This window comes from Pseudophryne corroboree, chromosome 8 (assembly GCF_028390025.1).
Source record: "Pseudophryne corroboree isolate aPseCor3 chromosome 8, aPseCor3.hap2, whole genome shotgun sequence".
In the NCBI taxonomy this organism is placed as follows: Eukaryota; Metazoa; Chordata; class Amphibia; order Anura; family Myobatrachidae; genus Pseudophryne; species Pseudophryne corroboree.
Genome location: NC_086451.1, coordinates 141,439,843 through 141,511,931, shown reverse-complemented (window position 1 = coordinate 141,511,931; position 72,089 = coordinate 141,439,843).

Below are 72,089 nucleotides of genomic sequence, written 5' to 3'. Positions count from 1 at the left end.
TTTGAGAGTGCAAACCCAACACCTAACTAAATGTGCTGAACAGACTGTGCATACCAGACACACAATTTATCAGAGATTTAAGTGAATAAGTTACAGTGTCCAAGGTACTAAACATAATATATTCTATGGGGTGTCATAAGCAAGTCATTAGAATACTTTCCTACTAAATTTATAAGACATAAGCATTCAATATTTGAGTAAACAAATAGAAAATAAAGCTATCTATTGGGTTTCACTAAAAAGTCCATTGGAAGACTTGACTATTGTTGTTAAAAGACATAGGCATTCATTTTATAGAGCCACAAACCACACTAGTAAAATAAAAACATGATAACATGGGATTCGAACCAATGACAGTCTTAATTTGATAGTGCAAACCCAACACCTTACTAACTGTGCTAACCAGACCGTGCATACCAGACACACAATTTATCAGATATTTAAGTGAATAGGCTACAGTGTCCAAGGTACTAAACATAATATATTCTATGGGGTGTCATAAGCAAGTCATTAGAATACTTTCCTACTAAATTTATGAGACATAAGCATTCAATATTTGAGTAAACAAAGAGAAAATAAAGATATCTATTGGGTTTCACTAAAAAGTCCATTGGAAGACTTGACTATTGTTGTTAAAAGACATAGGCATTCATATTATAGAGCCACAAACCACACTAGTAAAATAAAAACATGATAATATGAGACTCGAACCAATGACAGTCTTAATTTAATAGTGCAAACCCAACACCTTACTAACTGTGCTAACCAGACCGTGCATACCAGGCACACAATTTATCAGAGATTTAAGTGAATAAGCTACAGTGTCGAAGGTACTAAACATAATATATTCTATGGGGTGTCATAAGCAAGTCATTAGAATACTTTCCTACTAAATTTATAAGACATAAGCATTCAATATTTGAGTAAACAAATAGAAAATAAAGCTATCTATTGGGTTTCACTAAAAAGTCCATTGGAAGACTTGACTATTGTTGTTAAAAGACATAGGCATTCATATTATAGAGCCACAAACCACACTAGTAAAATAAAAACATGATAATATGGGATTTGAACCAATGGCAGTCTTAATTTGAGAGTGCAAACCCAACACCTAACTAAACGTGCTGAACAGACTGTGCATACCAGACACACAATTTATCAGAGATTTAAGTGAATAAGCTACAGTGTCCAAGGTACTAAACATAATATATTCTATGGGGTGTCATAAGCAAGTCATTAGAATACTTTCCTACTAAATTTATAAGACATAAGCATTCAATATTTGAGTAAACAAAGAGAAAATAAAGCTATCTATTGGGTTTCACTAAAAAGTCCATTGGAAGACTTGACTATTGTTGTTAAAAGACATAGGCATTCATTTTATAGAGCCACAAACCACACTAGTAAAATAAAAACATGATAACATGGGATTCGAACCAATGACAGTCTTAATTTGATAGTGCAAACCCAACACCTTACTAACTGTGCTAACCAGACCGTGCATACCAGACACACAATTTATCAGAGATTTAAGTGAATAAGCTACAGTGTCCAAGGTACTAAACATAATATATTCTATGGGGTGTCATAAGCAAGTCATTAGAATACTTTCCTACTAAATTTATGAGACATAAGCAATCAATATTTGAGTAAACAAAGAGAAAATAAAGATATCTATTGGGTTTCACTAAAAAGTCCATTGGAAGACTTGACTATTGTTGTTAAAAGACATAGGCATTCATATTATAGAGCCACAAACCACACTAGTAAAATATAAACATGATACCAAGGGATTCGAACCAATGACAGTCTTACTTTGATAGTGCAAACCCTACACCTTACTAACTGTGCTAACCAGACTGTGCATACCAGACAAACAATTTATCAGAGATTTAAGTGAATAAGCTTCAGTGTCCAAGGTACTAAACATAATATATTCTATGTGGTGTCATAAGCAAGTCATTAGAATACTTACCTACTAAATTTATTAGACATAAGCATTCAATATTTAAGTAAACAAAGAGAAAAGAAAGCTATCTATTGTGTTTCACTAAAAAGTCCATTGGATGACTTGACTATTGTTGTTAAAAGACATAGGCATTCATATTATAGAGCCACAAACCACACTAGTAAAATAAAATCATGATAATATGGGATTCGTACCGATGACAGTCTTAATTTGATAGTGCTAAACCAACACCTTACTAACTGTGCTAACCAGACTGTGCATACCAGACACACAATTTATCAGAGATTTAAGTGAATAAGCTACAGTGTCCAAGGTACTAATCATAATATATTCTATGGGGTGTCATAAGCAAGTCATTAGAATACTTTCCTTCTAAATTTATAAGACATAAGCATTCAATATTTGAGTAAACAAAGAGAAAATAACGCTATCTATTGGGTTTCACTAAAAAGTCCATTGGAAGACTTGACTATTGTTGTTAAAAGACATAGGCATTCATATTATAGAGCCACAAACCACACTAGTAAAATAAAAACATGATAATATGGGATTCGAACCAATGACAGTCTTAATTTGATAGTGCGAACCCAACACCTTACTAACTGTGCTAACCAGACTGTGCATACCAATCACACAATTTATCAGAGATTTAAGTGAATAAGCTACAGTGTCCAAGGTACTAAACATAATATATTCTATGGGGTGTCATAAGCAAGTCATTAGAATACTTTCCTACTAAATTTATAAGACATAAGCATTCAATATTTGAGTAAACAAAGAGAAAATAAAGCTATCTATTGGGTTTCACTAAAAAGTCCATTGTAAGACTTGACTATTGTTGTTAAAAGACAGGCATTCATATTATAGAGCCACAAACAACACTAGTAAAATAAAAACATGATAATATGGGATTTGACCCAATGACAGTCTTAATTTGATAGTGCAAACCCAACACCTTACTAACTGTGCTAACCAGACCGTGCATACCAGACACGCAATTTATCAGAGATTTAAGTGAATAAGCTACAGTGTCCAAGGTACTAAACATAATATATTCTATGGGGTGTCATAAGCAAGTCATTAGAATACTTTCCTACTAAATTTATGAGACATAAGCATTCAATATTTGAGTAAACAAAGAGAAAATAATGATATCTATTGGGTTTCACTAAAAAGTCCATTGGAAGACTTGACTATTGTTGTTAAAAGACATAGGCATTCATATTATAGAGCCACAAACAACACTAGTAAAATATAAACATGCGAACAAGGGATTCGAACCAATGACAGTCTTACTTTGATAGTGCAAACCCTACACCTTACTAACTGTGCTAACCAGACTGTGCATACCAGACACACAATTTATCAGAGATTTAAGTGAATAAGCTTCAGTGTCCAAGGTACTAAACATAATATATTCTATGTGGTGTCATAAGCAAGTCATTAGAATACTTACCTACTAAATTTATTAGACATAAGCATTCAATATTTAAGTAAACAAAGAGAAAAGAAAGCTATCTATTGGGTTTCACTAAAAAGTCCATTGGAAGACTTGACTATTGTTGTTAAAAGACATAGGCATTCATATTATAGAGCCACAAACCACACTAGTAAAATAAAATCATGATAATATGGGATTCGTACCGATGACAGTCTTAATTTGATAGTGCTAAACCAACACCTTACTAACTGTGCTAACCAGACTGTGCATACCAGACACACAATTTATCAGAGATTTAAGTGAATAAGCTACAGTGTCCAAGGTACTAATCATAATATATTCTATGGGGTGTCATAAGCAAGTCATTAGAATACTTTCCTTCTAAATTTATAAGACATAAGCATTCAATATTTGAGTAAACAAAGAGAAAATAACGCTATCTATTGGGTTTCACTAAAAAGTCCATTGGAAGACTTGACTATTGTTGTTAAAAGACATAGGCATTCATATTATAGAGCCACAAACCACACTAGTAAAATAAAAACATGATAATATGGGATTCAAACCAATGACAGTCTTAATTTGAGAGTGCAAACCCAACACCTAACTAAATGTGCTGAACAGACTGTGCATACCAGACACACAATTTATCAGAGATTTAAGTGAATAAGTTACAGTGTCCAAGGTACTAAACATAATATATTCTATGGGGTGTCATAAGCAAGTCATTAGAATACTTTCCTACTAAATTTATAAGACATAAGCATTCAATATTTGAGTAAACAAATAGAAAATAAAGCTATCTATTGGGTTTCACTAAAAAGTCCATTGGAAGACTTGACTATTGTTGTTAAAAGACATAGGCATTCATTTTATAGAGCCACAAACCACACTAGTAAAATAAAAACATGATAACATGGGATTCGAACCAATGACAGTCTTAATTTGATAGTGCAAACCCAACACCTTACTAACTGTGCTAACCAGACCGTGCATACCAGACATACAATTTATCAGATATTTAAGTGAATAGGCTACAGTGTCCAAGGTACTAAACATAATATATTCTATGGGGTGTCATAAGCAAGTCATTAGAATACTTTCCTACTAAATTTATGAGACATAAGCATTCAATATTTGAGTAAACAAAGAGAAAATAAAGATATCTATTGGGTTTCACTAAAAAGTCCATTGGAAGACTTGACTATTGTTGTTAAAAGACATAGGCATTCATATTATAGAGCCACAAACCACACTAGTAAAATAAAAACATGATAATATGAGACTCGAACCAATGACAGTCTTAATTTAATAGTGCAAACCCAACACCTTACTAACTGTGCTAACCAGACCGTGCATACCAGGCACACAATTTATCAGAGATTTAAGTGAATAAGCTACAGTGTCGAAGGTACTAAACATAATATATTCTATGGGGTGTCATAAGCAAGTCATTAGAATACTTTCCTACTAAATTTATAAGACATAAGCATTCAATATTTGAGTAAACAAATAGAAAATAAAGCTATCTATTGGGTTTCACTAAAAAGTCCATTGGAAGACTTGACTATTGTTGTTAAAAGACATAGGCATTCATATTATAGAGCCACAAACCACACTAGTAAAATAAAAACATGATAATATGGGATTTGAACCAATGGCAGTCTTAATTTGAGAGTGCAAACCCAACACCTAACTAAACGTGCTGAACAGACTGTGCATACCAGACACACAATTTATCAGAGATTTAAGTGAATAAGCTACAGTGTCCAAGGTACTAAACATAATATATTCTATGGGGTGTCATAAGCAAGTCATTAGAATACTTTCCTACTAAATTTATAAGACATAAGCATTCAATATTTGAGTAAACAAAGAGAAAATAAAGCTATCTATTGGGTTTCACTAAAAAGTCCATTGGAAGACTTGACTATTGTTGTTAAAAGACATAGGCATTCATTTTATAGAGCCACAAACCACACTAGTAAAATAAAAACATGATAACATGGGATTCGAACCAATGACAGTCTTAATTTGATAGTGCAAACCCAACACCTTACTAACTGTGCTAACCAGACCGTGCATACCAGACACACAATTTATCAGAGATTTAAGTGAATAAGCTACAGTGTCCAAGGTACTAAACATAATATATTCTATGGGGTGTCATAAGCAAGTCATTAGAATACTTTCCTACTAAATTTATGAGACATAAGCAATCAATATTTGAGTAAACAAAGAGAAAATAAAGATATCTATTGGGTTTCACTAAAAAGTCCATTGGAAGACTTGACTATTGTTGTTAAAAGACATAGGCATTCATATTATAGAGCCACAAACCACACTAGTAAAATATAAACATGATACCAAGGGATTCGAACCAATGACAGTCTTACTTTGATAGTGCAAACCCTACACCTTACTAACTGTGCTAACCAGACTGTGCATACCAGACAAACAATTTATCAGAGATTTAAGTGAATAAGCTTCAGTGTCCAAGGTACTAAACATAATATATTCTATGTGGTGTCATAAGCAAGTCATTAGAATACTTACCTACTAAATTTATTAGACATAAGCATTCAATATTTAAGTAAACAAAGAGAAAAGAAAGCTATCTATTGTGTTTCACTAAAAAGTCCATTGGATGACTTGACTATTGTTGTTAAAAGACATAGGCATTCATATTATAGAGCCACAAACCACACTAGTAAAATAAAATCATGATAATATGGGATTCGTACCGATGACAGTCTTAATTTGATAGTGCTAAACCAACACCTTACTAACTGTGCTAACCAGACTGTGCATACCAGACACACAATTTATCAGAGATTTAAGTGAATAAGCTACAGTGTCCAAGGTACTAATCATAATATATTCTATGGGGTGTCATAAGCAAGTCATTAGAATACTTTCCTTCTAAATTTATAAGACATAAGCATTCAATATTTGAGTAAACAAAGAGAAAATAACGCTATCTATTGGGTTTCACTAAAAAGTCCATTGGAAGACTTGACTATTGTTGTTAAAAGACATAGGCATTCATATTATAGAGCCACAAACCACACTAGTAAAATAAAAACATGATAATATGGGATTCGAACCAATGACAGTCTTAATTTGATAGTGCGAACCCAACACCTTACTAACTGTGCTAACCAGACTGTGCATACCAAACACACAATTTATCAGAGATTTAAGTGAATAAGCTACAGTGTCCAAGGTACTAAACATAATATATTCTATGGGGTGTCATAAGCAAGTCATTAGAATACTTTCCTACTAAATTTATAAGACATAAGCATTCAATATTTGAGTAAACAAAGAGAAAATAAAGCTATCTATTGGGTTTCACTAAAAAGTCCATTGTAAGACTTGACTATTGTTGTTAAAAGACAGGCATTCATATTATAGAGCCACAAACAACACTAGTAAAATAAAAACATGATAATATGGGATTTGACCCAATGACAGTCTTAATTTGATAGTGCAAACCCAACACCTTACTAACTGTGCTAACCAGACCGTGCATACCAGACACGCAATTTATCAGAGATTTAAGTGAATAAGCTACAGTGTCCAAGGTACTAAACATAATATATTCTATGGGGTGTCATAAGCAAGTCATTAGAATACTTTCCTACTAAATTTATGAGACATAAGCATTCAATATTTGAGTAAACAAAGAGAAAATAATGATATCTATTGGGTTTCACTAAAAAGTCCATTGGAAGACTTGACTATTGTTGTTAAAAGACATAGGCATTCATATTATAGAGCCACAAACAACACTAGTAAAATATAAACATGAGAACAAGGGATTCGAACCAATGACAGTCTTACTTTGATAGTGCAAACCCTACACCTTACTAACTGTGCTAACCAGACTGTGCATACCAGACACACAATTTATCAGAGATTTAAGTGAATAAGCTTCAGTGTCCAAGGTACTAAACATAATATATTCTATGTGGTGTCATAAGCAAGTCATTAGAATACTTACCTACTAAATTTATTAGACATAAGCATTCAATATTTAAGTAAACAAAGAGAAAAGAAAGCTATCTATTGGGTTTCACTAAAAAGTCCATTGGAAGACTTGACTATTGTTGTTAAAAGACATAGGCATTCATATTATAGAGCCACAAACCACACTAGTAAAATAAAATCATGATAATATGGGATTCGTACCGATGACAGTCTTAATTTGATAGTGCTAAACCAACACCTTACTAACTGTGCTAACCAGACTGTGCATACCAGACACACAATTTATCAGAGATTTAAGTGAATAAGCTACAGTGTCCAAGGTACTAATCATAATATATTCTATGGGGTGTCATAAGCAAGTCATTAGAATACTTTCCTTCTAAATTTATAAGACATAAGCATTCAATATTTGAGTAAACAAAGAGAAAATAACGCTATCTATTGGGTTTCACTAAAAAGTCCATTGGAAGACTTGACTATTGTTGTTAAAAGACATAGGCATTCATATTATAGAGCCACAAACCACACTAGTAAAATAAAAACATGATAATATGGGATTTGAACCAATGACAGTCTTAATTTGATAGTGCGAACCCAACACCTTACTAACTGTGCTAACCAGACTGTGCATACCAGACACACAATTTATCAGAGATTTAAGTGAATAAGCTAAAGTGTCCAAGGTACTAAACATAATATATTCTATGGGGTGTCATAAGCAAGTCATTAAAATACTTTCCTACTAAATTTATAAGACATAAGCATTCAATATTTGAGTAAACAAAGAGAAAATAAAGCTATCTATTTGGTTTCACTAAAAAGTCCATTGGAAGACTTGACTATTGTTGTTAAAAGACAGGCAATCATATTATAGAGCCACAAACAACACTAGTAAAATAAAAACATGATAATATGGGATTTGAACCAATGACAGTCTTAATTTGATAGTACAAACCCAACACCTAACTAAATGTGCTGAACAGACTGTGCATACCAGACACACAATTTATCAAAGATTTAAGTGAATAAGCTACAGTGTCCAAGGTACTAAACATAATATATTCTATGGGGTGTCATAAGCAAGTCATTAGAATACTTTCCTACTAAATTTATAAGACATAAGCATTCAATATTTGAGTAAACAAAGAGAAAATAAAGCTATCTATTGGGTTTCACTAAAAAGACCATTGGAAGACTTGACTATTGTTGTTAAAAGACATAGGCATTCATTTTATAGAGCCACAAACCACACTAGTAAAATAAAAACATGATAACATGGGATTCGAACCAATGACAGGCTTAATTGGATAGTGCAAACCCAACACCTTACTAACTGTGCTAACCAGACCGTGCATACCAGACACACAATTTATCAGAGATTTAAGTGAATAAGCTACAGTGTCCAAGGTACTAAACATAATATATTCTATGGGGTGTCATAAGCAAGTCATTAGAATACTTTCCTACTAAATTTATGAGACATAAGCATTCAATATTTGAGTAAACAAAGAGAAAATAAAGATATCTATTGGGTTTCACTAAAAAGTCCATTGGAAGACTTGACTATTGTTGTTAAAAGACATAGGCATTCATATTAAAGAGCCACAAACCACACTAGTAAAATAAAAACATGATAATATGAGATTCGAACCAATGACAGTCTTAATTTGATAGTGCAAACCCAACACCTTACTAACTGTGCTAACCAGACTGTGCAAACCACTCACACAATTTATCAGAGATTTAAGTGAATAAGCTACAGTGTCCAAGGTACTAAACATAATATATTCTATGGGGTGTCATAAGCAAGTCATTAGAATACTTTCCTACTAAATTTACAAGACATAAGCATTCAATATTTGAGTAAACAAAGAGAAAATAAAGCTATCTATTGGGTTTCACTAAAAAGTCCATTGGAAGACTTGACTATTGTTGTTAAAAGACATAGGCATTCATTTTATAGAGCCACAAACCACACTATTAAAATAAAAACATGATAACATGGGATTCGAACCAATGACAGTCTTAATTTGATAGTGCAAACCCAACGCCTTACTAACTGTGCTAACCAGACCATGCATACCAGACACACAATTTATCAGAGATTTAAGTGACTAAGCTACAGTGTCCAAGGTACTAAACATAATATATTCTATGGGTGTCATAAGCAAGTCATTAGAATACTTTCCTACTAAATTTATAAGACATAAGCATTCAATATTTGAGTAAACAAAGAGAAAATAAAGCTATCTATTGGGTTTCACTAAAAAGTCCATTGTAAGACTTGACTATTGTTGTTAAAAGACAGGCATTCATATTATAGAGCCACACACAACACTAGTAAAATAAAAACATGATAATATGGGATTTGACCAAATGACAGTCTTAATTTGATAGTGCAAACCCAACACCTTACTAACTGTGCTAACAAGACTATGCATACCAAACATACAATTTATAGGAGATTTAAGTGAATAAGCTAGTGTCCAAGGTACTAAACATTATATATTCTATGGAGTGTCATTAGCAAGTCATTAGAATTCTTTCCTACTAAATTTATAAGACATAAGCATTCAATATTTGAGTAAACAAAGAGACAATAAAGCTATCTATTTGGTTTCACTAAAAAGTCCATTGGAAGACTTGACTATTGTTGTTAAAAGACATAGTAATTCATATTATAGAGCGACAAACCACACTAGTAAAATAAAAACATGAGAACATGGGATTCGAACCAATGACAGTCTTAATTTGATAGTGCAAACCCAACGCCTTACTAACAGTGCTAACCAGACTGTGCATACCAAACATACAATTTATCAGAGATTTAAGTGAATAAACCACAGTGTCCAAGGTACTAAACATAATATATTCTATGGGGTGTCATAAGCAAGTCATTAGAATACTTTCCTACTAAATTTATAAGACATAAGTATTCAATATTTGAGTAAACAAAGAGAAAATAAAGCTATCTATTGGGTTTCACTAAAAAGTCCATTGGAAGACTTGACTATTGTTGTTAAAAGACATAGGCATTCATATTATAGAGCCACAAACCACACTAGTAAAATAAAAACATGATAATATGGGATTCAAACCAATGACAGTCTTAATTTGAGAGTGCAAACCCAACACCTAACTAAATGTGCTGAACAGACTGTGCATACCAGACACACAATTTATCAGAGATTTAAGTGAATAAGTTACAGTGTCCAAGGTACTAAACATAATATATTCTATGGGGTGTCATAAGCAAGTCATTAGAATACTTTCCTACTAAATTTATAAGACATAAGCATTCAATATTTGAGTAAACAAATAGAAAATAAAGCTATCTATTGGGTTTCACTAAAAAGTCCATTGGAAGACTTGACTATTGTTGTTAAAAGACATAGGCATTCATTTTATAGAGCCACAAACCACACTAGTAAAATAAAAACATGATAACATGGGATTCGAACCAATGACAGTCTTAATTTGATAGTGCAAACCCAACACCTTACTAACTGTGCTAACCAGACCGTGCATACCAGACACACAATTTATCAGATATTTAAGTGAATAGGCTACAGTGTCCAAGGTACTAAACATAATATATTCTATGGGGTGTCATAAGCAAGTCATTAGAATACTTTCCTACTAAATTTATGAGACATAAGCATTCAATATTTGAGTAAACAAAGAGAAAATAAAGATATCTATTGGGTTTCACTAAAAAGTCCATTGGAAGACTTGACTATTGTTGTTAAAAGACATAGGCATTCATATTATAGAGCCACAAACCACACTAGTAAAATAAAAACATGATAATATGAGATTTGAACCAATGACAGTCTTAATTTAATAGTGCAAACCCAACACCTTACTAACTGTGCTAACCAGACCGTGCATACCAGGCACACAATTTATCAGAGATTTAAGTGAATAAGCTACAGTGTCGAAGGTACTAAACATAATATATTCTATGGGGTGTCATAAGCAAGTCATTAGAATACTTTCCTACTAAATTTATAAGACATAAGCATTCAATATTTGAGTAAACAAATAGAAAATAAAGCTATCTATTGGGTTTCACTAAAAAGTCCATTGGAAGACTTGACTATTGTTGTTAAAAGACATAGGCATTCATATTATAGAGCCACAAACCACACTAGTAAAATAAAAACATGATAATATGGGATTTGAACCAATGACAGTCTTAATTTGAGAGTGCAAACCCAACACCTAACTAAATGTGCTGAACAGACTGTGCATACCAGACACACAATTTATCAGAGATTTAAGTGAATAAGCTACAGTGTCCAAGGTACTAAACATAATATATTCTATGGGGTGTCATAAGCAAGTCATTAGAATACTTTCCTACTAAATTTATAAGACATAAGCATTCAATATTTGAGTAAACAAAGAGAAAATAAAGCTATCTATTGGGTTTCACTAAAAAGTCCATTGGAAGACTTGACTATTGTTGTTAAAAGACATAGGCATTCATTTTATAGAGCCACAAACCACACTAGTAAAATAAAAACATGATAACATGGGATTCGAACCAATGACAGTCTTAATTTGATAGTGCAAACCCAACACCTTACTAACTGTGCTAACCAGACCGTGCATACCAGACACACAATTTATCAGAGATTTAAGTGAATAAGCTACAGTGTCCAAGGTACTAAACATAATATATTCTATGGGGTGTCATAAGCAAGTCATTAGAATACTTTCCTACTAAATTTATGAGACATAAGCAATCAATATTTGAGTAAACAAAGAGAAAATAAAGATATCTATTGGGTTTCACTAAAAAGTCCATTGGAAGACTTGACTATTGTTGTTAAAAGACATAGGCATTCATATTATAGAGCCACAAACCACACTAGTAAAATATAAACATGATACCAAGGGATTCGAACCAATGACAGTCTTACTTTGATAGTGCAAACCCTACACCTTACTAACTGTGCTAACCAGACTGTGCATACCAGGCAAACAATTTATCAGAGATTTAAGTGAATAAGCTTCAGTGTCCAAGGTACTAAACATAATATATTCTATGTGGTGTCATAAGCAAGTCATTAGAATACTTACCTACTAAATTTATTAGACATAAGCATTCAATATTTAAGTAAACAAAGAGAAAAGAAAGCTATCTATTGTGTTTCACTAAAAAGTCCATTGGATGACTTGACTATTGTTGTTAAAAGACATAGGCATTCATATTATAGAGCCACAAACCACACTAGTAAAATAAAATCATGATAATATGGGATTCGTACCGATGACAGTCTTAATTTGATAGTGCTAAACCAACACCTTACTAACTGTGCTAACCAGACTGTGCATACCAGACACACAATTTATCAGAGATTTAAGTGAATAAGCTACAGTGTCCAAGGTACTAATCATAATATATTCTATGGGGTGTCATAAGCAAGTCATTAGAATACTTTCCTTCTAAATTTATAAGACATAAGCATTCAATATTTGAGTAAACAAAGAGAAAATAACGCTATCTATTGGGTTTCACTAAAAAGTCCATTGGAAGACTTGACTATTGTTGTTAAAAGACATAGGCATTCATATTATAGAGCCACAAACCACACTAGTAAAATAAAAACATGATAATATGGGATTCGAACCAATGACAGTCTTAATTTGATAGTGCGAACCCAACACCTTACTAACTGTGCTAACCAGACTGTGCATACCAAACACACAATTTATCAGAGATTTAAGTGAATAAGCTACAGTGTCCAAGGTACTAAACATAATATATTCTATGGGGTGTCATAAGCAAGTCATTAGAATACTTTCCTACTAAATTTATAAGACATAAGCATTCAATATTTGAGTAAACAAAGAGAAAATAAAGCTATCTATTGGGTTTCACTAAAAAGTCCATTGTAAGACTTGACTATTGTTGTTAAAAGACAGGCATTCATATTATAGAGCCACAAACAACACTAGTAAAATAAAAACATGATAATATGGGATTTGACCCAATGACAGTCTTAATTTGATAGTGCAAACCCAACACCTTACTAACTGTGCTAACCAGACCGTGCATACCAGACACGCAATTTATCAGAGATTTAAGTGAATAAGCTACAGTGTCCAAGGTACTAAACATAATATATTCTATGGGGTGTCATAAGCAAGTCATTAGAATACTTTCCTACTAAATTTATGAGACATAAGCATTCAATATTTGAGTAAACAAAGAGAAAATAATGATATCTATTGGGTTTCACTAAAAAGTCCATTGGAAGACTTGACTATTGTTGTTAAAAGACATAGGCATTCATATTATAGAGCCACAAACAACACTAGTAAAATATAAACATGAGAACAAGGGATTCGAACCAATGACAGTCTTACTTTGATAGTGCAAACCCTACACCTTACTAACTGTGCTAACCAGACTGTGCATACCAGACACGCAATTTATCAGAGATTTAAGTGAATAAGCTACAGTGTCCAAGGTACTAAACATAATATATTCTATGTGGTGTCATAAGCAAGTCATTAGAATACTTACCTACTAAATTTATTAGACATAAGCATTCAATATTTAAGTAAACAAAGAGAAAAGAAAGCTATCTATTGGGTTTCACTAAAAAGTCCATTGGAAGACTTGACTATTGTTGTTAAAAGACATAGGCATTCATATTATAGAGCCACAAACCACACTAGTAAAATAAAATCATGATAATATGGGATTCGTACCGATGACAGTCTTAATTTGATAGTGCTAAACCAACACCTTACTAACTGTGCTAACCAGACTGTGCATACCAGGCACACAATTTATCAGAGATTTAAGTGAATAAGCTACAGTGTCCAAGGTACTAATCATAATATATTCTATGGGGTGTCATAAGCAAGTCATTAGAATACTTTCCTTCTAAATTTATAAGACATAAGCATTCAATATTTGAGTAAACAAAGAGAAAATAACGCTATCTATTGGGTTTCACTAAAAAGTCCATTGGAAGACTTGACTATTGTTGTTAAAAGACATAGGCATTCATATTATAGAGCCACAAACCACACTAGTAAAATAAAAACATGATAATATGGGATTTGAACCAATGACAGTCTTAATTTGATAGTGCGAACCCAACACCTTACTAACTGTGCTAACCAGACTGTGCATACCAGACACACAATTTATCAGAGATTTAAGTGAATAAGCTAAAGTGTCCAAGGTACTAAACATAATATATTCTATGGGGTGTCATAAGCAAGTCATTAAAATACTTTCCTACTAAATTTATAAGACATAAGCATTCAATATTTGAGTAAACAAAGAGAAAATAAAGCTATCTATTTGGTTTCACTAAAAAGTCCATTGGAAGACTTGACTATTGTTGTTAAAAGACAGGCAATCATATTATAGAGCCACAAACAACACTAGTAAAATAAAAACATGATAATATGGGATTTGAACCAATGACAGTCTTAATTTGATAGTGCAAACCCAACACCTAACTAAATGTGCTGAACAGACTGTACATACCAGACACACAATTTATCAAAGATTTAAGTGAATAAGCTACAGTGTCCAAGGTACTAAACATAATATATTCTATGGGGTGTCATAAGCAAGTCATTAGAATACTTTCCTACTAAATTTATAAGACATAAGCATTCAATATTTGAGTAAACAAAGAGAAAATAAAGCTATCTATTGGGTTTCACTAAAAAGACCTTTGGAAGACTTGACTATTGTTGTTAAAAGACATAGGCATTCATTTTATAGAGCCACAAACCACACTAGTAAAATAAAAACATGATAACATGGGATTCAAACCAATGACAGGCTTAATTTGATAGTGCAAACCCAACACCTTACTAACTGTGCTAACCAGACCGTGCATACCAGACACACAATTTATCAGAGATTTAAGTGAATAAGCTACAGTGTCCAAGGTACTAAACATAATATATTCTATGGGGTGTCATAAGCAAGTCATTAGAATACTTTCCTACTAAATTTATGAGACATAAGCATTCAATATTTGAGTAAACAAAGAGAAAATAAAGATATCTATTGGGTTTCACTAAAAAGTCCATTGGAAGACTTGACTATTGTTGTTAAAAGACATAGGCATTCATATTATAGAGCCACAAACCACACTAGTAAAATAAAAACATGATAACAAGGGATTCTAACCAATGACAGTCATAATTTGATAGTGCAACCCTACACCTTACTAACTGTGCCTACAAGACTGTGCATACCAGACATACAATTTATCGGAGATTTAAGTGAATAAGCTTCAGTGTCCAAGGTACTAAACATAATATATTCTATGGGGTGTCATAAGCAAGTCATTAGAATACTTACCTACTAAATTTATAAGACATAAGCATTCAATATTTGAGTAAACAAAGAGAAAATAAAGCTATCTATTTGGTTTCACTAAAAAGTCCATTGGAAGACTTGACTATTGTTGTTAAAAGACATAGGCATTCATATTAAAGAGCCACAAACCACACTAGTAAAATAAAAACATGATAATATGAGATTCGAACCAATGACAGTCTTAATTTGATAGTGCAAACCCAACACCTTACTAACTGTGCTAACCAGGCTGTGCAAACCAGACACACAATTTATCAGAGATTTAAGTGAATAAGCTACAGTGTCCAAGGTACTAAACATAATATATTCTATGGGGTGTCATAAGCAAGTCATTAGAATACTTTCCTACTAAATTTACAAGACATAAGCATTCAATATTTGAGTAAACAAAGAGAAAATAAAGCTATCTATTGGGTTTCACTAAAAAGTCCATTGGAAGACTTGACTATTGTTGTTAAAAGACATAGGCATTCATTTTATAGAGCCACAAACCACACTATTAAAATAAAAACATGATAACATGGGATTCGAACCAATGACAGTCTTAATTTGATAGTGCAAACCCAACGCCTTACTAACTGTGCTAACCAGACCGTGCATACCAGACACACAATTTATCAGAGATTTAAGTGACTAAGCTACAGTGTCCAAGGTACTAAACATAATATATTCTATGGGTGTCATAAGCATGTCATTAGAATACTTTCCTACTAAATTTATAAGACATAAGCATTCAATATTTGAGTAAACAAAGAGAAAATAAAGCTATCTATTGGGTTTCACTAAAAAGTCCATTGTAAGACTTGACTATTGTTGTTAAAAGACAGGCATTCATATTATAGAGCCACACACAACACTAGTAAAATAAAAACATGATAATATGGGATTTGACCAAATGACAGTCTTAATTTGATAGTGCAAACCCAACACCTTACTAACTGTGCTAACAAGACTATGCATACCAAACATACAATTTATAGGAGATTTAAGTGAATAAGCTAGTGTCCAAGGTACTAAACATTATATATTCTATGGAGTGTCATTAGCAAGTCATTAGAATTCTTTCCTACTAAATTTATAAGACATAAGCATTCAATATTTGAGTAAACAAAGAGACAATAAAGCTATCTATTTGGTTTCACTAAAAAGTCCATTGGAAGACTTGACTATTGTTGTTAAAAGACATAGTAATTCATATTATAGAGCCACAAACCACACTAGTAAAATAAAAACATGAGAACATGGGATTCGAACCAATGACAGTCTTAATTTGATAGTGCAAACCCAACACCTTACTAACAGTGCTAACCAGACTGTGCATACCAGACATACAATTTATCAGAGATTTAAGTGAATAAACCACAGTGTCCAAGGTACTAAACATAATATATTCTATGGGGTGTCATAAGCAAGTCATTAGAATACTTTCCTACTAAATTTATAAGACATAAGTATTCAATATTTGAGTAAACAAAGAGAAAATAAAGCTATCTATTGGGTTTCACTAAAAAGTCTATTGGAAGACTTCACTATTGTTGTTAAAAGACAAAGCCATTCATATTATAGAGCCACAAACCATACTAGTAAAATAAAAACATGATAACAAGGGATTCTAACCAATGACAGTCATAATTTGATAGTGCAACCCTACACCTTACTAACTGTGCCTACAAGACTGTGCATACCAGACATACAATTTATAGGAGATTTAAGTGAATAAGCTTCAGTGTCCAAGGTACTAAACATAATATATTCTATGGGGTGTCATAAGCAAGTCATTAGAATACTTACCTACTAAATTTATAAGACATAAGCATTCAATATTTGAGTAAACAAAGAGAAAATAAAGCTATCTATTGGGTTTCACTAAAAAGTCCATTGGAAGACTTGACTATTGTTGTTAAAAGACATAGGCATTCATATTATAGAGCCACAAACCACACTAGTAAAATAAAAACATGATAACATGGGATTTGAACCAATGACAGTCTTAATTTGATAGTGCAAACCCAACACCTTACTAACTGTGCTAACCAGACTGAGCATACCAGACACACAATTTATCAGAGATTTAAGTGAATAAGCTACAGTGTCCAAGGTACTAAACATAATATATTCTATGGGGTGTCATAAGCAAGTCATTAGACTTCTTTCCTACTAAATTTATAAGACATAAGCATTCATTATTTCAGTAAACAAAGAGAAAATAAAGCTATCTATTTGGTTTTACTAAAAAGTCCATTGGAAGACTTGACTATTGTTGATAAAAGACATAGGCATTCATATTATAGAGCCACAAACCACACTAGTAAAATAAAAACATGATAACATGGGACTTGAACCAATGACAGTCTTAATTTGATAGTGCAAACCCAACACCTTACTAACTGTGCCTACAAGACTGTGCATACCAGACACACAATTTATCAGAGATTTAAGTGAATAAGCTTCAGTGTCCAAGGTACTAAACATAATATATTCTATGGGGTGTCATAAGCAAGTCATTAGAATACTTTCCTACTAAATTTATAAGACATAAGCATTCAATATTTGAGTAAACAAATAGAAAATAAAGCTATCTATTGGGTTTCACTAAAAAGTCCATTGGAAGACTTGACTATTGTTGTTAAAAGACATAGGCATTCATATTATAGAGCCACAAACCACACTAGTAAAATAAAAACATGATAACATGGGATTTGAACCAATGACAGTCTTAATTTGATAGTGCAAACCCAACACCTTACTAACTGTGCTAACCAGACTGAGCATACCAGACACACAATTTATCAGAGATTTAAGTGAATAAGCTACAGTGTCCAAGGTACTAAACATAATATATTCTATGGGGTGTCATAAGCAAGTCATTAGACTTCTTTCCTACTAAATTTATAAGACATAAGCATTCAATATTTTAGTAAACAAAGAGAAAATAAAGCTATCTATTTGGTTTCACTAAAAAGTCCATTGGAAGACTTGACTATTGTTGTTAAAAGACATAGGCATTCATATTATAGAGCCACAAACCACACTAGTAAAATAAAAACATGATAACAAGGGATTCTAACCAATGACAGTCTTAATTTGATAGTGCAAACCCTACACCTTACTAACTGTGCCTACAAGACTGTGCATACCAGACACACAATTTATCAGAGATTTAAGTGAATAAGCTACATTGTCCAAGGTACTAAACATAATTTATTCTATGGGGTGTCATAAGCAAGTCATTAGAATACTTACCTACTAAATTTATAAGACATAAGCATTCAATATTTGAGTAAACAAGGAGAAAATAAAGCTATCTATTGGGTTTCACTAAAAAGTCCATTGGAAGACTTGACTATTGTTGTTAAAAGTCATAGGCATTCATATTATAGAGCCACAAACCACACTAGTAAAATAAAAACATGATTACATGGGATTCGAACCAATGACAGTCTTAATTTGATAGTGCAAACCCAACACCTTACTAACTGTGCTAACCAGACCGTGCATACCAGACACGCAATTTATAGGAGATTTAAGTGAATAAGCTACAGTGTCCAAGGTACTAAACATAATATATTCTATGGGGTGTCATAAGCAAGTCCTTAGAATACTTACCTACTAAATTTATAAGACATAAGCATTCAATATTTGAGTAAACAAAGAGAAAATAAAGCTATCTATTAGGTTTCACTAAAAAGTCCATTGGAAGACTTGACTATTGTTGTTAAAAGACATAGGCATTCATATTATAGAGCCACAAACACCACTAGTAAAATAAAAACATGATAATATGAGATTCGAACCAATGACAGTCTTAATTTGATAGTACAAACCCAACAACTTACTAACTGTGCTAACCAGACTGCGCATACCAGACACACAATTTATCAGAGATTTAAGTGAATAAGCTACAGTGTCGAAGGTACTAAACATAATATATTCTATGGGGTGTCCTAAGCAAGTCATTAGAATACTTTCCTACTAAATTTATAAGACATAAGCATTCAATATTTGAGTAAACAAATAGAAAATAAAGCTATCTATTGGGTTTCACTAAAAAGTCCATTGGAAGACTTGACTATTGTTGTTAAAAGACATAGGCATTCATATTATAGAGCCACAAACCACACTAGTAAAATAAAAACATGATAATATGGGATTCGAACCAATGACAGTTTTAATTTGATAGTGCAAACCCAACACCTTACTAACTGTGCTAACCAGACTGTGCATACCAGGCAAACAATTTATCAGAGATTTAAGTGAATAAGCTTCAGTGTCCAAGGTACTAAACATAATATATTCTATGTGGTGTCATAAGCAAGTCATTAGAATACTTACCTACTAAATTTATTAGACATAAGCATTCAATATTTAAGTAAACAAAGAGAAAAGAAAGCTATCTATTGTGTTTCACTAAAAAGTCCATTGGATGACTTGACTATTGTTGTTAAAAGACATAGGCATTCATATTATAGAGCCACAAACCACACTAGTAAAATAAAATCATGATAATATGGGATTCGTACCGATGACAGTCTTAATTTGATAGTGCTAAACCAACACCTTACTAACTGTGCTAACCAGACTGTGCATACCAGACACACAATTTATCAGAGATTTAAGTGAATAAGCTACAGTGTCCAAGGTACTAATCATAATATATTCTATGGGGTGTCATAAGCAAGTCATTAGAATACTTTCCTTCTAAATTTATAAGACATAAGCATTCAATATTTGAGTAAACAAAGAGAAAATAACGCTATCTATTGGGTTTCACTAAAAAGTCCATTGGAAGACTTGACTATTGTTGTTAAAAGACATAGGCATTCATATTATAGAGCCACAAACCACACTAGTAAAATAAAAACATGATAATATGGGATTCGAACCAATGACAGTCTTAATTTGATAGTGCGAACCCAACACCTTACTAACTGTGCTAACCAGACTGTGCATACCAAACACACAATTTATCAGAGATTTAAGTGAATAAGCTACAGTGTCCAAGGTACTAAACATAATATATTCTATGGGGTGTCATAAGCAAGTCATTAGAATACTTTCCTACTAAATTTATAAGACATAAGCATTCAATATTTGAGTAAACAAAGAGAAAATAAAGCTATCTATTGGGTTTCACTAAAAAGTCCATTGTAAGACTTGACTATTGTTGTTAAAAGACAGGCATTCATATTATAGAGCCACAAACAACACTAGTAAAATAAAAACATGATAATATGGGATTTGACCCAATGACAGTCTTAATTTGATAGTGCAAACCCAACACCTTACTAACTGTGCTAACCAGACCGTGCATACCAGACACGCAATTTATCAGAGATTTAAGTGAATAAGCTACAGTGTCCAAGGTACTAAACATAATATATTCTATGGGGTGTCATAAGCAAGTCATTAGAATACTTTCCTACTAAATTTATGAGACATAAGCATTCAATATTTGAGTAAACAAAGAGAAAATAATGATATCTATTGGGTTTCACTAAAAAGTCCATTGGAAGACTTGACTATTGTTGTTAAAAGACATAGGCATTCATATTATAGAGCCACAAACAACACTAGTAAAATATAAACATGAGAACAAGGGATTCGAACCAATGACAGTCTTACTTTGATAGTGCAAACCCTACACCTTACTAACTGTGCTAACCAGACTGTGCATACCAGACACGCAATTTATCAGAGATTTAAGTGAATAAGCTACAGTGTCCAAGGTACTAAACATAATATATTCTATGTGGTGTCATAAGCAAGTCATTAGAATACTTACCTACTAAATTTATTAGACATAAGCATTCAATATTTAAGTAAACAAAGAGAAAAGAAAGCTATCTATTGGGTTTCACTAAAAAGTCCATTGGAAGACTTGACTATTGTTGTTAAAAGACATAGGCATTCATATTATAGAGCCACAAACCACACTAGTAAAATAAAATCATGATAATATGGGATTCGTACCGATGACAGTCTTAATTTGATAGTGCTAAACCAACACCTTACTAACTGTGCTAACCAGACTGTGCATACCAGGCACACAATTTATCAGAGATTTAAGTGAATAAGCTACAGTGTCCAAGGTACTAATCATAATATATTCTATGGGGTGTCATAAGCAAGTCATTAGAATACTTTCCTTCTAAATTTATAAGACATAAGCATTCAATATTTGAGTAAACAAAGAGAAAATAACGCTATCTATTGGGTTTCACTAAAAAGTCCATTGGAAGACTTGACTATTGTTGTTAAAAGACATAGGCATTCATATTATAGAGCCACAAACCACACTAGTAAAATAAAAACATGATAATATGGGATTTGAACCAATGACAGTCTTAATTTGATAGTGCGAACCCAACACCTTACTAACTGTGCTAACCAGACTGTGCATACCAGACACACAATTTATCAGAGATTTAAGTGAATAAGCTAAAGTGTCCAAGGTACTAAACATAATATATTCTATGGGGTGTCATAAGCAAGTCATTAAAATACTTTCCTACTAAATTTATAAGACATAAGCATTCAATATTTGAGTAAACAAAGAGAAAATAAAGCTATCTATTTGGTTTCACTAAAAAGTCCATTGGAAGACTTGACTATTGTTGTTAAAAGACAGGCAATCATATTATAGAGCCACAAACAACACTAGTAAAATAAAAACATGATAATATGGGATTTGAACCAATGACAGTCTTAATTTGATAGTGCAAACCCAACACCTAACTAAATGTGCTGAACAGACTGTACATACCAGACACACAATTTATCAAAGATTTAAGTGAATAAGCTACAGTGTCCAAGGTACTAAACATAATATATTCTATGGGGTGTCATAAGCAAGTCATTAGAATACTTTCCTACTAAATTTATAAGACATAAGCATTCAATATTTGAGTAAACAAAGAGAAAATAAAGCTATCTATTGGGTTTCACTAAAAAGACCTTTGGAAGACTTGACTATTGTTGTTAAAAGACATAGGCATTCATTTTATAGAGCCACAAACCACACTAGTAAAATAAAAACATGATAACATGGGATTCAAACCAATGACAGGCTTAATTTGATAGTGCAAACCCAACACCTTACTAACTGTGCTAACCAGACCGTGCATACCAGACACACAATTTATCAGAGATTTAAGTGAATAAGCTACAGTGTCCAAGGTACTAAACATAATATATTCTATGGGGTGTCATAAGCAAGTCATTAGAATACTTTCCTACTAAATTTATGAGACATAAGCATTCAATATTTGAGTAAACAAAGAGAAAATAAAGATATCTATTGGGTTTCACTAAAAAGTCCATTGGAAGACTTGACTATTGTTGTTAAAAGACATAGGCATTCATATTATAGAGCCACAAACCACACTAGTAAAATAAAAACATGATAACAAGGGATTCTAACCAATGACAGTCATAATTTGATAGTGCAACCCTACACCTTACTAACTGTGCCTACAAGACTGTGCATACCAGACATACAATTTATCGGAGATTTAAGTGAATAAGCTTCAGTGTCCAAGGTACTAAACATAATATATTCTATGGGGTGTCATAAGCAAGTCATTAGAATACTTACCTACTAAATTTATAAGACATAAGCATTCAATATTTGAGTAAACAAAGAGAAAATAAAGCTATCTATTTGGTTTCACTAAAAAGTCCATTGGAAGACTTGACTATTGTTGTTAAAAGACATAGGCATTCATATTAAAGAGCCACAAACCACACTAGTAAAATAAAAACATGATAATATGAGATTCGAACCAATGACAGTCTTAATTTGATAGTGCAAACCCAACACCTTACTAACTGTGCTAACCAGGCTGTGCAAACCAGACACACAATTTATCAGAGATTTAAGTGAATAAGCTACAGTGTCCAAGGTACTAAACATAATATATTCTATGGGGTGTCATAAGCAAGTCATTAGAATACTTTCCTACTAAATTTACAAGACATAAGCATTCAATATTTGAGTAAACAAAGAGAAAATAAAGCTATCTATTGGGTTTCACTAAAAAGTCCATTGGAAGACTTGACTATTGTTGTTAAAAGACATAGGCATTCATTTTATAGAGCCACAAACCACACTATTAAAATAAAAACATGATAACATGGGATTCGAACCAATGACAGTCTTAATTTGATAGTGCAAACCCAACGCCTTACTAACTGTGCTAACCAGACCGTGCATACCAGACACACAATTTATCAGAGATTTAAGTGACTAAGCTACAGTGTCCAAGGTACTAAACATAATATATTCTATGGGTGTCATAAGCATGTCATTAGAATACTTTCCTACTAAATTTATAAGACATAAGCATTCAATATTTGAGTAAACAAAGAGAAAATAAAGCTATCTATTGGGTTTCACTAAAAAGTCCATTGTAAGACTTGACTATTGTTGTTAAAAGACAGGCATTCATATTATAGAGCCACACACAACACTAGTAAAATAAAAACATGATAATATGGGATTTGACCAAATGACAGTCTTAATTTGATAGTGCAAACCCAACACCTTACTAACTGTGCTAACAAGACTATGCATACCAAACATACAATTTATAGGAGATTTAAGTGAATAAGCTAGTGTCCAAGGTACTAAACATTATATATTCTATGGAGTGTCATTAGCAAGTCATTAGAATTCTTTCCTACTAAATTTATAAGACATAAGCATTCAATATTTGAGTAAACAAAGAGACAATAAAGCTATCTATTTGGTTTCACTAAAAAGTCCATTGGAAGACTTGACTATTGTTGTTAAAAGACATAGTAATTCATATTATAGAGCCACAAACCACACTAGTAAAATAAAAACATGAGAACATGGGATTCGAACCAATGACAGTCTTAATTTGATAGTGCAAACCCAACATCTTACTAACAGTGCTAACCAGACTGTGCATACCAGACATACAATTTATCAGAGATTTAAGTGAATAAACCACAGTGTCCAAGGTACTAAACATAATATATTCTATGGGGTGTCATAAGCAAGTCATTAGAATACTTTCCTACTAAATTTATAAGACATAAGTATTCAATATTTGAGTAAACAAAGAGAAAATAAAGCTATCTATTGGGTTTCACTAAAAAGTCTATTGGAAGACTTCACTATTGTTGTTAAAAGACAAAGCCATTCATATTATAGAGCCACAAACCATACTAGTAAAATAAAAACATGATAACAAGGGATTCTAACCAATGACAGTCATAATTTGATAGTGCAACCCTACACCTTACTAACTGTGCCTACAAGACTGTGCATACCAGACATACAATTTATAGGAGATTTAAGTGAATAAGCTTCAGTGTCCAAGGTACTAAACATAATATATTCTATGGGGTGTCATAAGCAAGTCATTAGAATACTTACCTACTAAATTTATAAGACATAAGCATTCAATATTTGAGTAAACAAAGAGAAAATAAAGCTATCTATTGGGTTTCACTAAAAAGTCCATTGGAAGACTTGACTATTGTTGTTAAAAGACATAGGCATTCATATTATAGAGCCACAAACCACACTAGTAAAATAAAAACATGATAACATGGGATTTGAACCAATGACAGTCTTAATTTGATAGTGCAAACCCAACACCTTACTAACTGTGCTAACCAGACTGAGCATACCAGACACACAATTTATCAGAGATTTAAGTGAATAAGCTACAGTGTCCAAGGTACTAAACATAATATATTCTATGGGGTGTCATAAGCAAGTCATTAGACTTCTTTCCTACTAAATTTATAAGACATAAGCATTCATTATTTCAGTAAACAAAGAGAAAATAAAGCTATCTATTAGGTTTTACTAAAAAGTCCATTGGAAGACTTGACTATTGTTGATAAAAGACATAGGCATTCATATTATAGAGCCACAAACCACACTAGTAAAATAAAAACATGATAACATGGGACTTGAACCAATGACAGTCTTAATTTGATAGTGCAAACCCAACACCTTACTAACTGTGCCTACAAGACTGTGCATACCAGACACACAATTTATCAGAGATTTAAGTGAATAAGCTTCAGTGTCCAAGGTACTAAACATAATATATTCTATGGGGTGTCATAAGCAAGTCATTAGAATACTTTCCTACTAAATTTATAAGACATAAGCATTCAATATTTGAGTAAACAAATAGAAAATAAAGCTATCTATTGGGTTTCACTAAAAAGTCCATTGGAAGACTTGACTATTGTTGTTAAAAGACATAGGCATTCATATTATAGAGCCACAAACCACACTAGTAAAATAAAAACATGATAACATGGGATTTGAACCAATGACAGTCTTAATTTGATAGTGCAAACCCAACACCTTACTAACTGTGCTAACCAGACTGAGCATACCAGACACACAATTTATCAGAGATTTAAGTGAATAAGCTACAGTGTCCAAGGTACTAAACATAATATATTCTATGGGGTGTCATAAGCAAGTCATTAGACTTCTTTCCTACTAAATTTATAAGACATAAGCATTCAATATTTTAGTAAACAAAGAGAAAATAAAGCTATCTATTTGGTTTCACTAAAAAGTCCATTGGAAGACTTGACTATTGTTGTTAAAAGACATAGGCATTCATATTATAGAGCCACAAACCACACTAGTAAAATAAAAACATGATAACAAGGGATTCTAACCAATGACAGTCTTAATTTGATAGTGCAAACCCTACACCTTACTAACTGTGCCTACAAGACTGTGCATACCAGACACACAATTTATCAGAGATTTAAGTGAATAAGCTACATTGTCCAAGGTACTAAACATAATTTATTCTATGGGGTGTCATAAGCAAGTCATTAGAATACTTACCTACTAAATTTATAAGACATAAGCATTCAATATTTGAGTAAACAAGGAGAAAATAAAGCTATCTATTGGGTTTCACTAAAAAGTCCATTGGAAGACTTGACTATTGTTGTTAAAAGTCATAGGCATTCATATTATAGAGCCACAAACCACACTAGTAAAATAAAAACATGATTACATGGGATTCGAACCAATGACAGTCTTAATTTGATAGTGCAAACCCAACACCTTACTAACTGTGCTAACCAGACCGTGCATACCAGACACGCAATTTATAGGAGATTTAAGTGAATAAGCTACAGTGTCCAAGGTACTAAACATAATATATTCTATGGGGTGTCATAAGCAAGTCCTTAGAATACTTACCTACTAAATTTATAAGACATAAGCATTCAATATTTGAGTAAACAAAGAGAAAATAAAGCTATCTATTAGGTTTCACTAAAAAGTCCATTGGAAGACTTGACTATTGTTGTTAAAAGACATAGGCATTCATATTATAGAGCCACAAACACCACTAGTAAAATAAAAACATGATAATATGAGATTCGAACCAATGACAGTCTTAATTTGATAGTACAAACCCAACAACTTACTAACTGTGCTAACCAGACTGCGCATACCAGACACACAATTTATCAGAGATTTAAGTGAATAAGCTACAGTGTCGAAGGTACTAAACATAATATATTCTATGGGGTGTCCTAAGCAAGTCATTAGAATACTTTCCTACTAAATTTATAAGACATAAGCATTCAATATTTGAGTAAACAAATAGAAAATAAAGCTATCTATTGGGTTTCACTAAAAAGTCCATTGGAAGACTTGACTATTGTTGTTAAAAGACATAGGCATTCATATTATAGAGCCACAAACCACACTAGTAAAATAAAAACATGATAATATGGGATTCGAACCAATGACAGTTTTAATTTGATAGTGCAAACCCAACACCTTACTAACTGTGCTAAGCAGACTGTGCATACCAGACACACAATTTATCAGAGATTTAAGTGAATAAGCTACAGTGTCCAAGGTACTAAACATAATATATTCTATGGGGTGTCATAAGCAAGTCATTAGAATACTTTCCTACTAAATTTATAAGACATAAGCATTCAATATTTGAGTAAACAAATAGAAAATAAAGCTATCTATTGAGTTTCACTAAAAAGCCATTGGAAGACTTGACTATTGTTGTTAAAAGACATAGGCATTCATTTTATAGAGCCACAAACCACACTAGTAAAATAAAAACATGATAACATGGGATTCAAACCAATGACAGTATTAATTTGAATAGAGCAAACCTAACGCCTTACTAACTGTGCTAACCAGACTGTGCATACCAGACACACTATTTATCAGAGATTTAAGTGAATAAGCTACAGTGTCCAAGGTACTAAACATAATATATTCTATGGGGTGTCATAAGCAAGTCATTAGAATACTTACCTACTAAATTTATAAGACATAAGCATTCAATATTTGAGTAAACAAAGAGAAAATAAAGCTATCTATTAGGTTTCAATAAAAAGTCCATTGGAAGACTTGACTATTGTTGTTAAAAGACATAGGCATTCATATTATAGAGCCACAAACCACACTAGTAAAATAAAAACATGATAATATGAGATTCGAAACAATGACAGTCTTAATTTGATAGTACAAACCCAACAACTTACTAACTGTGCTAACCAGACTGCGAATACCAGACACACAATTTATCAGAGATTTAAGTGAATAAGCTACAGTGTCGAAGGTACTAAACATAATATATTCTATGGGGTGTCCTAAGCAAGTCATTAGAATACTTTCCTACTAAATTTATAAGACATAAGCATTCAATATTTGAGTAAACAAATAGAAAATAAAGCTATCTATTGGGTTTCACTAAAAAGTCCATTGGAAGACTTGACTATTGTTGTTAAAAGACATAGGCATTCATATTATAGAGCCACAAACCACACTAGTAAAATAAAAACATGATAATATGGGATTCGAACCAAGGACAGTTTTAATTTGATAGTGTAACCCCAACACCTTACTAACTGTGCTAACCAGACAGTGCATACCAGACACACAATTTATCAGAGATTTAAGTGAATAAGCTACAGTGTCCAAGGTACTAAACATAATATATTCTATGGGGTGTCATAAGCAAGTCATTAGAATACTTTCCTACTAAATTTATAAGACATAAGCATTCAATATTTGAGTAAACAAATAGAAAATAAAGCTATCTATTGAGTTTCACTAAAAAGCCATTGGAAGACTTGACTATTGTTGTTAAAAGACATAGGCATTCATTTTATAGAGCCACAAACCACACTAGTAAAATAAAAACATGATAACATGGGATTCAAACCAATGACAGTCTTAATTTGATAGAGCAAACCCAACGCCTTACTCACTGTGCTAACCAGACTGTGCATACCAGACACACTATTTATCAGAGATTTAAGTGAATAAGCTACAGTGTCCAAGGTACTAAACATAATATTTTTTATGGGGTGTCATAAGCAAGTCATTAGAATACTTTCCTACTAAATTTATAAGACATAAGCATTCAATATTTCAGTAAACAAAGAGAAAATAAAGCTATCTATTGGGTTTCACTAAAAAGTCCATTGGAAGACTTGACTATTGTTGTTAAAAGACTTAGGCATTCATATTATAGAGACACAAACCACACTAGTAAAATAAAAACATGATAATATGGGATTCAAACTGATGACAGTCTTAATTTGATAGTGCAAACCCAACACCTTAGTAACTGTGCTAACCAGACTGTGCATACCAGGCATGCAATTTATCAGAGATTAAGTGAATAAGCTACAGTGTCCAAGGTACTAAACATAATATATTCTATGGGGTGTCATAAGCAAGTCATTAGAATACTTTCCTACTAAATTTACAAGACATAAGCATTCAATATTTGAGTAAACAAAGAGAAAATAAAGCTATCTATTTGGTTTCACTAAAAAGTCCATTGGAAGACTTGACTATTGTTGTTAAAAGACAGGCAATCATATTATAGAGCCACAAACAACACTAGTAAAATAAAAACATGATAATATGGGATTTGAACCAATGACATTCTTAATTTGATAGTGCAAACCCAACACCTTACTAACTGTGCTAACCAGACTGTGCATACCAGACACACAATTTATCAGAGATTTAAGTGAATAAGCTACAGTGTCCAAGGTACTAAACATAATATATTCTATGGGGTGTCATAAGCAAGTCATTAGAATACTTTCCTACTAAATTTATAAGACATAAGCATTCAATATTTGAGTAAACAAAGAGAAAATAAAGCTATCTATTGGGTTTCACTAAAAAGTCCATTGGAAGACTTGACTATTTTTGTTAAAAGACATAGGCATTCATATTATAGAGCCACAAACCACACTAGTAAAATAAAAACATGATAATATGGGATTCGAACCAATGACAGTCTTAATTTGATAGTGCAAACCCAACACCTTACTAACTGTGCTAACCAGACTGTGCATAACAGACACACAATTTATCAGAGATTTAAGTGAATAAGCTACAGTGTCCAAGGTACTAAACATAATATATTTTATGGGGTGTCATAAGCAAGTCATTAGAATACTTTCCTACTAAATTTATAAGACATAAGCATTCAATATTTCAGTAAACAAAGAGAAAATAAAGCTATCTATTGGGTTTCACTAAAAAGTCCATTGTAAGACTTGACTATTGTTGTTAAAAGACAGGCATTCATATTATAGAGCCACAAACAACACTAGTAAAATAAAAACATGATAATATGGGATTTGACCAAATGACAGTCTTAATTTAATAGTGCAAACCCAACACCTTACTAACTGTGCTAACAAGACTATGCATACCAAACATACAATTTATAGGAGATTTAAGTGAATAAGCTAGTGTCCAAGGTACTAAACATTATATATTCTATGGAGTGTCATTAGCAAGTCATTAGAATTCTTTCCTACTAAATTTATAAGACATAAGCATTCAATATTTGAGTAAACAAAGAGAAAATAAAGCTATCTATTTGGTTTCACTAAAAAGTCCATTGGAAGACTTGACTATTGTTGTTAAAAGACATAGTAATTCATATTATAGAGCCACAAACCACACTAGTAAAATAAAAACATGAGAACATGGGATTCAAACCAATGACAGTCTTAATTTGATAGTGCAAACCCAACACCTTACTAACAGTGCTAAACAGACTGTGCATACCAGCCGTACAATTTATCAGAGATTTAAGTGAATAAACCACAGTGTCCAAGGTACTAAACATAATATATTCTATGGGGTGTCATAAGCAAGTCATTAGAATACTTTCCTACTAAATTTATAAGACATAAGCATTCAATATTTGAGTAAACAAAGAGAAAATAAAGCTATCTATTTGGTTTCACTAAAAAGTCCATTGGAAGACTTGACTATTGTTGTTAAAAGACAGGCAATCATATTATAGAGCCACAAACAACACTAGTAAAATAAAAACATGATAATATGGGATTTGAACCAATGACAGTCTTAATTTGATAGTGCAAACCGAACACCTTACTAACTGTGCTAACCAGACTGTGCATACCAGACACACAATTTATCAGAGATTTAAGTGAATAAACCACAGTGTCCAAGGTACTAAACATAATATATTCTATGGGGTGTCATAAGCAAGTCATTAGAATACTTTCCTACTAAATTTATAAGACATAAGCATTCAATATTTGAGTAAACAAAGAGAAAATAAAGCTATCTATTGGGTTTCACTAAAAAGTCTATTGGAAGACTTGACTATTGTTGTTAAAAGACAAAGCCATTCATATTATAGAGCCACAAACCACACTAGTAAAATAAAAACATGATAACAAGGGATTCTAACCAATGACAGTCTTAATTTGATAGTGCAAACCCTACACTAACTGTGCCTACAAGACTGTGCATACCAGACACACAATTTATCAGAGATTTAAGTGAATAAGCTACAGTGTCCAAGGAACTAAACATAATTTATTCTATGTGGTGTCATAAGCAAGTCATTAGAATACTTACCTACTAAATTTATAAGACATAAGCATTCAATATTTGAGTAAACAAAGAGAAAATAAAGCTATCTATTGGGTTTCACTAAAAAGTCTATTGGAAGACGTGACTATTGTTGTTAAAAGACAAAGGCATTCATATTATAGAGCCACAAACCACACTAGTAAAATAAAAACATGATAACAAGGGATTCTAACCAATGACAGTCATAATTTGATAGTGCAACCCTACACCTTACTAACTGTGCCTACAAGACTGTGCATACCAGACATACAATTTATCAGAGATTTAAGTGAATAAGCTTCAGTGTCCAAGGTACTAAACATAATATATTCTATGGGGTGTCATAAGCAAGTCATTAGAATACTTACCAACTAAATTTATAAGACATAAGCATTCAATATTTGAGTAAACAAAGAGAAAATAAAGCTATCTATTAGGTTTCACTAAAAAGTCCATTGGAAGACTTGACTATTGTTGTTAAAAGACATAGGCATTCATATTATAGAGCCACAAACCACACTAGTAAAATAAAAACATGATAATATGAGATTCGAAACAATGACAGTCTTAATTTGATAGTACAAACCCAACAACTTACTAACTGTGCTAACCAGACTGCGCATACCAGACACACAATTTATCAGAGATTTAAGTGAATAAGCTACAGTGTCCAAGGTACTAAATATAATATATTCTATGGGGTGTCATAAGCAAGTCATTAGAATACTTACCTACTAAATTTATAAGACATAAGCATTCAATATTTGAGTAAACAAAGAGAAAATAAAGCTATCTATTGGGTTTCACTAAAAAGTCCATTGGAAGACTTGACTATTGTTGTTAAAAGACATAGGCATTCATATTATAGAGCCACAAACCACACTAGTAAAATAAAAACATGGTAATATGGGATTCGAACCAATGACAGTCTTAATTTGATAGTGCAAACCCAACACCTTACTAACTGTGCTAACCAGACTATGCATACCAGACACACAATTTATCAGAGATTTAAGTGAATAAGCTACAGTGTCCAAGGTACTAAACATAATATTTTTTATGGGGTGTCATAAGCAAGTCATTAGAATACTTTCCTACTAAATTTATAAGACATAAGCATTCAATATTTCAGTAAACAAAGAGAAAATAAAGCTATCTATTGGGTTTCACTAAAAAGTCCATTGGAAGACTTGACTATTGTTGTTAAAAGACTTAGGCATTCATATTATAGAGACACAAACCACACTAGTAAAATAAAAACATGATAATATGGGATTTGAACTGATGACAGTCTTAATTTGATAGTGCAAACCCAACACCTTAGTAACTGTGCTAACCAGACTGCGCATACCAGGCATGCAATTTATCAGAGATTAAGTGAATAAGCTACAGTGTCCAAGGTACTAAACATAATATATTCTATGGGGTGTCATAAGCAAGTCATTAGAATACTTTCCTACTAAATTTATAAGACATAAGCATTCAATATTTGAGTAAACAAAGAGAAAATAAAGCTATCTATTTGGTTTCACTAAAAAGTCCATTGGAAGACTTGACTATTGTTGTTAAAAGACAGGCAATCATATTATAGAGCCACAAACAACACTAGTAAAATAAAAACATGATAATATGGGATTTGAACCAATGACAGTCTTAATTTGATAGTGCAAACCCAACACCTTACTAACTGTGCTAACCAGACTGTGCATACCAGGCACACAATTTATCAGAGATTTAAGTGAATAAGCTACAGTGTCCAAGGTACTAAACATAATATATTCTATGGGGTGTCATAAGCAAGTCATTAGAATACTTTCCTACTAAATTTACAAGACATAAGCATTCAATATTTGAGTAAACAAAGAGAAAATAAAGCTATCTATTGGGTTTCACTAAAAAGTCCATTGGAAGACTTGACTATTGTTGTTAAAAGACATAGGCATTCATTTTATAGAGCCACAAACCACACTAGTAAAATAAAAACATGTTAACATGGGATTCGAACCAATGACAGTCTTAATTTGATAGTGCAAACCCAACACCTTACTAACTGTGCTAACCAGACTGTGCATACCAGACACACAATTTATCAGAGATTTAAGTGAATAAGCTACAGTGTCCAAGGTACTAAACATAATATATTCTATGGGGTGTCATAAGCAAGTCATTAGAATACTTTCCTACTAAATTTATAAGACATAAGCATTCAATATTTGAGTAAACAAAGAGAAAATAAAGCTATCTATTGGGTTTCACTAAAAAGTCCATTGTAAGACTTGACTATTGTTGTTAAAAGACATGCATTCATATTATAGAGCCACAAACAACACTAGTAAAATAAAAACATGATAATATGGGATTTGACCAAATGACAGTCTTAATTTAATAGTGCAAACCCAACACCTTACTAACTGTGCTAACAAGACTATGCATACCAAACATACAATTTATAGGAGATTTAAGTGAATAAGCTAGTGTCCAAGGTACTAAACATTATATATTCTATGGAGTGTCATTAGCAAGTCATTAGAATTCTTTCCTACTAAATTTATAAGACATAAGCATTCAATATTTGAGTAAACAAAGAGAAAATAAAGCTATCTATTTGGTTTCACTAAAAAGTCCATTGGAAGACTTGACTATTGTTGTTAAAAGACATAGTAATTCATATTATAGAGCCACAAACCACACTAGTAAAATAAAAACATGAGAACATGGGATTCAAACCAACGACAGTCTTAATTTGATAGTGCAAACCCAACACCTTACTAACAGTGCTAAACAGACTGTGCATACCAGCCGTACAATTTATCAGAGATTTAAGTGAATAAACCACAGTGTCCAAGGTACTAAACATAATATATTCTATGGGGTGTCATAAGCAAGTCATTAGAATACTTTCCTACTAAATTTATAAGACATAAGCATTCAATATTTGAGTAAACAAAGAGAAAATAAAGCTATCTATTTGGTTTCACTAAAAAGTCCATTGGAAGACTTGACTATTGTTGTTAAAAGACAGGCAATCATATTATAGAGCCACAAACAACACTAGTAAAATAAAAACATGATAATATGGGATTTGAACCAATGACAGTCTTAATTTGATAGTGCAAACCCAACACCTTACTAACTGTGCTAACCAGACTGTGCATACCAAACACACAATTTATCAGAGATTTAAGTGAATAAACCACAGTGTCCAAGGTACTAAACATAATATATTCTATGGGGTGTCATAAGCAAGTCATTAGAATACTTTCCTACTAAATTTATAAGACATAAGCATTCAATATTTGAGTAAACAAAGAGAAAATAAAGCTATCTATTGGGTTTCACTAAAAAGTCTATTGGAAGACTTGACTATTGTTGTTAAAAGACAAAGGCATTCATATTATAGAGCCACAAACCACACTAGTAAAATAAAAACATGATAACAAGGGATTCTAACCAATGACAGTCATAATTTGATAGTGCAACCCTACACCTTACTAACTGTGCCTACAAGACTGTGCATACCAGACATACAATTTATAGGAGATTTAAGTGAATAAGCTTCAGTGTCCAAGGTACTAAACATAATATATTCTATGGGGTGTCATAAGCAAGTCATTAGAATACTTTCCTACTAAAATTATAAGACATAAGCATTCAATATTTGAGTAAACAAATAGAAAATAAAGCTATCTATTGAGTTTCACTAAAAAGCCATTGGAAGACTTGACTATTGTTGTTAAAAGACATAGGCATTCATTTTATAGAGCCACAAACCACACTAGTAAAATAAAAACATGATAACATGGGATTCAAACCAATGACAGTCTTAATTTGATAGAGCAAACCCAACGCCTTACTAACTGTGCTAACCAGACTGTGCATACCAGACGCACTATTTATCAGAGATTTAAGTGAATAAGCTACAGTGTCCAAGGTACTAAATATAATATATTCTATGGGGTGTCATAAGCAAGTCATTAGAATACTTTCCTACTAAATTTATAAGACATAAGCATTCAATATTTGAGTAAACAAAGAGAAAATAAAGCTATCTATTGGGTTTCACTAAAAAGTCCATTGGAAGACTTGACTATTGTTGTTAAAAGACATAGGCATTCATATTATAGAGCCACAAACCACACTAGTAAAATAAAAACATGATTACATGGGATTCGAACCAATGACAGTCTTAATTTGATAGTGCAAACCCAACACCTTACTAACTGTGCTAACCAGACTGTGCATACCAGACACACTATTTATCAGAGATTTAAGTGAATAAGCTACAGTGTCCAAGGTACTAAACATAATATTTTTTATGGGGTGTCATAAGCAAGTCATTAGAATACTTTCCTACTAAATTTAAAAAAGACATAAGCATTCAATATTTCAGTAAACAAAGAGAAAATAAAGCTATCTATTGGGTTTCACTAAAAAGTCCATTGGAAGACTTGACTATTGTTGTTAAAAGACTTAGGCATTCATATTATAGAGCCACAAACCACACTAGTAAAATAAAAACATGATAATATGGAATTCGAACTGATGACAGTCTTAATTTGATAGTGCAAACCCAACACCTTAGTAACTGTGCTAACCAGACTGTGCATACCAGGCATGCAATTTATCAGAGATTAAGTGAATAAGCTACAGTGTCCAAGGTACTAAACATAATATATTCTATGGGGTGTCATAAGCAAGTCATTAGAATACTTTCCTTCTAAATTTATAAGACATAAGCATTCAATATTTGAGTAAACAAAGAGAAAATAAAGCTATCTATTTGGTTTCACTAAAAAGTCCATTGGAAGACTTGACTATTGTTGTTAAAAGACAGGCAATCATATTATAGAGCCACAAACAACACTAGTAAAATAAAAACATGATAATATGGGATTTGAACCAATGACATTCTTAATTTGATAGTGCAAACCCAACACCTTACTAACTGTGCTAACCAGACTGTGCATACCAAACACACAATTTATCAGAGATTTAAGTGAATAAGCTACAGTGTCCAAGGTACTAAACATAATATATTCTATGGGGTGTCATAAGCAAGTCATTAGAATACTTTCCTACTAAATTTATAAGACATAAGCATTCAATATTTGAGTAAACAAATAGAAAATAAAGCTATCTATTGGGTTTCACTAAAAAGTCCATTGGAAGACTTGACTATTGTTGTTAAAAGACATAGGCATTCATATTATAGAGCCACAAACCACACTAGTAAAATAAAAACATGATAACATGGGATTTGAACCAATGACAGTCTTAATTTGATAGTGCAAACCCAACAACTTACTAACTGTGCTAACCAGACTGAGCATACCAGACACACAATTTATCAGAGATTTAAGTGAATAAGCTACAGTGTCCAAGGTACTAAACATAATATATTCTATGGGGTGTCATAAGCAAGTCATTAGACTTCTTTCCTACTAAATTTATAAGACATAAGCATTCATTATTTCAGTAAACAAAGAGAAAATAAAGCTATCTATTTGGTTTTACTAAAAAGTCCATTGGAAGACTTGACTATTGTTGTTAAAAGACATAGGCATTCATATTATAGAGCCACAAACCACACTAGTAAAATAAAAACATGATAACATGGGATTTGAACCAATGACAGTCTTAATTTGATAGTGCAAACCCAACACCTTACTAACTGTGCCTACAAGACTGTGCATACCAGACGCACAATTTATCAGAGATTTAAGTGAATAAGCTTCAGTGTCCAAGGTACTAAACATAATATATTCTATGGGGTGTCATAAGCAAGTCATTAGAATACTTTCCTACTAAATTTATAAGACATAAGCATTCAATATTTGAGTAAACAAATAGAAAATAAAGCTATCTATTGGGTTTCACTAAAAAGTCCATTGGAAGACTTGATTATTGTTGTTAAAAGACATAGGCATTCATATTATAGAGCCACAAACCACACTAGTAAAATAAAAACATGATAACATGGGATTTGAACCAATGACAGTCTTAATTTGATAGTGCAAACCCAACACCTTACTAACTGTGCTAACCAGACTGAGCATACCAGACACACAATTTATCAGAGATTTAAGTGAATAAGCTACAGTGTCCAAGGTACTAAACATAATATATTCTATGGGGTGTCATAAGCAAGTCATTAGACTTCTTTCCTACTAAATTTATAAGACATAAGCATTCAATATTTTAGTAAACAAAGAGAAAATAAAGCTATCTATTTGGTTTCACTAAAAAGTCCATTGGAAGACTTGACTATTGTTGTTAAAAGACATAGGCATTCATATTATAGAGCCACAAACAACACTAGTAAAATAAAAACATGATAACAAGGGATTCTAACCAATGACAGTCTTAATTTGATAGTGCAAACCCTACACCTTACTAACTGTGCCTACAAGACTGTGCATACCAGACACACAATTTATCAGAGATTTAAGTGAATAAGCTACATTGTCCAAGGTACTAAACATAATTTATTCTATGGGGTGTCATAAGCAAGTCATTAGAATACTTACCTACTAAATTTATAAGACATAAGCTTTCAATATTTGAGTAAACAAAGAGAAAATAAAGCTATCTATTAGGTTTCACTAAAAAGTCCATTGGAAGACTTGACTATTGTTGTTAAAAGACATAGGCATTCATATTATAGAGCCACAAACACCACTAGTAAAATAAAAACATGATAATATGAGATTCGAACCAATGACAGTCTTAATTTGATAGTACAAACCCAACAACTTACTAACTGTGCTAACCAGACTGCGCATACCAGACACACAATTTATCAGAGATTTAAGTGAATAAGCTACAGTGTCGAAGGTACTAAACATAATATATTCTATGGGGTGTCCTAAGCAAGTCATTAGAATACTTTCCTACTAAATTTATAAGACATAAGCATTCAATATTTGAGTAAACAAATAGAAAATAAAGCTATCTATTGAGTTTCACTAAAAAGCCATTGGAAGACTTGACTATTGTTGTTAAAAGACATAGGCATTCATTTTATAGAGCCACAAACCACACTAGTAAAATAAAAACATGGTAACATGGGATTCAAACCAATGACAGTATTAATTTGAATAGAGCAAACCTAACACCTTACTAACTGTGCTAACCAGACTGTGCATACCAGACACACTATTTATCAGAGATTTAAGTGAATAAGCTACAGTGTCCAAGGTACTAAACATAATATATTCTATGGGGTGTCATAAGCAAGTCATTAGAATACTTTCCTACTAAATTTATAAGACATAAGCATTCAATATTTGAGTAAACAAAGAGAAAATAAAGCTATCTATTTGGTTTCACTAAAAAGTCCATTGGAAGACTTGACTATTGTTGTTAAAAGACAGGCAATCATATTATAGAGCCACAAACAACACTAGTAAAATAAAAACATGATAATATGGGATTTGAACCAATGGCATTCTTAATTTGATAGTGCAAACCCAACACCTTACTAACTGTGCTAACCAGACTGTGCATACCAGACACACAATTTATCAGAGATTTAAGTGAATAAGCTACAGTGTCCAAGGTACTAAACATAATATATTCTATGGGGTGTCATTAGCAAGTCATTAGAATACTTTCCTACTAAATTTATAAGACATAAGCATTCAATATTTGAGTAAACAAAGAGAAAATAAAGCTATCTATTTGGTTTCACTAAAAAGTCCATTGGAAGACTTGACTATTGTTGTTAAAAGACTTAGGCATTCATATTATAGAGCCACAAACCACACTAGTAAAATAAAAACATAATAATATGGGATTCGAACCGATGACAGTCTTAATTTGATAGTGCAAACCCAACACCTTAGTAACTGTGCTAACCAGACTGTGCATACCAGGCATGCAATTTATCAGAGATTAAGTGAATAAGCTACAGTGTCCAAGGTACTAAACATAATATATTCTATGGGGTGTCATAAGCAAGTCATTAGAATACTTTCCTACTAAATTTATAAGACATAAGCATTCAATATTTGAGTAAACAAAGAGAAAATAAAGCTATCTATTTGGTTTCACTAAAAAGTCCATTGGAAGACTTGACTATTGTTGTTAAAAGACAGGCAATCATATTATAGAGCCACAAACAACACTTGTAAAATAAAAACATGATAATATGGGATTTGAACCAATGACAGTCTTAATTTGATAGTGCAAACCCAACACCTTACTAACTGTGCTAACCAGACTGTGCATACCAGACACACAATTTATCAGAGATTTAAGTGAATAAGCTACAGTGTCCAAGGTACTAAACATAATATATTCTATGGGGTGTCATTAGCAAGTCATTAGAATACCTTCCTACTAAATTTACAAGACATAAGCATTCAATATTTGAGTAAACAAAGAGAAAATAAAGCTATCTATTGGGTTTCACTAAAAAGTCCATTGGAAGACTTGACTATTGTTGTTAAAAGACATAGGCATTCATTTTATAGAGCCACAAACCACACTAGTAAAATAAAAACATGTTAACATGGGATTCGAACCAATGACAGTCTTAATTTGATAGTGCAAACCTAACGCCTTACTAACTGTGCTAACCAGATCGTGCATACCAGACACACAATTTATCAGAGATTTAAGTGAATAAGCTACAGTGTCCAAGGTACTAAACATAATATATTCTATGGGGTGTCGTAAGCAAGTCATTAGAATACTTTCCTACTAAATTTATAAGACATAAGCATTCAATATTTGAGTAAACAAAGAAAAAATAAAGCTATCTATTGGGTTTCACTAAAAAGTCCATTGTAAGACTTGACTATTGTTGTTAAAAGACAGGCATTCATATTATAGAGCCACAAACAACACTAGTAAAATAAAAACATGATAATATGGGATTTGACCAAATGACAGTCTTAATTTAATAGTGCAAACCCAACACCTTACTAACTGTGCTAACAAGACTATGCATACCAAACATACAATTTATAGGAGATTTAAGTGAATAAGCTAGTGTCCAAGGTACTAAACATTATATATTCTATGGAGTGTCATTAGCAAGTAATTAGAATTCTTTCCTACTAAATTTATAAGACATAAGCATTCAATATTTGAGTAAACAAAGAGAAAATAAAGCTATCTATTTGGTTTCACTAAAAAGTCCATTGGAAGACTTGACTATTGTTGTTAAAAGACATAGTAATTCATATTATAGAGCCACAAACCACACTAGTAAAATAAAAACATGAGAACATGGGATTCAAACCAATGACAGTCTTAATTTGATAGTGCAAACCCAACACCTTACTAACAGTGCTAAACAGACTGTGCATACCAGCCGTACAATTTAACAGAGATTTAAGTGAATAAACCACAGTGTCCAAGGTACTAAACATAATATATTCTATGGGGTGTCATAAGCAAGTCATTAGAATACTTTCCTACTAAATTTATAAGACATAAGCATTCAATATTTGAGTAAACAAAGAGAAAATAAAGCTATCTATTTGGTTTCACTAAAAAGTCCATTGGAAGACTTGACTATTGTTGTTAAAAGACAGGCAATCATATTATAGAGCCACAAACAACACTAGTAAAATAAAAACATGATAATATGGGATTTGAAGCAATGACAGTCTTAATTTGATAGTGCAAACCCAACACCTTACTAACTGTGCTAACCAGACTGTGCATACCAGACACACAATTTATCAGAGATTTAAGTGAATAAACCACAGTGTCCAAGGTACTAAACATAATATATTCTATGGGGTGTCATAAGCAAGTCATTAGAATACTTTCCTACTAAATTTATAAGACATAAGCATTCAATATTTGAGTAAACAAAGAGAAAATAAAGCTATCTATTGGGTTTCACTAAAAAGTCTATTGGAAGACTTGACTATTGTTGTTAAAAGACAAAGCCATTCATATTATAGAGCCACAAACCACACTAGTAAAATAAAAACATGATAACAAGGGATTCTAACCAATGACAGTCTTAATTTGATAGTGCAAACCCTACACTAACTGTGCCTACAAGACTGTGCATACCAGACACACAATTTATCAGAGATTTAAGTGAATAAGCTACAGTGTCCAAGGTACTAAACATAATTTATTCTATGTGGTGTCATAAGCAAGTCATTAGAATACTTACCTACTAAATTTATAAGACATAAGCATTCAATATTTGAGTAAACAAAGAGAAAATAAAGCTATCTATTGGGTTTCACTAAAAAGTCTATTGGAAGACTTGACTATTGTTGTTAAAAGACAAAGGCATTCATATTATAGAGCCACAAACCACACTAGTAAAATAAAAACATGATAACAAGGGATTCTAACCAATGACAGTCATAATTTGATAGTGCAACCCTACACCTTACTAACTGTGCCTACAAGACTGTGCATACCAGACATACAATTTATAGGAGATTTAAGTGAATAAGCTTCAGTGTCCAAGGTACTAAACATAATATATTCTATGGGGTGTCATAAGCAAGTCATTAGAATACTTACCTACTAAATTTATAAGACATAAGCATTCAATATTTGAGTAAACAAAGAGAAAATAAAGCTATCTATTAGGTTTCACTAAAAAGTCCATTGGAAGACTTGACTATTGTTGTTAAAAGACATAGGCATTCATATTATAGAGCCACAAACCACACTAGTAAAATAAAAACATGATAATATGAGATTCGAAACAATGACAGTCTTAATTTGATAGTACAAACCCAACAACTTACTAACTGTGCTAACCAGACTGCGCATACCAGACACACAATTTATCAGAGATTTAAGTGAATAAGCTACAGTGTCGAAGGTACTAAACATAATATATTCTATGGGGTGTCCTAAGCAAGTCATTAGAATACTTTCCTACTAAATTTATAAGACATAAGCATTCAATATTTGAGTAAACAAATAGAAAATAAAGCTATCTATTGGGTTTCACTAAAAAGTCCATTGGAAGACTTGACTATTGTTGTTAAAAGACATAGGCATTCATATTATAGAGCCACAAACCACACTAGTAAAATAAAAACATGATAATATGGGATTCGAACCAATGACAGTTTTAATTTGATAGTGCAACCCCAACACCTTACTAACTGTGCTAACCAGACTGTGCATACCAGACACACAATTTATCAGAGATTTAAGTGAATAAGCTACAGTGTCCAAGGTACTAAACATAATATATTCTATGGGGTGTCATAAGCAAGTCATTAGAATACTTTCCTACTAAATTTATAAGACATAAGCATTCAATATTTGAGTAAACAAATAGAAAATAAAGCTATCTATTGAGTTTCACTAAAAAGCCATTGGAAGACTTGACTATTGTTGTTAAAAGACATAGGCATTCATTTTATAGAGCCACAAACCACACTAGTAAAATAAAAACATGATAACATGGGATTCAAACCAATGACAGTCTTAATTTGATAGAGCAAACCCAACACCTTACTAACTGTGCTAACCAGACTGTGCATACCAGACACACTATTTATCAGAGATTTAAGTGAATAAGCTACAGTGTCCAAGGTACTAAACATAATATATTCTATGGGGTGTCATAAGCAAGTCATTAGAATACTTTCCTACTAAATTTATAAGACATAAGCATTCAATATTTGAGTAAACAAAGAGAAAATAAAGCTATCTATTGGGTTTCACTAAAAAGTCCATTGGAAGACTTGACTATTGTTGTTAAAAGACATAGGCATTCATATTATAGAGTCACAAACCACACTAGTAAAATAAAAACATGATAATATGGGATTCGAACCAATGACAGTCTTAATTTGATAGTGCAAACCCAACACCTTACTAACTGTGCTAACCAGACTGTGCATACCAGACACACAATTTATCAGAGATTTAAGTGAATAAGCTACAGTGTCCAAGGTACTAAACATAATATTTTTTATGGGGTGTCATAAGCAAGTCATTAGAATACTTTCCTACTAAATTTATAAGACATAAGCATTCAATATTTCAGTAAACAAAGAGAATATAAAGCTATCTATTGGGTTTCACTAAAAAGTCCATTGGAAGACTTGACTATTGTTGTTAAAAGACTTAGGCATTCATATTATAGAGACACAAACCACACTAGTAAAATAAAAACATGATAATATGGGATTCGAACTGATGACAGTCTTAATTTGATAGTGCAAACCCAACACCTTAGTAACTGTGCTAACCAGACTGTACATACCAGGCATGCAATTTATCAGAGATTAAGTGAATAAGCTACAGTGTCCAAGGTACTAAACATAATATATTCTATGGGGTGTCATAAGCAAGTCATTAGAATACTTTCCTACTAAATTTACAAGACATAAGCATTCAATATTTGAGTAAACAAAGAGAAAATAAAGCTATCTATTTGGTTTCACTAAAAAGTCCATTGGAAGACTTGACTATTGTTGTTAAAAGACAGGCAATCATACTATAGAGCCACAAACAACACTAGTAAAATAAAAACATGATAATATGGGATTTGAACCAACGACATTCTTAATTTGATAGTGCAAACCCAACACCTTACTAACTGTGCTAACCAGACTGTGCATACCAGACACACAATTTATCAGAGATTTAAGTGAATAAGCTACAGTGTCCAAGGTACTAAACATAATATATTTTATGGGGTGTCATAAGCAAGTCATTAGAATACTTTCCTACTAAATTTATAAGACATAAGCATTCAATATTTCAGTAAACAAAGAGAAAATAAAGCTATCTATTGGGTTTCACTAAAAAGTCCATTGTAAGACTTGACTATTGTTGTTAAAAGACAGGCATTCATATTATAGAGCCACAAACAACACTAGTAAAATAAAAACATGATAATATGGGATTTGACCAAATGACAGTCTTAATTTAATAGTGCAAACCCAACACCTTACTAACTGTGCTAACAAGACTATGCATACCAAACATACAATTTATAGGAGATTTAAGTGAATAAGCTAGTGTCCAAGGTACTAAACATTATATATTCTATGGAGTGTCATTAGCAAGTCATTAGAATTCTTTCCTACTAAATTTATAAGACATAAGCATTCAATATTTGAGTAAACAAAGAGAAAATAAAGCTATCTATTTGGTTTCACTAAAAAGTCCATTGGAAGACTTGACTATTGTTGTTAAAAGACATAGTAATTCATATTATAGAGCCACAAACCACACTAGTAAAATAAAAACATGAGAACATGGGATTCAAACCAATGACAGTCTTAATTTGATAGTGCAAACCCAACACCTTACTAACAGTGCTAAACAGACTGTGCATACCAGCTGTACAATTTATCAGAGATTTAAGTGAATAAACCACAGTGTCCAAGGTACTAAACATAATATATTCTATGGGGTGTCATAAGCAAGTCATTAGAATACTTTCCTACTAAATTTATAAGACATAAGCATTCAATATTTGAGTAAACAAAGAGAAAATAAAGCTATCTATTTGGTTTCACTAAAAAGTCCATTGGAAGACTTGACTATTGTTGTTAAAAGACAGGCAATCATATTATAGAGCCACAAACAACACTAGTAAAATAAAAACATGATAATATGGGATTTGAACCAATGACAGTCTTAATTTGATAGTGCAAACCCAACACCTTACTAACTGTGCTAACCAGACTGTGCATACCAGACACACAATTTATCAGAGATTTAAGTGAATAAACCACAGTGTCCAAGGTACTAAACATAATATATTCTATGGGGTGTCATAAGCAAGTCATTAGAATACTTTCCTACTAAATTTATAAGACATAAGCATTCAATATTTGAGTAAACAAAGAGAAAATAAAGCTATCTATTGGGTTTCACTAAAAAGTCTATTGGAAGACTTGACTATTGTTGTTAAAAGACAAAGCCATTCATATTATAGAGCCACAAACCACACTAGTAAAATAAAAACATGATAACAAGGGATTCTAACCAATGACAGTCTTAATTTGATAGTGCAAACCCTACACTAACTGTGCCTACAAGACTGTGCATACCAGACACACAATTTATCAGAGATTTAAGTGAATAAGCTACAGTGTCCAAGGTACTAAACATAATTTATTCTATGTGGTGTCATAAGCAAGTCATTAGAATACTTACCTACTACATTTATAAGACATAAGCATTCAATATTTGAGTAAACAAAGAGAAAATAAAGCTATCTATTGGGTTTCACTAAAAAGTCTATTGGAAGACTTGACTATTGTTGTTAAAAGACAAAGGCATTCATATTATAGAGCCACAAACCACACTAGTAAAATAAAAACATGATAACAAGGGATTCTAACCAATGACAGTCATAATTTGATAGTGCAACCCTACACCTTACTAACTGTGCCTACAAGACTGTGCATACCAGACATACAATTTATAGGAGATTTAAGTGAATAAGCTTCAGTGTCCAAGGTACTAAACATAATATATTCTATTGGGTGTCATAAGCAAGTCATTAGAATACTTACCTACTAAATTTATAAGACATAAGCATTCAATATTTGAGTAAACAAAGAGAAAATAAAGCTATCTATTAGGTTTCACTAAAAAGTCCATTGGAAGACTTGACTATTGTTGTTAAAAGACATAGGCATTCATATTATAGAGCCACAAACCACACTAGTAAAATAAAAACATGATAATATGAGATTCGAAACAATGACAGTCTTAATTTGATAGTACAAACCCAACAACTTACTAACTGTGCTAACCAGACTGCGCACACCAGACACACAATTTATCAGAGATTTAAGTGAATAAGCTACAGTGTCGAAGGTACTAAACATAATATATTCTATGGGGTGTCCTAAGCAAGTCATTAGAATACTTTCCTACTAAATTTATAAGACATAAGCATTCAATATTTGAGTAAACAAATAGAAAATAAAGCTATCTATTGGGTTTCACTAAAAAGTCCATTGGAAGACTTGACTATTGTTGTTAAAAGACATAGGCATTCATATTATAGAGCCACAAACCACACTAGTAAAATAAAAACATGATAATATGGGATTCGAACCAATGACAGTTTTAATTTGATAGAGCAAACCCAACGCCTTACTAACTGTGCTAACCAGACTGTGCATACCAGACACACTATTTATCAGAGATTTAAGTGAATAAGCTACAGTGTCCAAGGTACTAAATATAATATATTCTATGGGGTGTCATAAGCAAGTCATTAGAATACTTTCCTACTAAATTTATAAGACATAAGCATTCAATATTTGAGTAAACAAAGAGAAAATAAAGCTATCTATTGGGTTTCACTAAAATGTCCATTGGAAGACTTGACTATTGTTGTTAAAAGACATAGGCATTCATATTATAGAGCCACAAACCACACTAGTAAAATAAAAACATGATAATATGGGATTCGAACCAATGACAGTCTTAATTTGATAGTGCAAACCCAACACCTTACTAACTGTGCTAACCAGACTGTGCATACCGGACACACAATTTATCAGAGATTTAAGTGAATAAGCTACAGTGTCCAAGGTACTAAACATAATATTTTTTATGGGGTGTCATAAGCAAGTCATTAGAATACTTTCCTACTAAATTTATAAGACATAAGCATTCAATATTTCAGTAAACAAAGAGAAAATAAAGCTATCTATTGGGTTTCACTAAAAAGTCCATTGGAAGACTTGACTATTGTTGTTAAAAGACTTAGGCATTCATATTATAGAGCCACAAACCACACTAGTAAAATAAAAACATGATAATATGGAATTCGAACTGATCACAGTCTTAATTTGATAGTGCAAACTCAACACCTTAGTAACTGTGCTAACCAGACTGTGCATACCAGGCATGCAATTTATCAGAGATTAAGTGAATAAGCTACAGTGTCCAAGGTACTAAACATAATATATTCTATGGGGTGTCATAAGCAAGTCATTAGAATACTTTCCTACTAAATTTATAAGACATAAGCATTCAATATTTGAGTAAACAAAGAGAAAATAAAGCTATCTATTTGGTTTCACTAAAAAGTCCATTGGAAGACTTGACTATTGTTGTTAAAAGACAGGCAATCATATTATAGAGCCACAAACAACACTAGTAAAATAAAAACATGATAATATGGGATTTGAACCAATGGCATTCTTAATTTGATAGTGCAAACCCAACACCTTACTAACTGTGCTAACCAGACTGTGCATACCAGACACACAATTTATCAGAGATTTAAGTGAATAAGCTACAGTGTCCAAGGTACTAAACATAATATATTCTATGGGGTGTCATAAGCAAGTCATTAGAATACTTACCTACTAAATTTATAAGACATAAGCATTCAATATTTGAGTAAACAAAGAGAAAATAAAGCTATCTATTGGGTTTCACTAAAAAGTCCATTGGAAGACTTGACTATTGTTGTTAAAAGACATAGGCATTCATATTATAGAGCCACAAACCACACTAGTAAAATAAAAACATGGTAATATGGGATTCGAACCAATGACAGTCTTAATTTGATAGTGCAAATCCAACACCTTACTAACTGTGCTAACCAGACTGTGCATACCAGACACACAATTTATCAGAGATTTAAGTGAATAAGCTACAGTGTCCAAGGTACTAAACATAATATATTTTATGGGGTGTCATAAGCAAGTCATTAGAATACTTTCCTACTAAATTTATAAGACATAAGCATTCAATATTTCAGTAAACAAAGAGAAAATAAAGCTATCTATTGGGTTTCACTAAAAAGTCCATTGGAAGACTTGACTATTGTTGTTAAAAGACATAGGCATTCATATTATAGAGCCACAAACCACACTAGTAAAATAAAAACATGATAACATGGGATTTGAACCAATGACAGTCTTAATTTGATAGTGCAAACCCAACACCTTACTAGCTGTGCCTACAAGACTGTGCATACCAGACACACAATTTATCAGAGATTTAAGTGAATAAGCTTCAGTGTCCAAGGTACTAAACATAATATATTCTATGGGGTGTCATAAGCAAGTCATTAGAATACTTTCCTACTAAATTTATAAGACATAAGCATTCAATATTTGAGTAAACAAATAGAAAATAAAGCTATCTATTGGGTTTCACTAAAAAGTCCATTGGAAGACTTGATTATTGTTGTTAAAAGACATAGGCATTCATATTATAGAGCCACAAACCACACTAGTAAAATAAAAACATGATAACATGGGATTTGAACCAATGACAGTCTTAATTTGATAGTGCAAACCCAACACCTTACTAACTGTGCTAACCAGACTGAGCATACCAGACACACAATTTATCAGAGATTTAAGTGAATAAGCTACAGTGTCCAAGGTACTAAACATAATATATTCTATGGGGTGTCATAAGCAAGTCATTAGACTTCTTTCCTACTAAATTTATAAGACATAAGCATTCAATATTTTAGTAAACAAAGAGAAAATAAAGCTATCTATTTGGTTTCACTAAAAAGTCCATTGGAAGACTTGACTATTGTTGTTAAAAGACATAGGCATTCATATTATAGAGCCACAAACAACACTAGTAAAATAAAAACATGATAACAAGGGATTCTAACCAATGACAGTCTTAATTTGATAGTGCAAACCCTACACCTTACTAACTGTGCCTACAAGACTGTGCATACCAGACACACAATTTATCAGAGATTTAAGTGAATAAGCTACATTGTCCAAGGTACTAAACATAATTTATTCTATGGGGTGTCATAAGCAAGTCATTAGAATACTTACCTACTAAATTTATAAGACATAAGCTTTCAATATTTGAGTAAACAAAGAGAAAATAAAGCTATCTATTAGGTTTCATTAAAAAGTCCATTGGAAGACTTGACTATTGTTGTTAAAAGACATAGGCATTCATATTATAGAGCCACAAACACCACTAGTAAAATAAAAACATGATAATATGAGATTCGAACCAATGACAGTCTTAATTTGATAGTACAAACCCAACAACTTACTAACTGTGCTAACCAGACTGCGCATACCAGACACACAATTTATCAGAGATTTAAGTGAATAAGCTACAGTGTCGAAGGTACTAAACATAATATATTCTATGGGGTGTCCTAAGCAAGTCATTAGAATACTTTCCTACTAAATTTATAAGACATAAGCATTCAATATTTGAGTAAACAAATAGAAAATAAAGCTATCTATTGAGTTTCACTAAAAAGCCATTGGAAGACTTGACTATTGTTGTTAAAAGACATAGGCATTCATTTTATAGAGCCACAAACCACACTAGTAAAATAAAAACATGGTAACATGGGATTCAAACCAATGACAGTATTAATTTGAATAGAGCAAACCTAACACCTTACTAACTGTGCTAACCAGACTGTGCATACCAGACACACTATTTATCAGAGATTTAAGTGAATAAGCTACAGTGTCCAAGGTACTAAACATAATATATTCTATGGGGTGTCATAAGCAAGTCATTAGAATACTTTCCTACTAAATTTATAAGACATAAGCATTCAATATTTGAGTAAACAAAGAGAAAATAAAGCTATCTATTGGGTTTCACTAAAAAGTCCATTGGAAGACTTGACTATTGTTGTTAAAAGACATAGGCATTCATATTATAGAGCCACAAACCACACTAGTAAAATAAAACATGATAATATGGGATTCGAACCAATGACAGTCTTAATTTGATAGTGCAAACCCAACACCTTAGTAACTGTGCTAACCAGACTGTGCATACCAGGCATGCAATTTATCAGAGATTAAGTGAATAAGCTACAGTGTCCAAGGTACTAAACATAATATATTCTATGGGGTGTCATAAGCAAGTCATTAGAATACTTTCCTACTAAATTTATAAGACATAAGCATTCAATATTTGAGTAAACAAAGAGAAAATAAAGCTATCTATTTGGTTTCACTAAAAAGTCCATTGGAAGACTTGACTATTGTTGTTAAAAGACAGGCAATCATATTATAGAGCCACAAACAACACTTGTAAAATGAAAACATGATAATATGGGACATGAACCAATGACAGTCTTAATTTGATAGTGCAAACCCAACACCTTACTAACTGTGCTAACCAGACTGTGCATACCAGACACACAATTTATCAGAGATTTAAGTGAATAAGCTACAGTGTCCAAGGTACTAAACATAATATATTCTATGGGGTGTCATAAGCAAGTCATTAGAATACTTTCCTACTAAATTTACAAGACATAAGCATTCAATATTTGAGTAAACAAAGAGAAAATAAAGCTATCTATTGGGTTTCACTAAAAAGTCCATTGGAAGACTTGACTATTGTTGTTAAAAGACATAGGCATTCATTTTATAGAGCCACAAACCACACTAGTAAAATAAAAACATGATAACATGGGATTCGAACCAATGACAGTCTTAATTTGATAGTGCAAACCTAACGCCTTACTAACTGTGCTAACCAGACTGCGCATACCAGACACACAATTTATCAGAGATTTAAGTGAATAAGCTACAGTGTCGAAGGTACTAAACATAATATATTCTATGGGGTGTCCTAAGCAAGTCATTAGAATACTTTCCTACTAAATTTATAAGACATAAGCATTCAATATTTGAGTAAACAAATAGAAAATAAAGCTATCTATTGGGTTTCACTAAAAAGTCCATTGGAAGACTTGACTATTGTTGTTAAAAGACATAGGCATTCATATTATAGAGCCACAAACCACACTAGTAAAATAAAAACATGATAATATGGGATTCGAACCAATGACAGTTTTAATTTGATAGTGCAAACCCAACACCTTACTAACTGTGCTAACCAGACTGTGCATACCAGACACACAATTTATCAGAGATTTAAGTGAATTATCTACAGTGTCCAAGGTACTAAACATAATATATTCTATGGGGTGTCATAAGCAAGTCATTAGAATACTTTCCTACTAAATTTATAAGACATAAGCATTCAATATTTGAGTAAACAAATAGAAAATAAAGCTATCTATTGAGTTTCACTAAAAAGCCATTGGAAGACTTGACTATTGTTGTTAAAAGACATAGGCATTCATTTTATAGAGCCACAAACCACACTAGTAAAATAAAAACATGATAACATGGGATTCAAACCAATGACAGTATTAATTTGAATAGAGCAAACCTAACGCCTTACTAACTGTGCTAACCAGACTGTGCATACCAGACACCCTATTTATCAGAAATTTAAGTGAATAAGCTACAGTGTCCAAGGTACTAAACATAATATATTCTATGGGGTGTCATAAGCAAGTCATTAGAATACTTTCCTACTAAATTTATAAGACATAAGCATTCAATATTTGAGTAAACAAAGAGAAAATAAAGCTATCTATTGGGTTTCACTAAAAAGTCCATTGGAAGACTTGACTATTGTTGTTAAAAGACATAGGCATTCATATTATAGAGCCACAAACCACACTAGTAAAATAAAACATGATAATATGGGATTCGAACCAATGACAGTCTTAATTTGATAGTGCAAACCCAACACCTTACTAACTGTGCTAACCAGACTGTGCATGCCAGACACACAATTTATCAGAGATTTAAGTGAATAAGCTACAGTGTCCAAGGTACTAAACATAATATATTCTATGGGGTGTCATAAGCAAGTCATTAGAATACTTTCCTACTAAATTTATAAGACATAAGCATTCAATATTTGAGTAAACAAAGAGAAAATAAAGCTATCTATTTGGTTTCACTAAAAAGTCCATTGGAAGACTTGACTATTGTTGTTAAAAGACTTAGGCATTCATATTATAGAGCCACAAACCACACTAGTAAAATAAAAACATGATAATATGGGATTCGAACCGATGACAGTCTTAATTTGATAGTGCAAACCCAACACCTTAGTAACTGTGCTAACCAGACTGTGCATACCAGGCATGCAATTTATCAGAGATTAAGTGAATAAGCTACAGTGTCCAAGGTACTAAACATAATATATTCTATGGGGTGTCATAAGCAAGTCATTAGAATACTTTCCTACTAAATTTATAAGACATAAGCATTCAATATTTGAGTAAACAAAGAGAAAATAAAGCTATCTATTAGGTTTCACTAAAAAGTCCATTGGAAGACTTGACTATTGTTGTTAAAAGACAGGCAATCATATTATAGAGCCACAAACAACACTTGTAAAATAAAAACATGATAATATGGGATTTGAACCAATGACAGTCTTAATTTGATAGTGCAAACCCAACACCTTACTAACTGTGCTAACCAGACTGTGCATACCAGACACACAATTTATCAGAGATTTAAGTGAATAAGCTACAGTGTCCAAGGTACTAAACATAATATATTCTATGGGGTGTCATTAGCAAGTCATTAGAATACCTTCCTACTAAATTTACAAGACATAAGCATTCAATATTTGAGTAAACAAAGAGAAAATAAAGCTATCTATTGGGTTTCACTAAAAAGTCCATTGGAAGACTTGACTATTGTTGTTAAAAGACATAGGCATTCATTTTATAGAGCCACAAACCACACTAGTAAAATAAAAACATGATAACATGGGATTCGAACCAATGACAGTCTTAATTTGATAGTGCAAACCTAATGCCTTACTAACTGTGCTAACCAGACCGTGCATACCAGACACACAATTTATCAGAGATTTAAGTGAATAAGCTACAGTGTCCAAGGTACTAAACATAATATATTCTATGGGGTGTCGTAAGCAAGTCATTAGAATACTTTCCTACTAAATTTATAAGACATAAGCATTCAATATTTGAGTAAACAAAGAAAAAATAAAGCTATCTATTGGGTTTCACTAAAAAGTCCATTGTAAGACTTGACTATTGTTGTTAAAAGACAGGCATTCATATTATAGAGCCACAAACAACACTAGTAAAATAAAAACATGATAATATGGGATTTGACCAAATGACAGTCTTAATTTAATAGTGCAAACCCAACACCTTACTAACTGTGCTAACAAGACTATGCATACCAAACATACAATTTATAGGAGATTTAAGTGAATAAGCTAGTGTCCAAGGTACTAAACATTATATATTCTATGGAGTGTCATTAGCAAGTAATTAGAATTCTTTCCTACTAAATTTATAAGACATAAGCATTCAATATTTGAGTAAACAAAGAGAAAATAAAGCTATCTATTTGGTTTCACTAAAAAGTCCATTGGAAGACTTGACTATTGTTGTTAAAAGACATAGTAATTCATATTATAGAGCCACAAACCACACTAGTAAAATAAAAACATGAGAACATGGGATTCAAACCAATGACAGTCTTAATTTGATAGTGCAAACCCAACACCTTACTAACAGTGCTAAACAGACTGTGCATACCAGCCGTACAATTTAACAGAGATTTAAGTGAATAAACCACAGTGTCCAAGGTACTAAACATAATATATTCTATGGGGTGTCATAAGCAAGTCATTAGAATACTTTCCTACTAAATTTATAAGACATAAGCATTCAATATTTGAGTAAACAAAGAGAAAATAAAGCTATCTATTTGGTTTCACTAAAAAGTCCATTGGAAGACTTGACTATTGTTGTTAAAAGACAGGCAATCATATTATAGAGCCACAAACAACACTAGTAAAATAAAAACATGATAATATGGGATTTGAACCAATGACAGTCTTAATTTGATAGTGCAAACCCAACACCTTACTAACTGTGCTAACCAGACTGTGCATACCAGACACACAATTTATCAGAGATTTAAGTGAATAAACCACAGTGTCCAAGGTACTAAACATAATATATTCTATGGGGTGTCATAAGCAAGTCATTAGAATACTTTCCTACTAAATTTATAAGACATAAGCATTCAATATTTGAGTAAACAAAGAGAAAATAAAGCTATCTATTGGGTTTCACTAAAAAGTCTATTGGAAGACTTGACTATTGTTGTTAAAAGACAAAGCCATTCATATTATAGAGCCACAAACCACACTAGTAAAATAAAAACATGATAACAAGGGATTCTAACCAATGACAGTCTTAATTTGACAGTGCAAACCCTACACTAACTGTGCCTACAAGACTGTGCATACCAGACACACAATTTATCAGAGATTTAAGTGAATAAGCTACAGTGTCCAAGGTACTAAACATAATTTATTCTATGTGGTGTCATAAGCAAGTCATTAGAATACTTACCTACTAAATTTATAAGACATAAGCATTCAATATTTGAGTAAACAAAGAGAAAATAAAGCTATCTATTGGGTTTCACTAAAAAGTCTATTGGAAGACTTGACTATTGTTGTTAAAAGACAAAGGCATTCATATTATAGAGCCACAAACCACACTAGTAAAATAAAAACATGATAACAAGGGATTCTAACCAATGACAGTCATAATTTGATAGTGCAACCCTACACCTTACTAACTGTGCCTACAAGACTGTGCATACCAGACATACAATTTATAGGAGATTTAAGTGAATAAGCTTCAGTGTCCAAGGTACTAAACATAATATATTCTATGGGGTGTCATAAGCAAGTCATTAGAATACTTACCTACTAAATTTATAAGACATAAGCATTCAATATTTGAGTAAACAAAGAGAAAATAAAGCTATCTATTAGGTTTCACTAAAAAGTCCATTGGAAGACTTGACTATTGCTGTTAAAAGACATAGGCATTCATATTATAGAGCCACAAACCACACTAGTAAAATAAAAACATGATAATATGAGATTCGAAACAATGACAGTCTTAATTTGATAGTACAAACCCAACAACTTACTAACTGTGCTAACCAGACTGCGCATACCAGACACACAATTTATCAGAGATTTAAGTGAATAAGCTACAGTGTCGAAGGTACTAAACATAATATATTCTATGGGGTGTCCTAAGCAAGTCATTAGAATACTTTCCTACTAAATTTATAAGACATAAGCATTCAATATTTGAGTAAACAAATAGAAAATAAAGCTATCTATTGGGTTTCACTAAAAAGTCCATTGGAAGACTTGACTATTGTTGTTAAAAGACATAGGCATTCATATTATAGAGCCACAAACCACACTAGTAAAATAAAAACATGATAATATGGGATTCGAACCAATGACAGTTTTAATTTGATAGTGCAACCCCAACACCTTACTAACTGTGCTAACCAGACTGTGCATACCAGACACACAATTTATCAGAGATTTAAGTGAATAAGCTACAGTGTCCAAGGTACTAAACATAATATATTCTATGGGGTGTCATAAGCAAGTCATTAGAATACTTTCCTACTAAATTTATAAGACATAAGCATTCAATATTTGAGTAAACAAATAGAAAATAAAGCTATCTATTGAGTTTCACTAAAAAGCCATTGGAAGACTTGACTATTGTTGTTAAAAGACATAGGCATTCATTTTATAGAGCCACAAACCACACTAGTAAAATAAAAACATGATAACATGGGATTCAAACCAATGACAGTCTTAATTTGATAGAGCAAACCCAACGCCTTACTAACTGTGCTAACCAGACTGTGCATACCAGACACACTATTTATCAGAGATTTAAGTGAATAAGCTACAGTGTCCAAGGTACTAAACATAATATATTCTATGGGGTGTCATAAGCAAGTCATTAGAATACTTTCCTACTAAATTTATAAGACATAAGCATTCAATATTTGAGTAAACAAAGAGAAAATAAAGCTATCTATTGGGTTTCACTAAAAAGTCCATTGGAAGACTTGACTATTGTTGTTAAAAGACATAGGCATTCATATTATAGAGTCACAAACCACACTAGTAAAATAAAAACATGATAATATGGGATTCGAACCAATGACAGTCTTAATTTGATAGTGCAAACCCAACACCTTACTAACTGTGCTAACCAGACTGTGCATACCAGACACACAATTTATCAGAGATTTAAGTGAATAAGCTACAGTCTCCAAGGTACTAAACATAATATTTTTTATGGGGTGTCATAAGCAAGTCATTAGAATACTTTCCTACTAAATTTATAAGACATAAGCATTCAATATTTCAGTAAACAAAGAGAATATAAAGCTATCTATTGGGTTTCACTAAAAAGTCCATTGGAAGACTTGACTATTGTTGTTAAAAGACTTAGGCATTCATATTATAGAGACACAAACCACACTAGTAAAATAAAAACATGATAATATGGGATTCGAACTGATGACAGTCTTAATTTGATAGTGCAAACCCAACACCTTAGTAACTGTGCTAACCAGACTGTACATACCAGGCATGCAATTTATCAGAGATTAAGTGAATAAGCTACAGTGTCCAAGGTACTAAACATAATATATTCTATGGGGTGTCATAAGCAAGTCATTAGAATACTTTCCTACTAAATTTACAAGACATAAGCATTCAATATTTGAGTAAACAAAGAGAAAATAAAGCTATCTATTTGGTTTCACTAAAAAGTCCATTGGAAGACTTGACTATTGTTGTTAAAAGACAGGCAATCATATTATAGAGCCACAAACAACACTAGTAAAATAAAAACATGATAATATGGGATTTGAACCAATGACATTCTTAATTTGATAGTGCAAACCCAACACCTTACTAACTGTGCTAACCAGACTGTGCATACCAGACACACAATTTATCAGAGATTTAAGTGAATAAGCTACAGTGTCCAAGGTACTAAACATAATATATTCTATGGGGTGTCATAAGCAAGTCATTAGAATACTTTCCTACTAAATTTATAAGACATAAGCATTCAATATTTGAGTAAACAAAGAGAAAATAAAGCTATCTATTGGGTTTCACTAAAAAGTCCATTGGAAGACTTGACTATTTTTGTTAAAAGACATAGGCATTCATATTATAGAGCCACAAACCACACTAGTAAAATAAAAACATGATAATATGGGATTCGAACCAATGACAGTCTTAATTTGATAGTGCAAACCCAACACCTTACTAACTGTGCTAACCAGACTGTGCATAACAGACACACAATTTATCAGAGATTTAAGTGAATAAGCTACAGTGTCCAAGGTACTAAACATAATATATTTTATGGGGTGTCATAAGCAAGTCATTAGAATACTTTCCTACTAAATTTATAAGACATAAGCATTCAATATTTCAGTAAACAAAGAGAAAATAAAGCTATCTATTGGGTTTCACTAAAAAGTCCATTGTAAGACTTGACTATTGTTGTTAAAAGACAGGCATTCATATTATAGAGCCACAAACAACACTAGTAAAATAAAAACATGATAATATGGGATTTGACCAAATGACAGTCTTAATTTAATAGTGCAAACCCAACACCTTACTAACTGTGCTAACAAGACTATGCATACCAAACATACAATTTATAGGAGATTTAAGTGAATAAGCTAGTGTCCAAGGTACTAAACATTATATATTCTATGGAGTGTCATTAGCAAGTCATTAGAATTCTTTCCTACTAAATTTATAAGACATAAGCATTCAATATTTGAGTAAACAAAGAGAAAATAAAGCTATCTATTTGGTTTCACTAAAAAGTCCATTGGAAGACTTGACTATTGTTGTTAAAAGACATAGTAATTCATATTATAGAGCCACAAACCACACTAGTAAAATAAAAACATGAGAACATGGGATTCAAACCAATGACAGTCTTAATTTGATAGTGCAAACCCAACACCTTACTAACAGTGCTAAACAGACTGCGCATACCAGCTGTACAATTTATCAGAGATTTAAGTGAATAAACCACAGTGTCCAAGGTACTAAACATAATATATTCTATGGGGTGTCATAAGCAAGTCATTAGAATACTTTCCTACTAAATTTATAAGACATAAGCATTCAATATTTGAGTAAACAAAGAGAAAATAAAGCTATCTATTTGGTTTCACTAAAAAGTCCATTGGAAGACTTGACTATTGTTGTTAAAAGACAGGCAATCATATTATAGAGCCACAAACAACACTAGTAAAATAAAAAACATGATAATATGGGATTTGAACCAATGACAGTCTTAATTTGATAGTGCAAACCCAACACCTTACTAACTGTGCTAACCAGACTGTGCATACCAGACACACAATTTATCAGAGATTTAAGTGAATAAGCTACAGTGTCCAAGGTACTAAACATAATATATTCTATGGGGTGTCATTAGCAAGTCATTAGAATACCTTCCTACTAAATTTACAAGACATAAGCATTCAATATTTGAGTAAACAAAGAGAAAATAAAGCTATCTATTTGGTTTCACTAAAAAGTCCATTGGAAGACTTGACTATTGTTGTTAAAAGACATAGGCATTCATATTATAGAGCCACAAACCACACTAGTAAAATAAAAACATGATAACATGGGATTTGAACCAATGACAGTCTTAATTTGATAGTGCAAACCCAACACCTTACTAACTGTGCTAACCAGACTGAGCATACCAGACACACAATTTATCAGAGATTTAAGTGAATAAGCTACAGTGTCCAAGGTACTAAACATAATATATTCTATGGGGTGTCATAAGCAAGTCATTAGACTTCTTTCCTACTAAATTTATAAGACATAAGCATTCAATATTTTAGTAAACAAAGAGAAAATAAAGCTATCTATTTGGTTTCACTAAAAAGTCCATTGGAAGACTTGACTATTGTTGTTAAAAGACATAGGCATTCATATTATAGAGCCACAAACAACACTAGTAAAATAAAAACATGATAACAAGGGATTCTAACCAATGACAGTCTTAATTTGATAGTGCAAACCCTACACCTTACTAACTGTGCCTACAAGACTGTGCATACCAGACACACAATTTATCAGAGATTTAAGTGAATAAGCTACATTGTCCAAGGTACTAAACATAATTTATTCTATGGGGTGTCATAAGCAAGTCATTAGAATACTTACCTACTAAATTTATAAGACATAAGCTTTCAATATTTGAGTAAACAAAGAGAAAATAAAGCTATCTATTAGGTTTCATTAAAAAGTCCATTGGAAGACTTGACTATTGTTGTTAAAAGACATAGGCATTCATATTATAGAGCCACAAACACCACTAGTAAAATAAAAACATGATAATATGAGATTCGAACCAATGACAGTCTTAATTTGATAGTACAAACCCAACAACTTACTAACTGTGCTAACCAGACTGCGCATACCAGACACACAATTTATCAGAGATTTAAGTGAATAAGCTACAGTGTCGAAGGTACTAAACATAATATATTCTATGGGGTGTCCTAAGCAAGTCATTAGAATACTTTCCTACTAAATTTATAAGACATAAGCATTCAATATTTGAGTAAACAAATAGAAAATAAAGCTATCTATTGAGTTTCACTAAAAAGCCATTGGAAGACTTGACTATTGTTGTTAAAAGACATAGGCATTCATTTTATAGAGCCACAAACCACACTAGTAAAATAAAAACATGGTAACATGGGATTCAAACCAATGACAGTATTAATTTGAATAGAGCAAACCTAACACCTTACTAACTGTGCTAACCAGACTGTGCATACCAGACACACTATTTATCAGAGATTTAAGTGAATAAGCTACAGTGTCCAAGGTACTAAACATAATATATTCTATGGGGTGTCATAAGCAAGTCATTAGAATACTTTCCTACTAAATTTATAAGACATAAGCATTCAATATTTGAGTAAACAAAGAGAAAATAAAGCTATCTATTGGGTTTCACTAAAAAGTCCATTGGAAGACTTGACTATTGTTGTTAAAAGACATAGGCATTCATATTATAGAGCCACAAACCACACTAGTAAAATAAAACATGATAATATGGGATTCGAACCAATGACAGTCTTAATTTGATAGTGCAAACCCAACACCTTACTAACTGTGCTAACCAGACTGTGCATACCAGACACACAATTTATCAGAGATTTAAGTGAATAAGCTACAGTGTCCAAGGTACTAAACATAATATATTCTATGGGGTGTCATAAGCAAGTCATTAGAATACTTTCCTACTAAATTTATAAGACATAAGCATTCAATATTTGAGTAAACAAAGAGAAAATAAAGCTATCTATTGGGTTTCACTAAAAAGTCCATTGGAAGACTTGACTATTGTTGTTAAAAGACTTAGGCATTCATATTATAGAGCCACAAACCACACTAGTAAAATAAAAACATGATAATATGGGATTTGAACCGATGACAGTCTTAATTTGATAGTGCAAACCCAACACCTTAGTAACTGTGCTAACCAGACTGTGCATACCAGGCATGCAATTTATCAGAGATTAAGTGAATAAGCTACAGTGTCCAAGGTACTAAACATAATATATTCTATGGGGTGTCATAAGCAAGTCATTAGAATACTTTCCTACTAAATTTATAAGACATAAGCATTCAATATTTGAGTAAACAAAGAGAAAATAAAGCTATCTATTTGGTTTCACTAAAAAGTCCATTGGAAGACTTGACTATTGTTGTTAAAAGACAGGCAATCATATTATAGAGCCACAAACAACACTTGTAAAATGAAAACATGATAATATGGGACATGAACCAATGACAGTCTTAATTTGATAGTGCAAACCCAACACCTTACTAACTGTGCTAACCAGACTGTGCATACCAGACACACAATTTATCAGAGATTTAAGTGAATAAGCTACAGTGTCCAAGGTACTAAACATAATATATTCTATGGGGTGTCATAAGCAAGTCATTAGAATACTTTCCTACTAAATTTACAAGACATAAGCATTCAATATTTGAGTAAACAAAGAGAAAATAAAGCTATCTATTGGGTTTCACTAAAAAGTCCATTGGAAGACTTGACTATTGTTGTTAAAAGACGTAGGCATTCATTTTATAGAGCCACAAACCACACTAGTAAAATAAAAACATGATAACATGGGATTCGAACCAATGACAGTCTTAATTTGATAGTGCAAACCTAACGCCTTACTAACTGTGCTAACCAGACTGCGCATACCAGACACACAATTTATCAGAGATTTAAGTGAATAAGCTACAGTGTCGAAGGTACTAAACATAATATATTCTATGGGGTGTCCTAAGCAAGTCATTAGAATACTTTCCTACTAAATTTATAAGACATAAGCATTCAATATTTGAGTAAACAAATAGAAAATAAAGCTATCTATTGGGTTTCACTAAAAAGTCCATTGGAAGACTTGACTATTGTTGTTAAAAGACATAGGCATTCATATTATAGAGCCACAAACCACACTAGTAAAATAAAAACATGATAATATGGGATTCGAACCAATGACAGTTTTAATTTGATAGTGCAAACCCAACACCTTACTAACTGTGCTAACCAGACTGTGCATACCAGACACACAATTTATCAGAGATTTAAGTGAATTATCTACAGTGTCCAAGGTACTAAACATAATATATTCTATGGGGTGTCATAAGCAAGTCATTAGAATACTTTCCTACTAAATTTATAAGACATAAGCATTCAATATTTGAGTAAACAAATAGAAAATAAAGCTATCTATTGAGTTTCACTAAAAAGCCATTGGAAGACTTGACTATTGTTGTTAAAAGACATAGGCATTCATTTTATAGAGCCACAAACCACACTAGTAAAATAAAAACATGATAACATGGGATTCAAACCAATGACAGTATTAATTTGAATAGAGCAAACCTAACGCCTTACTAACTGTGCTAACCAGACTGTGCATACCAGACACCCTATTTATCAGAAATTTAAGTGAATAAGCTACAGTGTCCAAGGTACTAAACATAATATATTCTATGGGGTGTCATAAGCAAGTCATTAGAATACTTTCCTACTAAATTTATAAGACATAAGCATTCAATATTTGAGTAAACAAAGAGAAAATAAAGCTATCTATTGGGTTTCACTAAAAAGTCCATTGGAAGACTTGACTATTGTTGTTAAAAGACATAGGCATTCATATTATAGAGCCACAAACCACACTAGTAAAATAAAACATGATAATATGGGATTCGAACCAATGACAGTCTTAATTTGATAGTGCAAACCCAACACCTTACTAACTGTGCTAACCAGACTGTGCATGCCAGACACACAATTTATCAGAGATTTAAGTGAATAAGCTACAGTGTCCAAGGTACTAAACATAATATATTCTATGGGGTGTCATAAGCAAGTCATTAGAATACTTTCCTACTAAATTTATAAGACATAAGCATTCAATATTTGAGTAAACAAAGAGAAAATAAAGCTATCTATTTGGTTTCACTAAAAAGTCCATTGGAAGACTTGACTATTGTTGTTAAAAGACTTAGGCATTCATATTATAGAGCCACAAACCACACTAGTAAAATAAAAACATGATAATATGGGATTCGAACCGATGACAGTCTTAATTTGATAGTGCAAACCCAACACCTTAGTAACTGTGCTAACCAGACTGTGCATACCAGGCATGCAATTTATCAGAGATTAAGTGAATAAGCTACAGTGTCCAAGGTACTAAACATAATATATTCTATGGGGTGTCATAAGCAAGTCATTAGAATACTTTCCTACTAAATTTATAAGACATAAGCATTCAATATTTGAGTAAACAAAGAGAAAATAAAGCTATCTATTAGGTTTCACTAAAAAGTCCATTGGAAGACTTGACTATTGTTGTTAAAAGACAGGCAATCATATTATAGAGCCACAAACAACACTTGTAAAATAAAAACATGATAATATGGGATTTGAACCAATGACAGTCTTAATTTGATAGTGCAAACCCAACACCTTACTAACTGTGCTAACCAGACTGTGCATACCAGACACACAATTTATCAGAGATTTAAGTGAATAAGCTACAGTGTCCAAGGTACTAAACATAATATATTCTATGGGGTGTCATTAGCAAGTCATTAGAATACCTTCCTACTAAATTTACAAGACATAAGCATTCAATATTTGAGTAAACAAAGAGAAAATAAAGCTATCTATTGGGTTTCACTAAAAAGTCCATTGGAAGACTTGACTATTGTTGTTAAAAGACATAGGCATTCATTTTATAGAGCCACAAACCACACTAGTAAAATAAAAACATGATAACATGGGATTTGAACCAATGACAGTCTTAATTTGATAGTGCAAACCTAACGCCTTACTAACTGTGCTAACCAGACCGTGCATACCAGACACACAATTTATCAGAGATTTAAGTGAATAAGCTACAGTGTCCAAGGTACTAAACATAATATATTCTATGGGGTGTCGTAAGCAAGTCATTAGAATACTTTCCTACTAAATTTATAAGACATAAGCATTCAATATTTGAGTAAACAAAGAAAAAATAAAGCTATCTATTGGGTTTCACTAAAAAGTCCATTGTAAGACTTGACTATTGTTGTTAAAAGACAGGCATTCATATTATAGAGCCACAAACAACACTAGTAAAATAAAAACATGATAATATGGGATTTGACCAAATGACAGTCTTAATTTAATAGTGCAAACCCAACACCTTACTAACTGTGCTAACAAGACTATGCATACCAAACATACAATTTATAGGAGATTTAAGTGAATAAGCTAGTGTCCAAGGTACTAAACATTATATATTCTATGGAGTGTCATTAGCAAGTAATTAGAATTCTTTCCTACTAAATTTATAAGACATAAGCATTCAATATTTGAGTAAACAAAGAGAAAATAAAGCTATCTATTTGGTTTCACTAAAAAGTCCATTGGAAGACTTGACTATTGTTGTTAAAAGACATAGTAATTCATATTATAGAGCCACAAACCACACTAGTAAAATAAAAACATGAGAACATGGGATTCAAACCAATGACAGTCTTAATTTGATAGTGCAAACCCAACACCTTACTAACAGTGCTAAACAGACTGTGCATACCATCCGTACAATTTAACAGAGATTTAAGTGAATAAACCACAGTGTCCAAGGTACTAAACATAATATATTCTATGGGGTGTCATAAGCAAGTCATTAGAATACTTTCCTACTAAATTTATAAGACATAAGCATTCAATATTTGAGTAAACAAAGAGAAAATAAAGCTATCTATTTGGTTTCACTAAAAAGTCCATTGGAAGACTTGACTATTGTTGTTAAAAGACAGGCAATCATATTATAGAGCCACAAACAACACTAGTAAAATAAAAACATGATAATATGGGATTTGAACCAATGACAGTCTTAATTTGATAGTGCAAACCCAACACCTTACTAACTGTGCTAACCAGACTGTGCATACCAGACACACAATTTATCAGAGATTTAAGTGAATAAACCACAGTGTCCAAGGTACTAAACATAATATATTCTATGGGGTGTCATAAGCAAGTCATTAGAATACTTTCCTACTAAATTTATAAGACATAAGCATTCAATATTTGAGTAAACAAAGAGAAAATAAAGCTATCTATTGGGTTTCACTAAAAAGTCTATTGGAAGACTTGACTATTGTTGTTAAAAGACAAAGCCATTCATATTATAGAGCCACAAACCACACTAGTAAAATAAAAACATGATAACAAGGGATTCTAACCAATGACAGTCTTAATTTGACAGTGCAAACCCTACACTAACTGTGCCTACAAGACTGTGCATACCAGACACACAATTTATCAGAGATTTAAGTGAATAAGCTACAGTGTCCAAGGTACTAAACATAATTTATTCTATGTGGTGTCATAAGCAAGTCATTAGAATACTTACCTACTAAATTTATAAGACATAAGCATTCAATATTTGAGTAAACAAAGAGAAAATAAAGCTATCTATTGGGTTTCACTAAAAAGTCTATTGGAAGACTTGACTATTGTTGTTAAAAGACAAAGGCATTCATATTATAGAGCCACAAACCACACTAGTAAAATAAAAACATGATAACAAGGGATTCTAACCAATGACAGTCATAATTTGATAGTGCAACCCTACACCTTACTAACTGTGCCTACAAGACTGTGCATACCAGACATACAATTTATAGGAGATTTAAGTGAATAAGCTTCAGTGTCCAAGGTACTAAACATAATATATTCTATGGGGTGTCCTAAGCAAGTCATTAGAATACTTTCCTACTAAATTTATAAGACATAAGCATTCAATATTTGAGTAAACAAATAGAAAATAAAGCTATCTATTGGGTTTCACTAAAAAGTCCATTGGAAGACTTGACTATTGTTGTTAAAAGACATAGGCATTCATATTATAGAGCCACAAACCACACTAGTAAAATAAAAACATGATAATATGGGATTCGAACCAATGACAGTTTTAATTTGATAGTGCAACCCCAACACCTTACTAACTGTGCTAACCAGACTGTGCATACCAGACACACAATTTATCAGAGATTTAAGTGAATAAGCTACAGTGTCCAAGGTACTAAACATAATATATTCTATGGGGTGTCATAAGCAAGTCATTAGAATACTTTCCTACTAAATTTATAAGACATAAGCATTCAATATTTGAGTAAACAAATAGAAAATAAAGCTATCTATTGAGTTTCACTAAAAAGCCATTGGAAGACTTGACTATTGTTGTTAAAAGACATAGGCATTCATTTTATAGAGCCACAAACCACACTAGTAAAATAAAAACATGATAACATGGGATTCAAACCAATGACAGTCTTAATTTGATAGAGCAAACCCAACGCCTTACTAACTGTGCTAACCAGACTGTGCATACCAGACACACTATTTATCAGAGATTTAAGTGAATAAGCTACAGTGTCCAAGGTACTAAACATAATATATTCTATGGGGTGTCATAAGCAAGTCATTAGAATACTTTCCTACTAAATTTATAAGACATAAGCATTCAATATTTGAGTAAACAAAGAGAAAATAAAGCTATCTATTGGGTTTCACTAAAAAGTCCATTGGAAGACTTGACTATTGTTGTTAAAAGACATAGGCATTCATATTATAGAGTCACAAACCACACTAGTAAAATAAAAACATGATAATATGGGATTCGAACCAATGACAGTCTTAATTTGATAGTGCAAACCCAACACCTTACTAACTGTGCTAACCAGACTGTGCATACCAGACACACAATTTATCAGAGATTTAAGTGAATAAGCTACAGTGTCCAAGGTACTAAACATAATATTTTTTATGGGGTGTCATAAGCAAGTCATTAGAATACTTTCCTACTAAATTTATAAGACATAAGCATTCAATATTTCAGTAAACAAAGAGAATATAAAGCTATCTATTGGGTTTCACTAAAAAGTCCATTGGAAGACTTGACTATTGTTGTTAAAAGACTTAGGCATTCATATTATAGAGACACAAACCACACTAGTAAAATAAAAACATGATAATATGGGATTCGAACTGATGACAGTCTTAATTTGATAGTGCAAACCCAACACCTTAGTAACTGTGCTAACCAGACTGTACATACCAGGCATGCAATTTATCAGAGATTAAGTGAATAAGCTACAGTGTCCAAGGTACTAAACATAATATATTCTATGGGGTGTCATAAGCAAGTCATTAGAATACTTTCCTACTAAATTTACAAGACATAAGCATTCAATATTTGAGTAAACAAAGAGAAAATAAAGCTATCTATTTGGTTTCACTAAAAAGTCCATTGGAAGACTTGACTATTGTTGTTAAAAGACAGGCAATCATATTATAGAGCCACAAACAACACTAGTAAAATAAAAACATGATAATATGGGATTTGAACCAATGACATTCTTAATTTGATAGTGCAAACCCAACACCTTACTAACTGTGCTAACCAGACTGTGCATACCAGACACACAATTTATCAGAGATTTAAGTGAATAAGCTACAGTGTCCAAGGTACTAAACATAATATATTCTATGGGGTGTCATTAGCAAGTCATTAGAATACCTTCCTACTAAATTTACAAGACATAAGCATTCAATATTTGAGTAAACAAAGAGAAAATAAAGCTATCTATTTGGTTTCACTAAAAAGTCCATTGGAAGACTTGACTATTGTTGTTAAAAGACATAGGCATTCATTTTATAGAGCCACAAACCACACTAGTAAAATAAAAACATGATAACATGGGATTCGAACCAATGACAGTCTTAATTTGATAGTGCAAACCTAACGCCTTACTAACTGTGCTAACCAGACCGTGCATACCAGACACACAATTTATCAGAGATTTAAGTGAATAAGCTACAGTGTCCAAGGTACTAAACATAATATATTCTATGGGGTGTCGTAAGCAAGTCATTAGAATACTTTCCTACTAAATTTATAAGACATAAGCATTCAATATTTGAGTAAACAAAGAAAAAATAAAGCTATCTATTGGGTTTCACTAAAAAGTCCATTGTAAGACTTGACTATTGTTGTTAAAAGACAGGCATTCATATTATAGAGCCACAAACAACACTAGTAAAATAAAAACATGATAATATGGGATTTGACCAAATGACAGTCTTAATTTAATAGTGCAAACCCAACACCTTACTAACTGTGCTAACAAGACTATGCATACCAAACATACAATTTATAGGAGATTTAAGTGAATAAGCTAGTGTCCAAGGTACTAAACATTATATATTCTATGGAGTGTCATTAGCAAGTAATTAGAATTCTTTCCTACTAAATTTATAAGACATAAGCATTCAATATTTGAGTAAACAAAGAGAAAATAAAGCTATCTATTTGGTTTCACTAAAAAGTCCATTGGAAGACTTGACTATTGTTGTTAAAAGACATAGTAATTCATATTATAGAGCCACAAACCACACTAGTAAAATAAAAACATGAGAACATGGGATTCAAACCAATGACAGTCTTAATTTGATAGTGCAAACCCAACACCTTACTAACAGTGCTAAACAGACTGTGCATACCAGCCGTACAATTTAACAGAGATTTAAGTGAATAAACCACAGTGTCCAAGGTACTAAACATAATATATTCTATGGGGTGTCATAAGCAAGTCATTAGAATACTTTCCTACTAAATTTATAAGACATAAGCATTCAATATTTGAGTAAACAAAGAGAAAATAAAGCTATCTATTTGGTTTCACTAAAAAGTCCATTGGAAGACTTGACTATTGTTGTTAAAAGACAGGCAATCATATTATAGAGCCACAAACAACACTAGTAAAATAAAAACATGATAATATGGGATTTGAACCAATGACAGTCTTAATTTGATAGTGCAAACCCAACACCTTACTAACTGTGCTAACCAGACTGTGCATACCAGACACACAATTTATCAGAGATTTAAGTGAATAAACCACAGTGTCCAAGGTACTAAACATAATATATTCTATGGGGTGTCATAAGCAAGTCATTAGAATACTTTCCTACTAAATTTATAAGACATAAGCATTCAATATTTGAGTAAACAAAGAGAAAATAAAGCTATCTATTGGGTTTCACTAAAAAGTCTATTGGAAGACTTGACTATTGTTGTTAAAAGACAAAGCCATTCATATTATAGAGCCACAAACCACACTAGTAAAATAAAAACATGATAACAAGGGATTCTAACCAATGACAGTCTTAATTTGATAGTGCAAACCCTACACTAACTGTGCCTACAAGACTGTGCATACCAGACACACAATTTATCAGAGATTTAAGTGAATAAGCTACAGTGTCCAAGGTACTAAACATAATTTATTCTATGTGGTGTCATAAGCAAGTCATTAGAATACTTACCTACTAAATTTATAAGACATAAGCATTCAATATTTGAGTAAACAAAGAGAAAATAAAGCTATCTATTGGGTTTCACTAAAAAGTCTATTGGAAGACTTGACTATTGTTGTTAAAAGACAAAGGCATTCATATTATAGAGCCACAAACCACACTAGTAAAATAAAAACATGATAACAAGGGATTCTAACCAATGACAGTCATAATTTGATAGTGCAACCCTACACCTTACTAACTGTGCCTACAAGACTGTGCATACCAGACATACAATTTATAGGAGATTTAAGTGAATAAGCTTCAGTGTCCAAGGTACTAAACATAATATATTCTATGGGGTGTCATAAGCAAGTCATTAGAATACTTACCTACTAAATTTATAAGACATAAGCATTCAATATTTGAGTAAACAAAGAGAAAATAAAGCTATCTATTAGGTTTCACTAAAAAGTCCATTGGAAGACTTGACTATTGCTGTTAAAAGACATAGGCATTCATATTATAGAGCCACAAACCACACTAGTAAAATAAAAACATGATAATATGAGATTCGAAACAATGACAGTCTTAATTTGATAGTACAAACCCAACAACTTACTAACTGTGCTAACCAGACTGCGCATACCAGACACACAATTTATCAGAGATTTAAGTGAATAAGCTACAGTGTCGAAGGTACTAAACATAATATATTCTATGGGGTGTCCTAAGCAAGTCATTAGAATACTTTCCTACTAAATTTATAAGACATAAGCATTCAATATTTGAGTAAACAAATAGAAAATAAAGCTATCTATTGGGTTTCACTAAAAAGTCCATTGGAAGACTTGACTATTGTTGTTAAAAGACATAGGCATTCATATTATAGAGCCACAAACCACACTAGTAAAATAAAAACATGATAATATGGGATTCGAACAAATGACAGTTTTAATTTGATAGTGCAACCCCAACACCTTACTAACTGTGCTAACCAGACTGTGCATACCAGACACACAATTTATCAGAGATTTAAGTGAATAAGCTACAGTGTCCAAGGTACTAAACATAATATATTCTATGGGGTGTCATAAGCAAGTCATTAGAATACTTTCCTACTAAATTTATAAGACATAAGCATTCAATATTTGAGTAAACAAATAGAAAATAAAGCTATCTATTGAGTTTCACTAAAAAGCCATTGGAAGACTTGACTATTGTTGTTAAAAGACATAGGCATTCATTTTATAGAGCCACAAACCACACTAGTAAAATAAAAACATGATAACATGGGATTCAAACCAATGACAGTCTTAATTTGATAGAGCAAACCCAACGCCTTACTAACTGTGCTAACCAGACTGTGCATACCAGACACACTATTTATCAGAGATTTAAGTGAATAAGCTACAGTGTCCAAGGTACTAAACATAATATATTCTATGGGGTGTCATAAGCAAGTCATTAGAATACTTTCCTACTAAATTTATAAGACATAAGCATTCAATATTTGAGTAAACAAAGAGAAAATAAAGCTATCTATTGGGTTTCACTAAAAAGTCCATTGGAAGACTTGACTATTGTTGTTAAAAGACATAGGCATTCATATTATAGAGTCACAAACCACACTAGTAAAATAAAAACATGATAATATGGGATTCGAACCAATGACAGTCTTAATTTGATAGTGCAAACCCAACACCTTACTAACTGTGCTAACCAGACTGTGCATACCAGACACACAATTTATCAGAGATTTAAGTGAATAAGCTACAGTGTCCAAGGTACTAAACATAATATTTTTTATGGGGTGTCATAAGCAAGTCATTAGAATACTTTCCTACTAAATTTATAAGACATAAGCATTCAATATTTCAGTAAACAAAGAGAATATAAAGCTATCTATTGGGTTTCACTAAAAAGTCCATTGGAAGACTTGACTATTGTTGTTAAAAGACTTAGGCATTCATATTATAGAGACACAAACCACACTAGTAAAATAAAAACATGATAATATGGGATTCGAACTGATGACAGTCTTAATTTGATAGTGCAAACCCAACACCTTAGTAACTGTGCTAACCAGACTGTACATACCAGGCATGCAATTTATCAGAGATTAAGTGAATAAGCTACAGTGTCCAAGGTACTAAACATAATATATTCTATGGGGTGTCATAAGCAAGTCATTAGAATACTTTCCTACTAAATTTACAAGACATAAGCATTCAATATTTGAGTAAACAAAGAGAAAATAAAGCTATCTATTTGGTTTCACTAAAAAGTCCATTGGAAGACTTGACTATTGTTGTTAAAAGACAGGCAATCATATTATAGAGCCACAAACAACACTAGTAAAATAAAAACATGATAATATGGGATTTGAACCAATGACATTCTTAATTTGATAGTGCAAACCCAACACCTTACTAACTGTGCTAACCAGACTGTGCATACCAGACACACAATTTATCAGAGATTTAAGTGAATAAGCTACAGTGTCCAAGGTACTAAACATAATATATTTTATGGGGTGTCATAAGCAAGTCATTAGAATACTTTCCTACTAAATTTATAAGACATAAGCATTCAATATTTCAGTAAACAAAGAGAAAATAAAGCTATCTATTGGGTTTCACTAAAAAGTCCATTGTAAGACTTGACTATTGTTGTTAAAAGACAGGCATTCATATTATAGAGCCACAAACAACACTAGTAAAATAAAAACATGATAATATGGGATTTGACCAAATGACAGTCTTAATTTAATAGTGCAAACCCAAC